Raw genomic sequence first — 60,948 nt, forward strand, 5'->3', positions numbered from 1 at the left:
TGTAGTCTTACATCCACTTTTTAGGACCAAATCTTGCTCTGATAATAATTATTGAGTTTTGCCAGTCATGTACACTCCATCATTAGTATGATACCACTTTGACCAAATGGTTTTCCGCACAATTTTTTTTTGTCCCAAAATATTTAGAATTCTTTGGAGTTAAACTTATACAGTAAAAATTTGTTGTGACACTTCCGATATAAACTTGGATTAATACTTTTATAGTATAGGCGGAAAATTTCGAATGAAAAGACTGCTTATAGTAGTTTAGGCAATATATCGAATCATCCCATCTAGTGAATTACTATCATCTCCTTTTTAGCTAATGTAAAAATCTTAACTAGAAAAAGCTTAATTTTTAATAGACTTTGGGGATTAGTCGTATGAGTTTTGGTTATATATGATGATAAAAATAGTACATATTTTCATGGTCTAGCGGTTCCTCCTTTTAGTAGAGTACCTGATGCATATGATATCGTTAATTTTTTTTTATGGCACAAAACATAAAATATATTGTTGTTCAAAGTGACTTAAAATCAAACTGTACTGTTTTCGGAGTACTAATTAAATGATAAAAGGAATAGGTTTTGGATATTCTAAATTTTTTAATTCCTAGTGGTATCATGTTTCGGAGCATTTACATAGGTTTTTAATAGTTGGTATCTTATTCATTCACACGAAAAAGAAAGAAACCCTAGATATTAAAAACTATTCTCCAGAAAATTAATTTGTTTTTAATTTCTTTACTGGATCCGATTGGTAACCAAAAGCTATACAAATTTTTTAGCTGTTAGCTGGAGCTGTAAGTTTTATCGGAATAGTGCAAAACTATAAAAAAGAACTGTACAAAAAAGCTAAAAGTAAAACTTTTAGTAACGTTTTTGATAAAATTTTTGTGATTAGTAACTGTCAAAGAGTGTATCGTTTTGATAATGGGTTACCATTCAAACCCATTATCTTTTTCTAACAAATTCATATAAGTATTCATCTTATTTAATTTCTCTTTTGTTTTTTTTTGAGCTCTGTTGATTTATTTTCTCGTTCAATCTCATCATCACCGCTTACGAGATATCAACAAATTCATCAAACACCACACGATGTTTTGTAGCAAACAAAAAACACCACACGATGTTTTCTTTTGAATATTCCATTAGTTAATTTATGATCTAACAATTTTGGAAGTGTAGTTTTACATTCTTTTATGGAATTTCATAGGTGAATTTTCTATATTTATATGTATTTTTCCTTGATACACTTATCATATCTAAAAACAAAAATGCATTTTCTGGTTTAACTACCACACGCTAGGTAACTTCAAAACATTGAAAGGTAATTCATAATTAAACTAATATCGAATGTGATGAATTTATTGTCTCTCTTGACACTCCATATTGTTTATTCATTGCCTCTTCTATACACGCATATCACTACAAAAAAGGGACATGAAACAACATTTAATAATTAGATTAAAGTATGTTCAGTGCATTTAATAATAATTAAGAAGGTCCCAAATATTTCTTTGTATAACATGTGACATGATTAGACTAGGTGAAGGTGATGTCCATACAAAAACCTAAATTTCAGTGTCTTTCTTGAAGTGATAAATAGAAAAATAAGATACTAATATAAGTAAATAAATGTGTATATTATATGATCTTACCGGTACCAAAAAAAAAAACACATCTATCTTTCGCCTTTCTAAATTGATTAGAATAAACCAATCCCACATTTCCCAACAATCCAACATCCGTCGTTTTACCGGACTTTTAAACTATTTATTCATTTATTACGAAAATGATTTTTATATATAGTATTATAATGATTCGTTCAACTAAATAATAAAAAATGCTCCTCACCTCTCTTAGTCAAGACTCAATATATACAATATTTCGTGGCCTTTTCGTAAACCATGCACATGCATTTGTGCCTTCTATATTAGAAGAGACATGCAACTTCTTTATTACAAGAGAAAGAGAAAGATGCAACAAGTACACTGTACGCGATCATTTATAATCATTGGCTTCACGTTTATATATTACTAGGTTAATACCAGCGCTATTCATTTTACTGTTATAATTTTCAGATATTATTGTTGAGATCGATCACTCATAAATATAATTATGGCTATTGTTTTTTTTTTTTTTTGAAAAAGATTTATGGCTATTGTTGTAGCAAAACTTTCTTATAGAAATTGATCATGAGCCAACAATCAAGAAATTATTAACAAAAGTTTTTAATAGTGTGGTTAACCGAAGATAAAAAAATATCTTATTATGAGTTATATATATTAAAACTTGTGTGATTCCACAAACATTGTCATTACTAAGAAAATCTCTTATCTATACTAGTATTTTTGCAGTCACTTTGGTGACGGGTGGGTAAAAATACTTCCGGGTTATTTGGATATCCGACCCGTTTCAAAAAATCTTTCACAAAAAAATTTGTTGGATCGGGTTATATTTAACCCAACTCATATACCGGATATTCCATATTTAATAATTTAGACTTTTAGAAGATTTGATTAAGATTTATAATTATGATTCTTCTATTATCTTTGTTTGATTTGTTTTTAACTGTTTTGAATCATCATATAATACATAAAGTTAAAAAAAATCAATTTTTTTTCAGCATATACTATAATTCAAAATTTTAAAAATAGATATATATTATCCAATTGACGAAAATGTGTGTTCAATGTTCTACATCGATTAAAATATTTAGACAATGATTCAGAATTGTATCATAAACTCGATTTTCACCCGCGGTGTACCGCGGGGCTATAAATTTTTTAGAAAATCAGAACGATTTGGTTTCTAAATTTTGTGATTTTATAAATCATATCGATTTTATATTATATATAAAAGTTTGCAAATTGTATCATCTTAATACATTTATATTTTATAGTTTACAATTATCATTAAGTAACGGTATGTCACATGACAATTTTTGTTTTCTACAATCATAACTAAATCACGCTGAATCGATATGTTTAATATTGATGCTCTTAAAATAATAAAATGAGTATTTAACCCGTATTAAAGCGGCGGGTTAATAAAATTTGGAGTTTTTATTGTTGTTGATTTCGTCCCGCCATATAACTCTGTCTCCTAATATAACACGTCTAGTGTTAGTTTAAAATTTTTATAGGTTTAAATATTCATAATATTCTAAATTTTTTTATTTTAGATATACCAATTATAATATTTTACTTTTTATAAACTTAAAATTTACAATATCCGGTAAAATTAAACAGTTTAACTAAAAAAAATGAATTAAACATATTTGAATGCTTATTAAACAATATACAATATTGCCTTTTTAAATATTCAGCATTTATTCGAATGATTGAAATTTTAAAACAGAAAACGAAAAAAAAGGTGTGTGGGTTTTTTTAGTTAGGGTATTCCATCATTAATGTAATTCATATTACCAAATCTGTATTAAAAATCATAATCTTACTCAAATATTTTTTGTTGAGGGATTTCAAATTTAAGGATATTAAGAAATATGCTTTTAATGTTCTTCCTAAGAATTTTGAAAACGGATATAACTAATTAAGATTTTTTTTGTAGAATATTCAAAATAATTATTATTGTTTTTCTAATTCAAAAATAAATATGGAAACTTGGTTGTTACTGTTTTTAGAAATAATTGAAAATACTGACAATAATTAACAATTCGAGAATCTACAAAATCTTTCCAAAAAACAGTTTCAATGTGATTAAGACAGAATTAATTAATCAATTACTGTATTAACATTTAAAGAAATGGCATTTATCCGTAAATACTTTTCAACTTCAGGATTTATTTGCTAAATGTACTCCAAAAATATATATATAGATAAGAACATTAATAAAATAAATGAGTTTTTTGGTCGGAAGGGTTTGACGGGACGGATTTTTGAATCAACAATAATTAAAATTTTAAAATATCATTAATCCGCCGCTTCAATACGGATTAAATCCTTATTTGTTTTAATACCACAAATATTAGACATATTGAATCAGTCTCATTTAGAAAAGATTGTATAAAACCAAAATTTATCCCGTAGTATAATGTTACTTAATAACAATATTCATAAAATTTTAAAATATCACTAACATGCCGCTTTAATACATATTAAATCCTTAAAATGTATTTTAGTTTATTAAAATATAAATGTCTTAGAGAATGATATGATTTGTAAATTTTTATATATAATAAATAATCATTAAATTTTAAAATAAAAACAAATCACGGGACGGGTTAAAAAATTATGGAACAGGTTATATTTCGGAAAGGATTTATATGGCGGACGAATTTGAATCAATATTTATATACCGCTTTAATATGGGTTAAATCTTTAGTTTATTAATAATTGTCTTGTGGACTCGTGGTATACCGTTACTTAATAACAATTGTAAACTATAATATAAATAAATATGTTATAAGGAGATATAATTTACAAAATATTTTTATACTAGCTTTAAAATTAAATCATCCCGCGGTGTACAGCGGGTTAAAATCTAGTTTGTGAGATAGAACTATACAAACCTTGGTCGGAATAATCTGAATCACTTCCGCTTGCATTTTCGATTTTCTTAGGATTTATTTGGTATAAATGGCTTTTTTGAGAAATAAGAAATCGCATTTAAGGCTAATGCCGTCAATAAGTTTGGCAAGAATTATAGGCTCGGTAATGACGTAGAGAGAATCCCCCAAAAGAAATCCGAAATAGATGTATGAATCGTTTTATTGGAGATAAGCAAGATGTGTATCTTGTAGACCAAGTAATATGGACCGTTAAAGTCCATTATGAAGTGAAGTCCGTGAAGCCTAAACCAAAGAATATTCTAGATCTCTATATTACTTCTTGTACAAGCTATTTCCTTATATGTTTAGGAATTTACATTATGTGGGTGTTAGCATTATGTTAATGTTGACACTATATATATGTATCTTGTATTCTCATATGAAACACAACTGAATAATATATTCTATTCTATAATATTTGACATGGTATCAGAACCTCGTTTGTTGAACCAAGTAGGGTGACCCAAAAAGGGTTTATTACCGATCCTAAAGTGGGATTCGGTTCGAGATGGACCGATAAGAGCCATTATCTCGAGGGGGCGTGTTAGGATCCCACATTGGAAGTTTGAAGGGATCAACACTAATATATAAAGGGTTAGGACCAATCCACTCATTGCCAATTGGTTTTGAGTTGGAAGCCCATGATAAACTTGAATTTAACATGGTATCAGAGCTTTAGGTTCAACTTTTTAGGGTTTTAGTTTAGCTTCCGCAAAGATGAAAAAAAAAAAAAAAAAGAGGGTCGTTGGTGTTTTTTTTGTTTTTTGTTTTTGTTAGTCGTTTTGGTCTTTGTCGGAGTTTTCGCTTTGATGCTTTCTAGCAGTCGGGTTTAGTTTCAAGTTCGTGAGATCTTCGGTGGTGAGAGAAAGGGTTTGGTTAAGATTAAGGTTTCGGTTTTGGGAGAGTGGTTTTTAGATCTCGTTCACGGCGGTAGATCTCAGTGTTTTAGGGTTTTGGTTTAGCATGGGCTTGTTCGTTTTTTCCTTTTGTTAAAGTTATCAGAGCTGTGGAATGCGCTTAGAGTGTTGTTAAGTTCAGAGCTGCGGAAGGCGCTCAAATCGTTGTTTAGGTCATCAGAGCTACGGAATGTGCTTAGACCATTGTTAAAATCATCAGAGTTGCGGTAGACGCTCAGACTGTTGTTCAGGTTATCGGAGCTGCAGAAAGCCGCTCAGAATATTGTGAAGATCAAAGAGCTGCGGAATGCGCTCAAAGAATTGTGAAGATCAAGGAGCTGCAGAATACGCTTCTGGAGAGTGTGAAGATCAAAGCAGCTGAAGGCGCTTCAAATTCAATTTTTTATATGTATATGAGCTTTGATTTCTCATATTACGGGGAGTTGTTTAGAATGCTCATGTTTTTTTAGGTCAATTTTTTTTTTAGTGCGGTTTGTGGACTGTCTGAGATAGGACGATTATTTGTGGAGTTTCAAGATTTGCGCCACGGGATGTTATTATTCCCTTTTACCAAGACCAAAGACGAGCTGAAGTTCCACCTTTTTTTTTTTTTTTTTTAAATTGAAGTTTATACCTTGAGGAGTCTGTTGACATAATTTGTCTGTCCTCGACACGATATCCACGACATAGGTGTTCCGCTTTGTGGTTGCATATTTTGCGTTTCGCATCCCACCTTTGTCGTGTGGGGGAAATATTGGAGATAAGCAAGATGTGTATCTTGTAGACCAAGTAATATGGACCGTTAAAGTCCATTATGAAGTGAATTAAGCCCGTGAAACCCAAACCAAAGAATATTTTAGATCTCTATATTACTTCTTCTACAAGCTATTTCCTTATATGTTTAGAAAAATTTACATTATGTGGATGTTAGCATTATGTTAATGTTGACACTATATATATGTATCTTATATTCTCATATGAAACACAACTGAATAATATATTCTATTCTATAATATTTGACACGTTTCACATGTTAAATTGCAAACCAAGGAAAAAACTGTAAACACCTTCAAAGGTCAAAAACTTTTTTTTTTTTTTTTGTTAAAGTCAAAGTTCAAAAACTTGCATAGATTGGTATAGTAATTGGCCTTTTTTGTGTGTGTGTGTGCGTGCGCGCAAATATATAGTAATTGCCATATACCAAAGAAAACAACAGCTCCTGATACGACCAATTGTTATGATGAATTGTTTTGAGACACAATGCTATTGTTCTCTTGTTCAAAGATCTTTACGTAAAACTATCCAAAGCTAACTTTAATGTGAAATTTTTATCACATAAAAAGAAGTTACTTCGTACAGTGTCTAAAAATGTGTCGTGCATCTATACGTAGAAATACGTGTTTAAGCAGCTCTTGAGGTATTTAGATAGGCATAATAATTACATATTAATAGTCTATTTTCCATATAAAATAGACCAAACAAGATAAGTGAATCTCGCGAGCTGACAAAGTAGCTCGACTTATATATGGTAAAGGGAAATGCTTAATAACTATTCGATTGCGACGACCCTCACCACTTTCATTGGTGCATTATCAGGAAACACGTTTTTTATATCTTTTTAGTATATACATTTGGGTAAGAGAGAATAAGTACGACCGAGTCATATGCTACTGCCATTTATTTTAGCAGGTTAATATGTTTTAGGATTATTCTCCATGAGATCCGATTTTAAAAGTTAAATACAATGAGCTGTCCACTTAAATTTAGTGGACAAAAAGAAAAAGTGAATCATTTCCAACTATATATACACACATTTTGGATTATTCTATGTTCAAAAATAATAACCAAAACAAAAAAAAAAAAAAAAATTGGGTTCACAAGATGTGAATGTTAATCTTCTGTATGTCACTACCAAAATTTCAATATTTTACGATACTAGTTAAAATGGGTCATTAATACCATTCAATTATAGATATTATATTTAGAATGAATTAGGTGATTGTTGTTTGTAGTTTCATTTGTGTTAACAATATAGCTGAGATCGACTCTTGTTCTATGCACACACGTAGACCTATATGTACATATGTTTTTTTTTTTTGTGAAACATGTACATATGTTATTAATTATTATGAATAGATAAATGGCGCATAGCAAAATTTTCTATTGACAAGTTAGTAAAATCCTTTGATTCTCTCAATATCAGAAATAGTACAAATTTTAATACAAAAAAAAAACCTAAAGAATAATTCTGATTGAAATAGAAAAATTATTAAATACATAAAACAGAAATGAAATTAATAAGATATAAATTTTTGTAATGCACATACCTGACATAAAAAAAAAACTATTTTATGGTGATTGGAGCATAAAAGAATAGTAGTTTTCACAATTTTTTTTTTTTTTTTTTTTTAACCGTGGTCATCCCAAAAGCTTTGTAGGCCCAAAGACTAATCCACGAGGTCTTGCATCCGGGTACGCTTTATCCCATCGTTAAGAAAACGGCTAGGTGGCCAACCCGAATCGAACCTAGGAGGGGGACCTCACAGCCGTAAGCCCTTTACCAACTGGACCAACGTGGGTTGGTTCGTTTTCACAATTTCATATACTAAAAACATATACATAAGACTGATGAGAAAAGTTCGTAGATAATTAAACATAATTAAGCTCTATTAGTCTATTTTAAATAATTCAAATGGAAGAAAGAGAAGAAGAGAAAAATGGTTTTAAAATAGAATGATAGAGAGGTCTTATTGTGAACAAGAAGTTGGTCAAGTGTAAGAAAGGCAGTAAGGAAATGAACCTTAGTTGCAGATGTTAAAACTCCCAAAGCATCACGTGAAAGCCTTTCTTGTCTCTTTTAGCTATAATTTAATTAAGAGGGCTTTATCTTTAAAAAAAAAAAAAAAACGTGATTTAGAATTATTCGTGAACACACTCTTTCTCATTAAGAAATGAGATCATCTTAGGAGTTAAGACATGTTTGGTAACATAGTTCATCGATATCAAACTTGTTTTCATATAAATGTAGGAGTTCTTTTTTTTTTGCATACAACAAATATCTCTAAAATTTACAAGATGTTAATTACTATACTAAATCATACATTCTTTTCTGATCTTTTGTAACATTTCTACGAAAAAAGGTTCAAGTAAGCTTCCTCACGCATAATAAGGTTATTAAGGAACCGAGAAATTTGTTGATCTTTTAATTTGAAAAAAGAAAGAAAACACATTAAAAATTGAACTTTATTTGGCTTATAAGGTCAAAAAGAGAAAGCGATTTATCAAAAATTTTGGAGAACACCCACTTTCCGTAAATTTCAATATATGAATTAGACAACTCCGAAACGAAGTTGGTCCACGAAGCATTAATAAATTTATCATCGTGTGGAAGAGAGATTTATCATAATATTATTTAAAGATTACTGTTATTTCATTTGTGCATGACAGCAGGAACAAATATTAAGTATGAGATTCGAAACAGTACTCATCAAAACATTATTGGAATCTACAAAGTCATGCGCGACACCAACGGTGTCCACCTATAGAGATATTGCTACACACACACATATATACATATCATAATGAAATATGTGTACGTACTTGTGTACGTTGTATAGTGTGTATACTTGCTATTCATAGAGCTAGTCAGCTAGATGAGGAACTATGAGCCATCTAATAGTGTCCAAGAATTCAATGTTAGATACTTATAACTACTCATTTTAAAGGCTCTAAGGTATATATTTGGCTTAATGAAATATACAAAACATTAAAGATTAACTTGATTCATTACCTATAAAATTGAAACCCACATATACGATAAACTTTCGACAGAAAGGACTGCAAGTCGGAATTATTAATGCGACGATTAACCTCGGGTTTACGAGGATCATCATCAAGATGGAACATATTCGTGGGTAGAGAGAAGAGGTGGAGAAATGATGATAAAAGAGTGTGAAATCAATAGATCTATGAAAGGGACAAACAATGATAAAGAAAAGGAAAAGAGGTAACAAACATCTTAAAGCTCCTATGGGTTGGAGGACAATATGACTGAGATCTCTTAATGTGGGGCTTCTTTTAAGATAGAGACACTTATAATTGGATCCATCACTTCCACAACTATCTTCTTACTTTTCCTCTCTCTCTTAGTCTTTTTTTTTCCTTTTGATTTGATTCTTTCTTTTAGTTATCCTTTTGGCTTTATAGATTTATTTTTCTTTTCATTCGACTATTTGCACCAATTTTTTTAAAACCCAACTTTTAAAATAAACTAGATCATCACCCGTACTAAAGTACGGGTTGAATTTTATTTATTATAAAATTTATATAATATATATATTAGAAGTTTAGAACTAAGTTTTAATATATTATAATAGTAAGTGAAAAAAAATTAATTTTGTTGTCAGTCCCTATATACAATATTAGAATAAATATAGATTTTTTTCTATAATACTCAATTATGGATAATTTTTTTTTAAGATATGAAAACGGAAAATAATTTTATTTTTTAAAAAGTAATATTTTTTGAACAATGAGTTAATTTATGTTAACAACCACAAAATAGGATTGCATATATTTCAGTTAGATCAAAAATTAAAATATCATAAATAAATCGCATATAAAACATAGATTATTTTGAATTAATTAAGAAAATTAGGTATTATTTTGAATTAATTTAGAAAATTCTTTTTCAATTCATAATTCTTTGGTTGTTGAAATAGAGATTTGTTTGAGCTAATCTAATTACATAATTTGTTTGAGATTTATAATTACGGAATTTACCAATTATTCGCATAATCGAATATGTTATAAACATATATTTAGTATATAATCATACCAAAATCAACCCGTGCGTGGAGTCTATATTTTTATTTTAGAATTTCAATATTTCATTTTAAAATATTGCGTGCACAATCTCTTATTCGTTAATTCTAAAATTGATTTCGGAATCAAATTTTCAAATATTTAGAGGTGTCAAACCATATTTAAATGTTCTACACTATTTTTAAATATTCCAAATTAAAATCTTTAATTTTTTTTTGTAGTTTATAAAATTATGAATTTCAAAAAACAAATTATATGAAATTAAATATAACTATTCAAATAGTTATAAGGATCAAAACTCATTTAATCATATAATATATTATATTTAACCCGCTACCTATTATAAATATTTTTCAAAATAATCAAATTAGAGTATTTATAATTTTTAACTTTTTGAACTATTAAGTATTGATGATTTTTTGAAATTTATTATTAACTTTTTGAAATTTATTCTCTAAAAATATCAAGTAAAACTTATTTTAAATGTTGCAAATTAAAATATTTAAATTTTTATTGTAGTATATAAAATTATACATTTCAAAAAAATAAATGTATGAAATCGAATATAAATATTCAAATTCTGACTTGTTGCTCAGTCGGAATTTTTGTTGACTTTATTTTTGTGTAAAAAAAATATATTACTCAAGTCTTAATTTTTGACCCGTTTAATTGTTTTCTTTATAGATTGAACAAATTATATGCGTTTTTAAAAATTCAAATCTTGGCATATGCAGAAAAAAATTTACATTTTTATTTATTATGTAGATAATATGATGATTTATTTGTTTCATATTAATATAATCATATAAAGTTGAGAAGTGAAGTTTAATGATTAATAACAAATTAATATGGTAAGTTAGATATCAAATCTTATATGTTCATTTTGATTGGTCATTTAAAAAAAATAATAACAGATTTTCGTTTTATAATTTAATTAAATTAATTAAATGACATGAATTAGTATTTTACTTGTTTATCCTTAATAAATTGAATGAAATTTGTTCTAAAAGAAGATTTTTGTAATGGCATTCTTAAGTAAATTCTTACAAAAGGAAAGGTTAGTTAAGGGTATCTTATAAAGTGTACTCCCCAAATAATAGTATAGGATTAAGAGAAAATTTGTATAAGCTACGTATTTCTTACTTTTTTTTCAAATATACCAGTTATTTTTAACTACCTCAATTTTGTTTCTTTTTGAAAATTCTTATAAGTTAATTTCTTCAAAGCTTCGTGATTTTTGGTGGTATTTTAAAACAAATAAATAATAGTTTGCTTTAGAAAACCCCCCTAAAAGTATATGACGCTTCAGTAGTATTAAACTATTATTTATAAACACAATACCATTTTTTATTACTATATAAAAAAAGAATGGTAATGGAAAATATTGACAATTATGTTTTGGGATTATTGTTGATTTTTCCATTTTTCATAGAAATCTTTTGAAATTGCCATTTTTACTAAAATCTTACGGATATGCCATTTTCTAACACTTGAAAATGTACGTATTTTGAATTTTTTTGGTAAAAATATGTAGTTTATACAAAATACTAAACCCTAAGAACAATAATATGAATGAAACATTAGTTGTGCTATAGGTAGCCATAATAGTAGTAAGGTGGCTAGTGCTTGTCCTCCTCGAAGGGCCAAAGAAAGCTTAGTGATATATACTTTGGTAAGCATTTCTTCTCCCTAACAACCAACCAAGGACTTTGGGCAAAGATACCCTCGCATAGTTTTCAACACTTTATTAATTTAATAACTTTTGGAATTATAAAAATCAATATGTCATTTCAAATGTCAAAGCACTTCATATGCTTTGTTTAGCATAAAATATATTTTTAATTTTCCAATTTCTTTACAGAAAGGATGGCACATGGGAGACATGGTCACAGTGTAGGCAATATCCTCTTCTATTCTATCTTCTCATCAAACCCATCTTCATTTCAAAACATGCTTAAATTCCATGGAATATGCAATATATATATATAGTACACAAGATGTTTAAAGAATTTTTTTTAAAAAAACACCAAGTGGTTTATTTATTTGTTAATGTAGTTCAGTTTTAAGTTCTTATAAGATTTTGAATTTTAAACGTGTATATATTTATGACAAAAAAATGTGTGTCAACAACAATATTTTGAATATGTAGACTGTTTTTTTTTTTCCTTTTTTTGTGTGTTGTCAAATATGAGTGAGAGTCCATTCACATTAAAAATTGAAATGATGTTAACACACATATATGAGGGAATCTTGTGATACTGTATACAATATATAAAGCTACTTTCTTCAACGATAATTTGAGCTACAAGTTACATATAATGTTCAATTCTTTGTGGTTAGTTATGGTTCAGAGTGAATGAAATATATTTGTCTTGATTCCAAAAAATTTGGACCACTTTTCTTCATTTTGGATTTTTGTTATTAATAATAACTAGTTGTTCGCTTTCTTAATTTATGTAAAAACTATTCAATTTACTGCCAGAATACTAATTTGGTGAAGTAGTGTTTGTATCTTACAAATTGATAAATTACAACTATTCATTCCACATTTTACCCTCTGCAAATGTAACAGTAACATCAGTCTTCTGTCTCTCAATATTAGTTTTGTATTTCTAAGAGGTGAATTTTCAAAGATTTAGCTATATGCAGTTATGTACTACTAAAAGATTAAAATAACCAAAAGAAGAAATTTATATAGTTTCTCTTATAAAAAGTTCATATACAATTTTGCAATATGGATCGGATGTGATGTGAGCTTAAATATTTGTTGGGCTTCAGCCCATTTTACTCGAGCCTGGGTTACTGAGAAAGTAAGAAGAAGTGAGAAGTTAAGTGCTCGGACATGCAGACCTACTGCGATTTGTGACTCCAAGAATGGCTTAAAGTTATACGTATGGTTTGTAATTTGTAAATGATACTATATTTTAACACTTTTTCTCAATTAAATAAGGAGATATTATTTGACAAGAGAAGAGTCGGTTTACCCAAACCCATATTCATTGTGGAGACATATTTGTAAAATCAATATTCATCCTTTCAAAATCCGAAGAAGCATTTTAAATAAGAATAGAAAAAACAGAGAAAAATATAAAGATTCGATCATCACATTGTGATGAGTGATGACTATATATACTAAATATATACATTGCCAAGATACTTTCTGACTAATCCAGTTGGACTTCTTACATTATCTTCTTTTTAAATATTAAAACAAGTATAATCTATAGTATAATATAAAAAGAAACATTCCGTAATGGGTCATTTATATCCTCTAACATAATTATGGAGCCATTTTAATAGTTGTCCACATCCTTTCTAAATCTTTTAATATAATATGATGATTCAGGTAATGCGCGAGAATGATAAACTTTTCAAAAATATGAATTCACATCTCAAAATCCGACCGGACCGACCCTATAGATGGGTATGCGTGAGTGATTTGTAAAAGTACCCATGGTATTATGTTTAGGCCTACACATTCGGGTATTGGTTCGGGACTGAATCTATTCTTACAGATTTCAGATTTTTCGGATATATATTATATAGGTTACGTCTCCTATTTTAATATTTTAGAAATTTGGTTTAGGTTCGGGGACCTTTTGATTTGGGTCGGTTCGAATATTAGAATGGAAAACCGACCAAAACCAAAAAATTATCGGACACGATAATTTAATATTTTAGAAATTTGGCTTGGTTACTTTTTTTTATCTAAATCTACCCAAATTATTCGAAACACCCGATTAAACCGGCAAAAGATTACAAACGATTATGGATTTTGTTGGGTTTCAGATATATTCAGGTACTTAGTTATTCAAATTTTGGGTATTACCTAATGCGAACCAAAAAACGAAATAAATCTCTATAAATTCATTCGGGTAAAGGGAATCGAACCGCCAACTTCGTATCTTTCTTTGGTACCGATCTTTTTGTCCAGGACTACAGTTCTGTAAACAGAAACTGTCTTATTTTGAGGTACAATTCAACATTAACCAAAAAAAACATAGATATCACCTATAAGTCGGGAAAACGGCATATTCCTCCCTAAACTAAGTTGCTTTGGCTAATTCATCCCTGAAACTTTGTCTCGTGCCTAAACCCACATGAACTAACATAGAGTTTGAATTTCCTTCCTGAACAAAACAAATCCGGACTAAACCCACAAATCGTTAAACGCCGTTATTGTTCGGTTAACGAACATCTGACTAGGAAGCCACATCATCGATCTAAGCGACTGTGTTTTGAGGTGAAAACGGCCTATTCCCCCATAAACTAAGTTGTTTTGGCTAATTCATCCCTGTAATTTTATCTCATGCCCAAACCCACATGAACTAACATAAAGTTTGAATTTCCTACATGCACAAAACAAATATGGACTAAATTGATGGATGAAGAATCTAATTGAATAGACAGTTGCTGGGATTAAAGGTGTTTTAGGGTATGAATTCTAAGATTTTGATGAATTTTCAGATGTGTGCTTGAACAGGTTTAGTTGGAGCTAGATTCAGCACCTCCGAATCCACCAACAAAAATAACAAGTGGGAGATACGTTAGGCTCATAAGCCCATAGTGAAGAGAAGCGGAGCTGGCTCCGAATCAGGACTAAGTGAGGCGAGATCTCGGCATGGACATGTGATGTAGGAGAGGTTAATGCGGACCTCGGACCGAATATCCTAGGAAGAGTATCTATATAAAGATGAGAGAAGACCTAGAAAAGGCATCGCCTACTTACTGGAAAAAACTCTTTACTACTTTATGCACTTGTATTCACAAGATCTAGTCAGCTGGTCATTAACGGAACAGTAACATTGTTTAGCAGCTGGTCATTAACGGAACATTAACATCGTTTAACGATTTGTGGGTTTAGTCTGGATTTGTTTTGTTCATGTAGGACATTCAAATTTTATGTTAGTTCATGTGGGTTTTGGGCATGAGATAAAATTACAGGGATGAATTAGCCAAAACAACTTAGTTTATGGGGGAATAGGCCGTTTTCCCCTCAAAACACAGTCACTTAGATCGATGATGTGGCATCCTAGTCAGATGTTCGTTAACGGAACAATAACGGCGTTTAACGATTTGTGGGTTTAGTCCGGATTTGTTTTGTTCAGGGAGAAAATTCAAACTCTATGTTAGTTCATGTGGGTTTAGGCACAAGACAAAGTTTCAGGGATGAATTAGCCAAAACAACTTAGTTTAGGGAGGAATAGGCCGTTTTCCCCCTATAAGTCATATGTGATTATGAAAAACAAGCCTAATTTACTAAAATGATAAAGTCACAATAATTAAGATTAGTTCTCTACATTATACTACGGAAGTTTTCATTTTTAACTTATTTAATTTGTGAAGACAGTTAATAGATAACATTCTCCATATTTTTGGCGCCTCACCATCGTGGGAATATTTCAAATGCCGTCACCATTTAATCCCAACATTAATATATTTAGTGACGTTTCATTCCCCCAACTGCTACGTCAAAGGAAATGCGACTCTTATCGAACAAGAAAATTTCAAAGTCAAACATTATATGATATGATTTGTTTCTTTAAAAAACAATGGTTTGAAACACCGTTGTTGAGATTAGGGTTTTCATTTTATTTTGTTGGTCTGTCTATAAAGAATGTTTCTGGAGTTTTCATATTATTTTGTGGGTTTTATTTGAGGTTAGAGTTTTCATATTATTTTGTTGGTGAATATTTTGTTCAGTGTCGATTATATACAAGTGGCTAACACTTTCTTGGAAACGGTAAATCTTTTAGCTCATTCATCTCAAATCGAACCACATTTTCTTGATTGCTTATATCCGTTTGTGTTTATTGGACTCTAAGACTATGTAAGATATTATTGATTATTAACTCAAAATCAGTTGATACTTGATCATAATAGATATTCAGTAGATTGACCAAGACTTTTTAGAAATGATTGTTGGTCCCTTCAATATTATTCAGTAGATTGAAATTAACAACGAAAACAACATTGTTGTGGCTTATATATTAAAACACATCTCTGCGTATAGGAAGAGTCGAACTTTGGATCTCTTGCAAACAAATCACATTTGACCTCTTGCACTAAATCGATGTACACTATTAATTATGCAAAAAAAACCACAACTATTACCACCATTACTACCACAATCATTAAAGAGTCAATTTGTGCAGAAGTATTATTGGAGCATCAAATTAAGAAAAAAACATTAGGGTTGCATGTCTTAGACAACAAAAAAATAAACGTTGAAATGGGTCTTCAATTGGTAAGTATTTACAAGAAAACCAGCCATTTTTGACGTCATGCGCGTGAGGGAGAAGTATTTGGCTTTACGAAACCGAAAGAACAATCTGACATAACTTAAATGCTCAACAGTTGAACTAAGAGTTATTTGGGACAAACAGGACAAAGTGACTGTCATTTAATGCAGACAGCTTTAATTTGAGTTTTGCGAAATTTGAATGGACCTCCATATAGTATTTACAACAATTTTGGACCTTCACATATAGATCTATAAAGAGTATATGGAGATTTAAGGAGCGTAGATGGACGATACACTCATGCATTCATTTTGAGTAAACATGTCCCAATTAATTAAAGAATTAGTAGTTATCTATAAATTTAGCTACATATCCATATACTTTCATAAAGTTATATATCGATCTATATAGTGCTAAATTTATTAATAGATATTTATGCAATTAGGTTAGTGGTTTAAAATCCGATTTGGACATTCACAAATAATCATAGATCCACCATATTCCTGGATGCCTAAGAAATAACTACATGCAAGCATAAAAGTATACATCTATGATTATTTGTGAATGTCCAAATCGGATCTAACAAATCAGGTATTAAACACGTAAAAGTCAGATAACAAGGACACACATCATGACCTCGAAAATAACATAAAGCATTTATTGCAATTGTCCAGAGTAATTGTGTCGATGATGTCTCCAATTTCATCAGCGCGTAGGGTTAAATTCGGGATAAATGTGGGCTAATTATTATTAATGTCTTAGACTATTTGACATAATACTGAAAATTTTATTAGCCCAAAAAGGATTGTCTTTCACCCAATTATCTCATCATTAAAACGTCGTTTTCCGTAATAAAATTGTTGGGGTATTATTCATTATATGGCGTAGAATTATTCACTTTTTGATTATATTTATACTTGAGCCCACTTCTTCCACAAACATGATTATATTTTTAAAATATTTTTAAATTAAATGATTTTTTTGTACAAATAATTATGATACGTAAAAAAAACGAAATATATATAGTCTTGTTAAGGATTGTTGGTGGAATGTGTACCAAAATTTGATTTATTCTTCTCGTATATTTTAAAATAGAAGGGAACGTTCAACAAAAAAACTATTCAGATATATAAGTCATAATAGTTGAGGCGAAACGAATTATTAGCTTCATCGCCTCTCCAAAGGTTAACTAATGACTGTCTCCACGTCTAGAAAAAACCTTCTTCTTCATTTGGCCCTCCACTTACATGCAACCACATATATAAATATTAATGAAGACATACTAATACATTCATTACAAGACAACCCTAACAAAGTTGTGTTGTGGACTTGGTCTCTCATCTTCTCCGAGAGAGAAAGAGAGAGACAGGATCAACAAATTTCCGACTCGTCTTAGCCGATATATCTATTGACACAAATTTTGGCAGTCCTAGGCCGTGCATTATCGACATAAGCCGTACACAACCGATATGGGATTAATGGATACAAGATGGGAAACCATAGTTCCATTTACTGTTATGGCGTTGATGGAGGCATGTACCATTGCACTCACCATCTTGGCTAAGACCTCACTGACTGGTGGCATGAGCCCTTTTGTGTTCATCGTCTACACCAACGCTCTTGGCTCTCTCCTTCTCCTCCCTTACTCTTTCTACTTCCATAGAGATGAAAGGTACCTTTTTTTATATAAAGAGATGAAAGGTACTTAAAGTGCATGATCTATGTATCTATGTCATTTTCATTATAAGCTGTTATGATAATATATATGTTCTATCATTTGCAGCGACGATGAACCCTTCCTCACGAAACCTTCCCTTGTTCGAATCTTCCTACTCGGTTTTACAGGGTCAGTTTAAATCTCTATTTCTCTGTCAATTTTGATCAAAAACTAAATATATTCAGACTTTATATATAGTAAGTTTTTAGTAAAGACATAATTATATTATATAGCTTAGATTTTATAATTAATTCTTTTCTTGACCAGGGTGTTTTTGTTCCAAAACATGGCATTTTTGGGGCTAAGTTATAGCTCTCCAATTGTGGTATGTGCCATGGGCTTGCAATCACCTGCTTTCTCCTTCTTGCTATCTCTTGCTCGCGGGTAAACTAATTACTTCTATCAAAATTTAGTTATGTTTTATAATTGAACTCTAACAAACTATATTTCTTTGATTTTAATTTATTTTGAATATAAATTAATAGGGAAGGAGGGTTAGGATGGGCAAGTAAGAGAACAAAAGGAAGAGTGATAGGCACGTTAATATGCTTCACAGGAGCCTTTGTTGAAGTTATTTACTTAGGCCCTTTTATAAGACCTTCTCATCCTTCATCCCCAAACTCCAATTTCCTTGCTACAATCTCACACTATTTAACTTTCTTCAAAAATTCTGACAATTGGGTTCTCGGCTCTCTCCTCCTCGCATGCGCCACGCTCTCAATCTCCATTTGGAATATTATACAGGTAATCAAAATTACGTTTCAAGATATTAAATTTCGAAAACAAATCTTATCATTTGTAGATGAATCCACACACGTCTTAACTCGATTCTGAAGTGATGCATACACGTTTCAATTATTAATTTGTTTTTTTTTTTTTTTTGTTGGTCGGGTTACGGTATATCAGTTGGATACAGTCCAAAAATATCCTCAAGTGATGAAAGTAGTGTCTGCCTATAGCTTAGCTGGGACACTCCAATGTGCAATCTTCTCAGCGTTCATGGAGCCAGACCTAAGTGCATGGAAACTCAAACTTAACATGGACTTATATCTCATTATCGCCACGGTATATCTATGTGATCATATATCATAATTACTATATAGTGTGGATTTCGTAATATGGGGCTTTCTATATTTAATCATATTGTTGATTTATATATAGGGGATATTTGGGAGCATAATCAGAACAAGTGTTCAAGTGAAGTGCTCAAAAATGAAGGGGCCTTATTATGTGCCACTCTTTAAGCCATTTGGGATCCTTTGGGCTTCCATTTTTGGCACAAGCTTCTTTGTCAATAGTCTTCACTATGGAAGGTAAATAGAATTTTCGAAAGTTATATTTAAACTAGGAAAAGAGTCCAATTTTATTCTAGTATTCTATTGTTAATAACTTTCATTTCTTTTTAATCCAAGTCAGATTTTTATTTTTTCAATCTGGATTTCGTTCAGCGACTTTCGTGAAATAATATTAGAGAAATGCTTAATATCAAAACAAATATGGATAACTTATGATTTTGATTCCGGTTCAAAATTTTTTATATAGAAAACTAAGTTTTCGCTTAGTTTAGATTTTCCGGTAACGTTCAAGTTTTCTTTTTGATATTTTGAGAAATCAATTTTTTTTCGTTTTTACGTATCAATTTTCGATTTGATTTTGATAATTCGGGTTATTAATGTGAACTTCTTGTGAACAGTGTGTTAGGAGCTGCAATAGCAGGAACTGGATATCTATTGATAATGTGGAGTCAAGTTCAAAAAGAAGATCAAAACGAAATGGCGGAGAAAAACGATAATCATCAATTGGATTCAGATGAACAGACAACTCCACTTTTGCTCGCGAATGATGATTTTGATCAAGTATAATTCAGAAAGGGTTGTTTGCCAAATATTTTTAGTTGTGTTATGTTACACAAAAATTAAAGGTAAGTATATCGAAGTAATTATATTAAAAAAAATAAAAAAGCAAATGAGTGTGAAACAAAACAAACATATATGAAGTCTTGTAACATTTTCGGTAATGAAAGGAATGTATCAAATTCTATCAAAATTAAAAGTACATATGAGTTATTAAAAAGAAATCATTTTTACTTTTTATCCAAATAAAACTCACGATGTCGTCTTTTCTGGAACTCGGTTGATCTATTTTTTAGGCAAAAGAACTAAAAAGTTGAAGTAGTGTTCACATAGTACTCATTGATTCGTCAAATTTTTAAATTGAGAAGTCATCCTCAATAAGCATAAAGAATATATAATTAAGATAGAATTTTACGCTAAATAAAAACATCCCAAAACTGATAACCCCATTATAATATGGTTCCAATTTAGAAAATTATAGTACTAATAGAGTTATTAAAGGTAGAAGAGAAGTACGCAGGGTCTAGGGATTGCTTCGACTTTACGCATGTAAAGGTGTGAGAAACGACTTTTATTTTACTTTATTTTCTTTCTATTGCATTTTTTTTAATTAGAAAGTTCTGGATGGAGTCTCATTCATTTTTTAAGTTCGGCATAATATTTAAACTTTCACCTCTACTAGCCAATATTTTTTAAAGTCGATTATGTAACCTCTTAAAATACTTTAAGGTATTGATTTATAGATAGATTTTTCTAATTTCATATTTCTTTGTGATAATTAATCTTTTTCTAAAACCAATTACAAAGAAAAGAGTAATTATTATATGGGCTTTCTTATTATATCTAGAAAACAACACCAAAATTAAAGTCATATTTCACTAAACAAAATTAATGCAAATTCAATAGAACACAAACAAAAGTAAAGTCATATTTCACTAAAAAAAATTTACATGCATATATAACTTTAAACAATTATTAAATTATAATATTGAGGAGACCAAATATTTACATGTTTTTTTTAAAAAAAATATGAACTTATTATTTTATCGAATTGTGTCAAATATTACATTGGCCTAAGTCAGAACCGAATTTTTTTATTAATTTATAGTAATTATTAATTTATCGAATATTAATTTATAAAAATTTATTATATTTTAGCTAGTCCGTTGCTAGTAAGGATTTAGTCCGCTTAAAACTGTTATTTACATTGGATTTACCTGTAATCTTATTTTTATAGACATCTAAAGTTATTATCCTAACCCACCTTATGGCAACGTGGTTTATACTTGATCTCCAAATTCTCGGCTCGAGCTGATACTTTACTCGAATTGTTTCTTTCTGTCGTATGTTACGTTATATAACAGCACATGTATTTTGATCAAAGCATATATATTACAAATGATGATTAATCTATCGGATCTAGGCCCACACAGCTGTAGTCCTGTGGTAGTTGAGAATTGGAGAAATGTTTGAAGGAACTAACCCAAGTTCGATCCACACTGGAAACAAAAAACACATCTGTGTGGGAAGTCTGGGCTTGGACCAAAGGCCCAAGCAGTTAACCTGATAGTCCAGTAACAGGCGATCTGACTACTCCTGACATTAGTCGGAAAACATTCCAAACTCGGGATAGACAGTGTGGTGGCTCTTCAGAAAGAAGTCCACTCTAAAACACTTCGATGCATTTCTACCGAGGCTGACCGGATCAGCCGATAGGATTTATTAAAAAATAAAAATGATGAAGGATTCTACGTAGACCCTTTTTCACAACACTCAGATCTCCTACTAAGGATTCTTGAATGTGACATACCAACAATGGACATTCTTATCCACAGATAATTTGTAAAAGTATGTTAATTTCACAATTTTCTCCCCCGAATTTAGACCTTCCAATTCTCCTAGATAATTTGTTGGTTGAGCTCACGACTTTGAATAATACCCTCCACAATTTGATACAATTTTCTTTTGAAGTAATCATTTTAGCATACCAATATCATTTTTTTTACGTCATATTTTTTTTTTATTTGTAAATATATTTACGTATTTGTCTGATTCACAATTTATGCTATCTATATTATAATCATTAAAATTTAAAAGTAATTTAAAAATATCTCTTTTCCTCTTCCTCTTCACATTGAAGTTTTTGTTTTTTTTTTCTTTCTTTTTATTAATAGGTTCCGTGTCCTCCAAGTGGTTCTTTCTTCTCAAAGGTCTTTAAACTAAAACGCGCAAAATCAACTTTTTTGACGTTCTTGCTTTATATTGACGGTTTCTTACATAAATTCCCCGACAAATGTCTTTCTCTTTTTCTAGTTTCATCTTCGTCTTCTTTCACTTTCTCACTCTCATTTCCTTAACCCTTTTTCACTTTCGGTGTCTAGGTTTGTATTTTCTCTTCCTAGGCTCCTACAAAATTCACTTGTTCTTCAAGATTCCAGCAAAAAGACTCAATCTTTCTCTGTTTTTTCTTCTCTTGAATTGCCTTTGAGTTTCATCAGAAGTGAAAGGAAATGGCCGGTGGTGGTGGAGGAGGAGGGATAGCGCCGCCGCTAAAACAAGATGAGCTTGAGCCACATCCCGTGAAAGATCAACTTTCTTCTATCTCTTATTGCATCACAAGTCCTCCTCCTTGGCGTAACCATCTTCTCTCATACTTTCATTTGTGCAATGTGTTATCTTTGTTCTAAAGATCAGTTTTTTTTTCAGCGGAGGCAATACTTTTAGGTTTTCAGCATTACTTGGTGATGCTTGGAACAACTGTTCTCATTCCAACATATTTAGTTCCACAGATGGGTGGTGGAAATGTAAGTTTTCTTCTCAGACAAGTCAATTCAAATGAATATTTTGGAAAAGCTCTGTTTCTGATTGGAGAATGTATTCATTTGGTGTAGGAAGAGAAGGCAAAGATGGTTCAGACATTGCTTTTTGTTTCTGGACTTAACACTTTATTGCAAAGCTTCTTTGGGACTCGACTTCCCGCGGTCATTGGAGGCTCTTATACCTATTTACCAACCACTCTTTCGATCATTTTGGCTGGTCGGTACAACGACATTCTTGATCCTCAGGAGGTTAGTGGAAAAAAAAATCAGAGTCTCTCTGTTTCTTTGTCAGATTTTTTAATTGATAGAGATAAAAATTGCAGAAATTTAAGAGGATAATGCGAGGAATCCAGGGTGCTCTTATCGTTGCCTCGATTCTTCAGATCGTTGTTGGCTTCAGCGGGCTTTGGCGCAATGTAGTTAGGTTAGCTAAAACATTCATTCATATAAAACCAAATGATTCTCTTCTACTACTTTCTGATGATTGATGTTTTTACTTTCTTTAGGCTCTTGAGTCCTCTCTCTGCAGTTCCTCTAGTAGCACTAGCCGGTTTTGGACTTTATGAGCACGGTTTCCCTCTGGTGTGTATTGCTTTACTTGATCTCTCTTACGGTTTGATAACATTTTCTTGAATACTGAGTTGTTATTTCTATTGCAGCTAGCCAAATGCATTGAGATTGGACTGCCTGAGATCATCCTTCTACTTATATTCTCACAGGTTAAAGCTCGGCGAAAAGCTCTCTTCTCGTTATTTCGAAAGATATGTTAACTAGATATTCATCTTTATGGTTTGTTTCTGCAGTACATTCCTCATCTCATTCGAGGAGAAAGACAAGTCTTTCATCGATTTGCTGTTATTTTCTCTGTGGTTATCGTCTGGATTTACGCACATCTACTTACCGTTGGTGGAGCCTATAAGAACACAGGAATCAACACTCAGACAAGTTGCAGAACAGATCGTTCCGGCCTTATTGGAGGCGCTCCATGGTTAGAGAAACTTTCTGTCTTTATCTTTGTGTATTCTCTAATGACATTATTTGGCTACAAAATTTAGACTGATTCCTGATGATTCCAGGATAAGAGTGCCTTATCCTTTTCAATGGGGACCTCCAACATTTCATGCCGGTGAAGCTTTCGCTATGATGGCTGTTTCATTTGTTTCCCTTATTGAGGTCAGATTCATCTAAAATATTTTTCTTTTTGCTGCAACAACACTAAACACTTATTCTTTGCGTGCATTCATGTTCTTGTACTTGTGATTCATGTAAACAGTCCACAGGGACTTACATTGTTGTGTCAAGGTTTGCAAGCGCAACTCCACCGCCACCTTCTGTTCTTAGCCGTGGAATCGGTTGGCAGGTAACATTGAAAAAGTTCTTCATCTCAATCAGCCCCGGCTCAATATATTTGAGAGCCTTAGGGCAAAAAAAAATTTTTTGGCCTATTATTATATACAAAGAGAAAATTTACTTAATTTTTAAAAATTTTGCGGAGTTTTTATAGTAAAAATTGTTATTTTAAAAATTTTGGGCCTTTTTATACATTTTCTTATAAATAATTAGGCCTCTTAAAATATAATTTTCATATTAATAATATTTTTAAAAAATATTTGGGCCTTTTTTATATGTAAATTTTTTTATAAAAAAAAAAGCCCCGGGCCGTCGCACTTCCGCCCTACCCATCTGAGCCGGGGCTGATCTCAATTTCCCTCATTTGATTGTATATTTAAGCAAATGCATTTTTTATGTATAGGGCGTTGGAGTACTTCTCTGTGGATTATTTGGAGCAGGAAATGGAGCATCTGTATCAGTGTAAGACCTCTATGAGAAAATAAAGTATTGCAACCGTAAAAAACAACAATCTTTATTGCAAAATCGACAATTTTTTCTTATGATATTGCAGAGAAAATGCCGGTTTGTTAGCGCTAACACGCGTTGGTAGCAGAAGGGTAGTTCAAATATCAGCTGGTTTCATGATTTTCTTCTCCATTCTTGGTAAATTTGGGGCCATCTTTGCTTCGATTCCCGCTCCAATCGTCGCAGCATTACATTGCTTGTTCTTTGCATACGTTGGTACGTTTCTTGAAACAACTTTTCATTTTACTCAAAACGCTATGTTTTTCAAACCGTAATATGAGCAAACAAATAAAATTGCAGGTGCTGGTGGTCTAAGCTTACTTCAGTTCTGTAATCTAAACAGCTTCAGAACAAAATTCATCCTCGGATTCTCGGTCTTCATGGGCTTATCGATACCACAGTACTTCAACGAGTATACAGCTGTTAACAAGTATGGACCAGTTCACACACACGCAAGATGGGTAATAAAACAAAACAAGAACCTTAATATCTTTTTGATATCTTCTCACTTATGATAAGTTTGTAACCAAAACACAATGCTGATTTTGTTGTGTTCTTTGCAGTTCAATGATATGATCAATGTACCATTCTCCTCTAAAGCATTTGTGGCTGGGATTTTGGCATTCTTTCTTGATGTAACATTGTCATCTAAAGACAGTGCCACAAGGAAAGACCGAGGGATGTTTTGGTGGGATCGTTTTATGTCTTTTAAATCGGATACTAGAAGTGAAGAGTTTTACTCTTTGCCTTTCAATCTCAACAAGTATTTTCCCTCTCTGTAAACATTGAAAATTATGCTGAGAAAGAGTTCATTGGCTAGGAGGCACTGACTCTACTCTATGTAGAACATTTTGTATCTGTAAACTCTGTTTTCTCAAACTGTGTCCCGTTTATTTATTTGATAATGTACTTCTCTGTAGTGTTTGCCTGTTTTCAGCTTGGGCACGTGCACAGCTTGCCGTTTAAGATATGTGTGTTACTCGGGCTGTCAATATTTTTGTCTATAGAGTTACAGTTACTCGTGTATTGGGCTGTCAATGCGATCCGAAGCCCACATACGAGTCGAAACTTTGAAACCATTTTGTAAATTACGGGTTTCGTGATAACTTAAGCCGTAATTTTTTATTTTTTTTTTGTTCGTATTGTCTCATCTAGGCCCGGGCAAATAAACCGAATCGAATATATTGAACCGAAACCGAAGCAAAAAACACAGAACCAAACCGAACCAAAGATTTGAAAATAACCGAATAGATAGTAAATTTAATAACCGTAACCGAATCGGTACCGAACCGAAATATTTCGGATAACCGAAATATCCGAAATACAATTATATTTTCAAAATAATTAGTTATTTATAGACCAAATAATCAAAAATACTTGAAAAATATGTAAAAATAGTTAAAATACTCGAAAATAACCGAAATATATCCAAAAATATCCGAAAATACTCAAAAATAACCGAAATATCCGAAAATATCATAAGCAAAATAACCGAATGGATACTAAATTTTAAAACCGAAAGAACCGGAACCGGAGCGAAACCGAACCAAAAATTTAAAATATCCGAATGGATACTAAAATTTGAAACCGAAAGAACCGAAACCGAATGGACCCAACCGATAACCGAACGGTTAACCGAAAGCCCAGGCCTAGTCTCATCTCACGTTTTTTTTTTTTCCGGTATAGTCTCATCTCGCGGTTTTATGTGTGTGTTTTTATATAATTTAAGTGATCCTAAAATATTTTTAGGCCCAAAGACTAATTATGAAGACCAGGAAAATCATGTTAGAATTCAAATCCTGGTGGCTAATGCTATTTGAACCCAGGTGGCGGAGATTTTTCTCTCTTTTATCACTGGACCAAGACGACTTGGTTATTTTATGCTTCCATTGAATTCAACTTGAAATATAAACGACATGCAAGAGTCGCAATCCAAAAATAGCGGACGAGGACATGAAAACTCCCAAAAACATACATCAAACGAAAGTGGAATAAACAAATTGCAGAAGGAAACAAGAAAAAAAAAAAACCCAAACAACCCAAATACATTATAACCAATCGATTATTTCTCGGATTCAAATTCCAAAAATTAATTTTACATACAAAACCTAAACCTTTGCTTAATAAAATAAATCTGAGATGAGAAAAACACACACAAACGGAAAAATACAAAACTCTTCTTACCACAAACTATGGTGAAGAGCCACGGAGGCGGTGAGACACATCCAAGATCTAGAGACTGTTGAGAATGATCGTCTTTTGAAAAAATAAAAGAGATGGAGATCTTCGTTGGTGAATTTTCCATCTGAAGACTGCCTTTTCCATAGAAAGAAACGGTCAGATCAGAAGCTGAGTTGGATAGAGACATAAAAGCATCTACATTTGTTAAGATACTCTTAATAATAAAATAATAATATTTCTAATATAATTTAGTTATTAAATTAAATTTAAATTTTTCAGAAAACTAAACCAATAATTAAGTGACATGTGTAAGATTTCTTATTTAAAACTCATGAGTTCTTAAACAAGAATCCCTGTCAATCCTTCTCTCCTACTTTTTTTTTTGTTTATTAAGATTTTAATGGAAGTATCTAAATGGGGTATCTAACTTAGATACCTCCATTAGAAATGCTCTAAACATAAGCTTTAGAAACTCAATGTGGATCGAATTTAAGTTTCATATATCAAGATCTAAAAATCAAGATGGGAAACAGTTGGAAGAAAAAATGATCTCGATATGTTGAACAAAGGAAACAAAATGAAATTATACCAGGAGAGAACCCCTGGCTCTGGCACTTAAGAAGTCATCGAAATCGGTTATCTTAAGCGGCGGCGAGTTTTCTTAGAGAGAAAGGATAGCCTTTTTTATGTTTTTATTTGTTACCTACTATTTACCCTTTTTAAAAATATGTGTATTTATATTTTACAGTATTTTATTACTATTATTAAATATTTTGTTTTAGTGAAAAGCTTTTGATAAATTTTTAATTGATGTACTAAAAGGGTTAGATAAAAAAAAATTACTAAAATTTTCAAACAATCACATAACACAAATGCAAACATACTATTTTAGTGTCTACGAATTCAGTAAAATTTTAAAATTTTAATTACAAAACAAAATTTTTCAAACTACGGAGGAGGCTAAGATAGGCGCATGCCCGTCTGGCCGTCTCTACCCTTAAGCAATATAGACATTTTTCATGGATCCAAAACTATTTTTTAAAAATTTGGTACAAAAAAAAGCCTAGTTTTTAGAAAAAAATTTATTTTAAATTGGTTTTACCAAAGGCCTTCTTATATATTGAGGTGACACTGTCTTAGACGAGCCAAGTTTGATCCACTTGATCGGCCCTATGTAAGAAATTTATAAGTGGGACTGAAACCATGTTTGCGTTGTTGATCCAAATTCAGTAGTTTAAACGTGGTTCATAATTTCTCAATACATTTTGTTAAAAATTGAAAAATTATATACAATTTTATCAACGAAGACAAATCTATTCAACTTTGAACTCATTGAATTTATCTCTTTTTGAAGTAATATGAAAAGAACATGAGGACAATCGTTCCCAAGAAAAAAAACTTTTCTCTCTTCTCTCTCTTCCCAAGTAGATCTAGGGTTTCGTCACTTTCAGTTCTTCATCGTTGGGCGGCTGGTTTCAGGAAGAGATACGGTGGTTGACGGCCATTCATCTCCGGCGGTATGAGGCGTGGTAAATCTGGTCTTGTTGCTTCTCGGCGGCCCCTTTCACGTCCTTTCTGAGAAGCTACTACTCCGTATCTTGCGGGTTTGAGGACGCCTGCGAGAGTTTGTGGTGGTTTCTCATGGCTGGGAGGTTGTGGATCTGGCTCCGATTAGCGGCGGAAGGCGAGACCATGATCGGTGGGTGTACTGCTTTGTGAAGGGATTAACTGTGGACCCTTTCGGGTCCTAGATGGCTACGCGTGGGTTGTTGGAGGATGACGGTCTGACTGGCCATCAACCGTCTTCCGCCACCACGATTGGCTTTCTTTTCACCGGATTGATGTTTGGTTAGTCTCGGGTGGTCCAATGGTGACTGATGTTGGAAAGGAGGGTTCGACTCGAGTTCCCTCTTCTTGCTAGGTCGGGGAGTTGAGGGATAGGGTCTCGGTTGTCGCAGATCTGGCTTATTCCGGGAGATAAGCTCCGGGATCGGTGAGTTGATGCCTCAGTTGGCGAAGGGAACTGCTAACTCCAGTCAAGAGCTTCAGGTCGTCTTCTTCACAGCAAAGGAGTAGATCTTGTTAGCATCGGGTGTGGTAGGCTAGATCTGTTGTTTCCGATGTACCGCCCGTTTGTCAGAGTTCTTTTCCGGCGTTTTTTCCGATTTGGGCCTGACCTGCTTTTGTAACCGTTGTTTCTGTCTGGGCCAAAAGCCCAAAGCCCATTTGGGAAGAATAAAAATTTAATTTAAAAAAAAAAAAAAAAAAAAAAATGAAAAGAACATCCAAAATCGATGATCCACATCTTGGTTATATCCTCACCAACTAATGTACTGCCCTTCTTTGTTAGATATCCAAGATACTCTTGTATTTGCTTTTTTTATTTGTTTTTTTTCTTCTTTTCTCTAATCTCCCTCTATATTGGATAAGCAATCCACTGATTTTGAAGATGAGATTTTTTTGTAATGGTAGTAGTCCATTCTCCAGTTTCGCTGTTAATTCTTTAACCTCAAAAGAATCTTGTTCTTCTAAACAACCAACAAACCTAACATCTTGATATGAGCCAGCATATATTCTCTTTGCCATCAAATTCTTCCATGTCTTCATGTAGGCATAGTTGTTGAGGTTTATGAACTTTGCCTCCTAGCTTTGTTTGAAAACATAAAGCTCTGATACTACTATGTTTTGAGATTAAGATTGAAGATTTGTTTAGAAAGATTCAAGCGCCCAAACATCTGTGGTCTAGTGGCAGAGGAATCTTTGGGAAATGGTGAAACTCCCAAACCTGAGTTCGATTCTTCCTGGAAACAAAAACACATTTGTTTGGGAAGTCTGTCAGTTGGGCCTTGGCCCAATTGGTTTACCTGGTAACCAGAAATGTAGGCGGCCTGACTACCCCTGGCATTAGTCGGAAGGCACTCCAAACTCGGATCAGGCAGTGTGGTGGCCCAATTCTGGATCTCATGGATCTCATGGCCCGTTCGACCCGAGTCCGCTCGGAGCTCATGGTATCCGTTGAATCGTTGAACCGTTGAACCGGGAGAAGTCCACTTTGTAGCACCTCGGTGCGTTCCTACCGAGGCTGATCAGATCAGCCGATAGGGTTTATCAAAAAAAAAAAAAAATTCAAGCTTCAACTCTCTTTCTCTATCATCTTCTTTTTTTTTTTTTTTTGTCGGCCAAACATTTCATTAATAATAAGAGAGTACATCATACATTTTTAATAATCCCATGAGATAGTAAAAGGGGAATTTTGACATCTAGCAGTTTTTGCTATAAGATCAGCAGCATTGTTATCACTTCTACAGATGTACTTAAAAGAAAAAGAGCTTATAGTGATGGCTGCTATGTCATCCAAGTAAGGTTGAATCTCCAAAAGGCTAGGAAGTGAATGTGGCAGCTTCGTTGTTTTTTCCAAGTGACGATAGAGAGTGAGTGAATCACCACAGAAGATAACATTTTTGTATTGGAGGCGTCTCACATGTAATAGGGCTTCTTTTAGTGCTAGAGCCTCAGCTTCAAGTGCAGAATTTACAGGATCAACTGAGGAGAATCTTCGGAGGATTCTGCCACCTTGTGGAGTGAGGAGGATCCATCCAATACCTGCCTTTGAGCTTGAATCAGTCCAGGAAGCATCTGCACAACATATCAAGGATGAGGTATGCTGCATAATTTCTTGGAGTGTAGCCACTTTTGGCTTTGCTTTATGCATATTCAATGCATTAGGATCAGATTGAGAATCTTTCCAAAGGTTATAATCCATCAAGGCATATTGTATGATGTCAGGTATAGCCCTTTTTTTGTTGTTAAAAAACAACTCATTGCGAGCTTTCCACAGTCTCCATCCAATAAAAGGAAAGAGGTGTTCTTGAAGCATAGTCTGATCCTTAAGCATCAAAAGATGTTGCATGATATCAGAAAGAAATGTTTTACCCTCTAACTGACCTGGCTGAATTCGAAGTGGTGATAACTCCCATACTTCTTTGGCAAAGCGACACTGAAAGAGAAGATGGAGGATAGACTCTTTTGCATCACCACAAAATATACAGTCTAATAGAATCTTGAGCTTCCTGCGGGCAAGATTATCAGCTACTGGGAGGGCATTGTGAAGAACTCGCCACCAAAAAAGTTTAATTTTTGGTGGGATATTTAACTTCCAGAGTTGCTTCCATAATGTATTTATTGAAGAATTTGCAGGATTATGCTCTGTACCTGGCTTGGTTAATTGATGGTAGCCTGATCTAACTGTGTATTGGCCATCGTTTGTGAAAATCCAGGTAGGAGTGTCATGTGTTTTGATGAGTCGCAATCGAGTTTTCTTGATGAGAGGAATATCTTCTGGATGAACTCTCTCCTGAAGTTTGATATCATCCCACATACTCAAGTTAGGCTTCATAAGATCTGAAACAGTTAGAAGATCAGTGGCAGGGGGTAATAAACTCCTAGCAGGCCTTGGAGGATTGCTCAACCATGGGTCATGCCAGACTTTAATTGTCTTTCCATCACCAACATCCCATTTTAAACCCTGTTTAAGGAGCTGCGTACCTTGGAGGATGCTTCTCCATGAATGACTTGGACGGTGTCCAAGTTTTGCCTCCAGTAAAGAGGATTTAGAGAAGTATTTAGCTCTTAGGACACGGGTAAGCAGTGATTGTGGATCCTTTAGCATTCTCCAGCTTTGTTTTGCTAACAAAGCGATATTAAAAAGATTTAAATCCCTGAATCCCATGCCCCCATATTGCTTCAAGGTAGTCATTGTTTTCCAACCAATCCATGGTATCCTGTGTTTATCCTTTACAGCAGACCACCAGAATCTTTGAATATGTCCTGTAATTTGGGATATTAGTCTCTTAGGAAGCATAAAACAGGACATAGTGTATGTGGGAAGAGCAGTAGCTATAGATTTTATCAAAACTTCTTTCCCAGCCAGTGACAATAAATTTGAATACCAACTTTGAAGTTTATGCTGAACTCTCTGAGTAATGAAGCCAAAAGCATTACATTTATTCTGCCCTATTGCCTCAGGGAGCCCCAAATACTTGCCAAAACCCCCAGTTTTGGAGATACCTGTAACAGCAGTGATAGTTTGCTGGTCTTCAGGACTGATATTTTTGCCAAAGAGAATGGCTGACTTTTGAAAGTTGACATATTGACCTGAAGCTTTTGCATATACATTGAGAATCCAAAGAAGCTTGTGGCATTCATCTGCATTAGCTTGACAGAAAAGCAGAGAGTCATCAGCAAAGAGCATATGAGAGATGGCTGGTCCATTACAACTAGCTTTGAAGCCATGAATCATATTTGTTGCCATTGCATGAGTAAGGAGAGATGAAAGACCCTCAGTGCATAATAGATAGAGATATGGTGAAATAGGATCACCTTGCCGTAAGCCTCGTGATGGGAAGATCTTCTTAGTCGGTGAGCCATTGATGAGCACTGAGTAGGAGACCGATGTAACACACTTCATTACCCATTGACACCATTGATCTGCAAAGCCAAGACGCCTCAGTATTTGCTCTATGTAAACCCATTCAACCTTATCAAATGCCTTGGCAATATCAAGCTTCAAAGCCATAAAAGGATTTTTTATTTTCTTAGTGCGAAGAGAATGCAAAAGCTCATGAGTAATGATAATATTATCAGTTATTAAGCGCCCAGGAATAAAAGCAGACTGAAATTCTGAGATAAGACAATGAAGCCATGGCTTAAGTCTGTCTGCTAAAATTTTGGAGATTAGTTTGTAAGCAATATTGCACAAACTAATAGGCCTGAAGTCTTTTACTTGAGTTGGTGAGTCAATCTTAGGAACAAGACAAATGTAAGTATGATTCATTTCAGGATTTAAATACCCGGTTTGGAAGAAGAGTTGTATGTATCTGATCAAACCTGGCTTAATGATGTCCCAGTCGTTTTTATAAAATCCTGCAGTGAATCCATCAGGGCACGGCGCTTTGTCAACATTCATTTGAGCAAGAGCATGGAGGATTTCTTCCTCTGAGACAGGTAAAGTGAGCTGCTGGTTCATTGCTGGAGTAACTTTGGGTTGAATGTGTTGGAGAACCATATCAAGGTGCTCACTGCCAGAAGAAGTATACAGATTAGTAAAATAAGAGTGGATGATATTCTGGATTTCTTTATCTGACTGCTTGATATTGCCATTATCATCCTCTAGGGCAGTGATACGATTATAGCTTCTTCTTTGCTTTGTTTTGGCGTGGAAGTACTTAGTGTTTTTATCTCATGCTTGCATCCATAAGGTTCTACTCTTTGTTCTCCAGTATTCTTCCTCCGATTTGTATTCTTGCTGTAACTGCTGCTTGAGGTTGGTAATATAATTGAAGTCAAGAGAAGGAGAATTATATGCTTGCTGGAGAGCCTCATGAAGCTGCTGAATCTTGCGATGAGAATTGGTGCTATGCTCCGATTTCCAGGAAGAGAGACTATGCCTGCATCTCTTAAGAGCTTCATGAAACCGATGTGGAGGCAACACGTTACATTTCTCATCCCAAGCATTTTTAAGAATCTGATTTACCTCCTGGTTACTTTTCCAGCGATTGTCATAGCGAAATAGCTTCATGCCCTTCCATTTGTTACCATTCGTATGCAACAGTAAGGGTTTATGATCAGAACCAACCCAATCCAGCATTTAAACCATAGCTTTGGTAAATTTATCCTTCCATTCTGCAGTGGCCACTACTCTATCTAACTTGGACTTTATAGTACCAGAGCTGCGATTTCCAATCAGGTATAGATGCCACCAAATGTTTTAACCTCATGAAGTCCTGATACATTTAACATCCTCCGGAAGTTGAGAAACTGCCATTCTGGCCTGGGTGGACCTCCAAGCTTTTCCTGGTTGTTCTTTATTTCATTAAAGTCTCCGAGAACAACCCTAGGCTTACTCTGATAGAGACTTCCTCTGATTAGGTTTTCCATCTTCTGCCACATAAGTTGTCTTGGCTTTCTCTGAGGATTACCATAAACATAAGTAAGACAAAAGGTAGTTTGGCCTTCAGTAATATACATGTCTGTATAATGAAGAGTAGGGGAAGAGAGGACATCACACTGTACTGTACTCCGCCAAAAGATAGCTAATCCACCACTTAGACCATCAGGGGAGACCAAAATTTGATGATCAAATTGGAGTTCATCACCTAGTTTCTGTACATATAGGTCTTTATTTTTTATTTCTACGAGGAACATGATATCAATCTTATACCTACGATTGATATCCTTTAGATATGGAATTGTCAAGGGGTTCCTCAGCCCTTGACAATTCCAATGCAAGATTCTCATTCGGGCAGTGGTGGCTTCGGGGTATCCACCTCCCCTTGAGCCTGAGTTGAAATGCTGGCTTGGACTCTCTTGTTAGGAGTTGAAACTTCTCCAACTTCTGCTGATGCATTGACCTTCCTCTTAATCCCTCGTATCTGTCCAGACACTGAAGTGGTACCCATTTCTTGAACTGCAAAAGTAGCATTAATTGTGTCTTGGACTTCCCTTGGTTGTGTAGAATCCATATAATCTGCTTGGGACTTATTTTGATCATGATTCTCTGAAGTTTCCATATTCAAATTGGATCCCACTGTTTCTCCCATAGTATCATCAGCACCTTCAGTGGGAGTGTGTGGTTGAGCAACCAGCTGATGCGCATTAGAGATATTGAAGTCATGAATTGGAGCAGAGCCTGGAGGTGGAAGCTGTAATTGCTCTACTTCCTGCAGTTGACGGTTGCATGTTGAAGCTAAATGAGTTAGGCTTCCGCAACTAGAGCAGAATCTACGGAGTTTATCAAAAACAAAACGTATAAGAACTGGTTCTCCATAGTCTTCCAGGTGGAAGTACCGAGCAAAGATTAGCCTTCCTGCAGTGTCAATGGGTACACGAACTCTAACCTCACCAGCTTGTTCTGCGGACGGCTGCTGTATGTGAACTTCATCAACATGGCCTAGGACTCCACCAATTTCCCGAATTAGATTATCATTCCTGGAGTCATCAGGAAGATTTAAGATTTTTACCCAGAATCGAATGACACGAAGATAGTCTGGACTGTTGCGATTGGTCCAGCGATCAACTACAACAAGCCAGTCTTTATAAGTCCATGGACCGTTATCCAGAACAGTAAGAAGCTGGTGCTCATGATTGAAGAAGAACTGAACAGATCCATCCTCATTAATTCGACTGGTTATGCGTCCCTCTAATTTCCAAACCTTCGGCATCATCACCTTTATTCCCGCTGGATTTTGGGAAGGATGGAGGCCCTTGACGACAAGACTAAGACGATGTGCAGCATCACGCTTGGATTTAGCATCATTTGAGATCTTCAACGGGCTGCGCTCTAAACCCAGGTTCAGATTTTGAAGAGAAACCCACAATTCCTTATCAGCCATGGAAGGATGTTGTAGATCCGTTGAAACGGAAGAGAAATCCGAGGTCGTCGGAAGACAGATCACCGGAAAAATGAAGTCGGTGAAGACAAGCCAAGAGAGTTCTAGAAATCGCCTTTTACTGTAGACGAGAGCTTTTTTTTTTTTTTTTTTTCTATCAGCTTCTTAACCACAAAAATAAATTTATTTATTTTTAAATAAAAATGCAATAAAAATTAAATAATTTTCTAAAAGTATACCAATATAACGGAGGAAGTAGGGAAGATTTTTTTTAAAAAAATTCTGATCAAATAATCATTTGATTAAAATGAGTAATATGTTGCTTAAGGAGTCTACTAATTAAGGTGATTATGATGTTATAGTGTTAGGAAAATGTTTTACAACAAATTTGTATTTTTCTTAGGAAATCGAAGCAATTTGAACGACAAAAGAGGCCAGTGACTTCTGCTTCTGTCTCATCCTTCTCTTTATTCTTATCTTTCATTCCTTATGTGTTTCGTTTATTTCCTTTTTTTTGTTTCTTTAATTTTACGTGCTCTCATATTTTTCTGCCAAGTTCCATGAAGTATTAAATCAGAGATGTCATATCTTGACATACTGCGTTTATACGCGAACCATTTCACATCTATAATAGACCAGTACGATCTATCATTCTTCAATTGTACGTCAAATGCCTAAGCCAAATTAAAATGGCGATTTCCATTAAGTAGATATTAAAATGGCGATTTCCATTGTTTTCCTATCCATGCAAATTAATGGATGAATTTTGTGTTGATCCTTTTGCTTTTCCACGTCCAAAAACTTTTATAATTTTCATGTCTCTTAACTTACTTCAATCTAAGTTGGCCACGCGCGACGTATAATCCAATAGTGTATATTAACATCTTCGTTACGTTATTATCCGAATTTAATTCATAATTGACAAAACAAACAAGAAAAACTTATCTTCTTTTGAAATGATAACGTTTTTCTTCTTAATGAAGAAATGGTCTTGGGGAACTCGAATCACTTGCACATTGAAACCAATACGAATTCCATGTATTTATATTAAAAGCTGACAATAAGATTATTTATATGTTTGATCAAAAACATAAGATTACTTATTATTATCTTTATACATTATGCAAAACTATATTATTCTACTTAACTAATCAACCACACATGTAAAAGTTTCCTCAGAGTATCTCTCGTCAGAAGATTGCATGTACATTTGTTTCTGTTTGATTTGTCGCTTAAACGAATTTAAAATGTCCATCTTCTAAGAAAAATGTTAAGAATGCGAAAAAGATATACATATTGATAAAGTGTGTAAGATCACTCGTGCAGAAATGCACGTCTCTAAACATCCTTTGGTCGACATACTTCGATTTAAAGAAATATACATATAATACATTTTTTGTTGTCTATATACTAGGGCATTCGTAATTCAATTAAATTAATTTGGCCTTGTTTTTTGTTTTTTTTTTCTTCTTGATGTCACAATAGCAACCAGAGTCAACGATTAACGAAACAAATTTGTTTCTGTTTTTTATTTTTGTTTTGTGTCAGCTAGAGGGACGAGTGATATCGATCCAATTATGATTGTTTTGTAATCTTTGATTAGTGGTAAATTTGGCGATAAATTTCACCGACTAGCGATCAAAATCTGCTAAAACTCAGAGTTTTAACATATAAGTTTTATGATTAATTATCTATTGCGAAAACATGTCAATGCAATTATGCAAGTTAGGAACCAGTATATTTGTCGTTAAACAACAACTACAGAAGTAACAAAACAAACCCTGGAATAACTATATATGTAACAAAATGTCACTTCCAAAAATTTTAAAAATAAACACTATTTTTAAGGACATTATTATTGTGCAATAATATATTCTCGTATGATTGGAACGTGTATAAAATATTTACATAAAACTATTTACGAAAAAGTTGACATGCACTGTAGGATCCTCAATAGTTGGTGATTGCTGATGTAGTATTCTGGTAGCGATTCTCTTTGTCGGAAAACGATTTGACATTTTACACAAATGTTTTGTAATTATAAAAAAATATGTGATAAATTTTGGAGAAAGAAACTAGAATTGATGATGTCAAAAAAAAAATAGAATTGATGAAAATAAATTCAAATTTCTATACATATATAGTGCTAAGCTTTATCGTTTATACATGATATAATTGCTTATTTGCTTCTATCACTTTTGTCAGCAATTAGATATATATCACCTAGTTTGTATTGTATGTGCCTTAATCTTTCATACAACTTCTACTATACTAATTTTATTTTCTACTTTTAAATTTTACTGCATGAATTATTTTCAATTTTTAAGATGGGAGTTAAATACGAGAACCTATGATACAATTTATGTTTTGTGTTTGCTATATAACATTATTTATATAAAGAGAAGGGAAAGAACAAGATCCTTAGGTTCAATGTACTATGGTTTGATAGAGGAAGCCAAAAGATCAAAGGATGTAGTATTAGTGCTTTGTTTAAAACAAAAATTTATTAGAGCTTTGGGTGTTTAGTGGCAAGCAAAGCAACAAAACGACATTCTACACCTAACTTTGGACACTCCTAAACACCGCATTTTCCACTTAATAAGTGATTCCCTTATCTAAACGAAGATTACTAATACCATAGAATAACTTTAATATTTATTTAGTTTTTTTGTCAAAAGAATAACTTTACATTGTATTACTCTTAGAGCATCTCCAACTCCACTCTATTTTTTCTTCTAAAACTCTATCATAGAGTACATTTTCTCCAACCTGACTCTATATGTTACTCTAAAATAGAATAAATGATAGGATTTCTCTATATATAGAGTAACTCTATTTTTTTTTACACTACCTCTATTTTAGAGTAACATATAGAGTGATACATTGGAGAGAAATCATGCTCTATTTTAAAGTTACTCTATTTTAGAGGAAAAAATAGAGATTTACATTGGAGATGGTCTTATACTTTAACTAAAATAACGTCTAAGAAAGTTATAAACATATATAAAACATGTGAAATTCCATTTACTTATATATTTAATGAATTGTTTAGTTTAGTGATACTTTGCTAACTAGTCATTAATTATGCTCTTTTTTTTAACAGCAAATCAATTATACTATATCATAAATGTGTTACATGATACATAAAATCATTCAAATACAACTATTGAACCAAATAAAGGAAATTGAACATAATTACGATGAAGAAGTGGAAGTAACTCTGCTTTCCAAACGGAAGCCTTACATGCAACAGATGAAATCTGTTAAGTCCCCTCTTCATATATTCGTAAAAGGCTATCATCTTATAGATGAAACTACCAAATGCTTTCCGCGTCACTATGATTAAACGAACACGCTGATATGTTGCTTGAAATGATTCTGGATCATGTCTTTCATAACTCTCTACCCATCGTTGCCGGTTAGTGACCATGATTTCCTTTTCCATAAAACCTGAATAATTCGATCGAGGGACAACGAGAACATCATCATCATCATCGGATCGTGTTCTTAGAAAGAGGAAATTGTCGCAGCAGCCAATTCTTTCAATCAAGAAAGTTTGTCTAATTCCCGGATCAAATACCCAAATGACTTCTCCAAACCATATGTCAAGAGAAAATTCATTGGTTAAAAACCGGAAATAACACAGGTGAGACAGGCCACCAGAATCAAACTTTAAATATGATAATACATTACGATTCAAGCGAATCGACAGAACACGGGACGAGAGACATCCATGAGATGAGTCTGTCAAAAGTATCGGTGGAATCAGGGTGAATTGATTGGCCAGCCAAATCGGAAATTGAAGCAAAAGCAAGATTAGAATCTGATCTGGGACCATTGGACGGAAAACCTTGATCACCGCCATTTTAATGTGGCAAAGAGCATGGATTGAAAACCTTCGATTTGCCATGATTTACCAATAAAACTAGAAACTTGCAAGTATCAGAGAAAGAAAATAAAAGAGAACAACGGTGGCCGACGCCGGCCAAAACAATTGAGATTTGAGAAGTTGTCTTCGATCGTGGATGGAGACGCTTGGGAGAGAAGACAATTTTTTTTATTTGTCATTAATTATGTTTAGAAATACCATATTGAAAACATTAAATTTATATAATAAGTTAGTCATTCATAGAACTGATAATGATCTATATTTATGAACATGATAATAGAATCCAACAAAACTAAAGTTTAATTCTGCTCTACCCACGGACTAAAATTTGTGAATGGTGACCAATAAACAATCTAATCACAAAATGATTTAATGATGTTATTGTTCCAAAATTGTATATCAGCATTCATAGATCATAATCTAAGAGCATTTTCTTCAGACATTGTAACTCAAACTGCCACCCCTGACATATTTGTTAACATGCTTAAGCATAAAGCAAATTAAACATTAACCAAGCAATATCATTGGAGTCATCATGCATATATAAAAACACCTTTGATGCGGAAAACAAAGAAAGATGATTACACATCACCTGAACATTTTACATGTCGAATGATTAATTCTTACATCGGGTTGGTATTAAAACCCCACGAAAACTTTATTTATATAGGTACAATTTTATATTAATATCCAATAAATAAAAGATTGATAGTGGATGAATGAAATTTGTGATGATGATATTTCGGGTCCAATTACAACCAATACACTAGTTTAATCGCATGCCTAGCTATCTTTAATTAGAGTTTAGACCATAATTATTCCAAACCCTTTCCAATTTAGTCTAACAACACTATATACATAAACAACATAAAATTGGTCTTCAAAATTTTAGGGCATGCATGTCCTTCTCAAATTAATTGTAGATTATGCTAATTGTTTTTCGTAAGATTAACCTATTTGATGTGTAATTTTTTTATATAACTTATAGACCAAAATTTATATGAACAGTTTTTTAAAATTAAAGACATATTTTCTTTAAAATCAAGTCATGTTTGAGACTGAATATTTTAAATATTGCACATGTTAAAGATATGACCTTGCTCGCAATAGACTGGATGAATATATATGAAACAAAACAATGTTTTGTGTTATAAATTTTCGAAGACAAGTCTGGCAATATCGGATCAACCCATTGAAAGTCCCAAATTTTACTGAGTAGGATTAATTTTTTCACAGCTACATTGTAAACAAACGAAAGGAAAACCAAAAAAGATTATAAAAAAAAAAAAATGCTGCCGGTTTAAAATGTTACAAGTTTGATAGTTGTTTAAATAAGTTAATTAAAAAACTTAATTAATACTCCCTCTGTTCCCTTAAGTTTGATGTTTTGGATTTTGCACATAAATTAAGAAAAAGTAAAATTTTATATTATTTAATTATTTGTTTGTTTGTTTAGTAATTTTAGTTTCACTTTTCTCTTCTTCTTATTGGTTACAATTACAAAACATCAAACTTTGTTCCTTGTGGAACAAGAAAAAATTCCACAAACATCAAACTATGAGGAATAGTAGTATATGGTTATGGATTGGGATTTGCAGTTATATCGATGTAGAGAACAAACTTGAAAATGAAGTTTCAATTGTCAAAGACATTTAATACGTTGAGACACGAAAGACCTTCCAACACCTTCACATGGCACACACACACTCTCTCTGACCGTTGTATCAGATCATGTGTTCACACATGTCAACAATTTAAGTCTTAAACTAAAATTATATGCTAAATACTCGGGATTTTAATTATACTTAAATTTGTTTATATTATTTAATCAACTCAAGATATTTCACCAAAAAAAAAAGATATTTCACCAACATGTCCAAGTTGCTCTGGAGGAATAGGCTGGTTTTGTTTGTGTTTAACGAAAGTAAAAAGATTATTATAATTTGTGATGTTGGGTTGATGAAGAACCAAAGGACATAATTTGAGATCCAAAATAGTTTCTTTTTTCTTTTGCGTGTTGGTCGCCGTACAAACGTCAACGTGATTAGGTCTCCGTATATATGCAAATCTGGATTTTAACTTTAGCTATTATTATTTGTTTTACAACAAAAAAAAGTTTGTACAAAATCAATGAATAGTGAAAATATTAGGTAGGGACGTACGTAAGGATGTATCCACGAAGGAGAACTCTTTTTGGATATTATATTTTGCAATTTTAAATATAATTTTGAAGGACACAATGATCATCATGAGTCAGGTAATTACTTTATTAATTTTATCTAACAATACGATTATGTTGTTACTTTATCATGGATGTTTCCTTAGGATATTCGAATCTTCGGTTCTATTTATTAGAGGAATTGATTAGGTCATGTGAGTATATATTTGCATATTCTTAATTTTAGACGGACCAATAAGTTATTGGCAATAACTTCGAAAATGTAGCAAAATGGGTCCATACTTACTGTATATCGTTTGGTAATTACTGTGATCCTTAAAAAACAAAATTCGAATAAATGTGTAAAGTAACATAAAATATTGAACGATGGTCTCATGTATCTTCATGTATTACATTATAACATTTACTTAGCCGGTGATGGTTGATTAACCGGTTGTTCGAAATGTAAGGCCCTGTTCGGGGCAAAATCGCAGCGATAACGACTGCGATCAATAAACAACATTCATCCCTCTTTAATCTCCTTTTCCTCTTTTCTTCATTTTCTGTCGCGCAACTCTTTTCTGATGATTTCGGAGTTGTCGGAATTAGTGGTGACACTACCTATACTTTATTTTCAAGCTACTATTGTCGTTTGTATAAAAATCATGGACAGAGCTTTACAGAATTTCACGGAGTAGATGACGGATCTAACCCAAAAATCCAATTTTTAATTAAGAATTTTCAAAATTTGCGTATATACCCTTTAAATTATAAATAATTACAATATATATTTGCTTTTTATAACAGTCGCCGGTGAGAGTTGTGCGATTCTAAAAAAAAACACGGCCTAAAACTACCATATGAATCTTATTAGCCACTGCAATTTACATGACGTATCACATATATTAGAGAAACTTAGATTCACTAGGTTAGGTTTTTCTAATTACATATGAAAAGTTTGAAATCACATAAAATAAAGTAAAATATTGTAGTTTTTTAGTTTTGTTTGTAATACATTTGTGATAATCCTTTTTTTTTTTTTTGACATCTTTGGATCGACAAGGCCGATCTATAGTCAATTCCTACTACGCGGGGTAACGCGACTTACTGGAGTCGAACTCCAGTGGGAAAGGCGGAATCAAATGGACTTAACCACTTGACTAAAGGCACATCTCCATTTGTGATAATCCTTAAATGAGCCTTATAATTACTATTAGAGACATGTAATAACTAGCTAATTAATATATACTAGAACATTACTTGACTATTACTTGTCGAGTTGAAGTTATGTTTTCACCGGTACCTCTTGGATTTGTCTATATATTGGTTACTGTTGTAAATGTTAAAAGATGCGGCGAACGCAAAACACATGGATAAAACATTTCGTTGTTTATTAATTTATGTGGAGTCCACCGTCATTGTGCACGCATAGTAATTTATTTTTTTACGTCTATATAAACGATCGAATTCGTTCGTTGTATAATCACAATTTATACTTCAATAATAAAAAGTTATAAGAAATCTCTCTCTTTCTCTCGTCTTTTTATTATTCGGTATATGTTTCTTCTGCGGATATAAAATTTCTCTCTTATTCATTATTTCTATTTACCATAAAATAAAGTAATTATTTATAACAATTACATATTTCTTTTGGAATTTTAAACCTCGTTTGGTTTCCATGGTTTTCTGAAACCTTTATCACGCATGTCTTTAAATTTTAAATCTAAATTTTACTTTAAGAAAAGTACCATAACAACCCTATATATATATATATATATATATATATATATATATTTGAGTCAATTGAGACGGAAGGCTATGTACTTTATAGATTTCTCAATATTCTTCCACTGATAATAATCTGATATCTAATCATTCTTAGAAATCCCACTTTAGTTCGTCTTATAATCAAACCCTAAGTCCTAGCATATCTCTTCCATACGTAGTCATCATTAAAGTGGTATTTTTTAGATATTTTTTCCCCTGGAAAAGATAACGATAGTTTTAAAGGATAAAAGAAGATAATGATGTAATAAAACAGATATTTTAGGACCAAAAAAGAGATAAATAACAATCATTTTGTGGTTGAACGTATATTTAGTCACTAAACAAAAGATAACTAATGAACTATAGGGGTCAAAAAAAACTTTCTTGCATTGTGGATAATCTAACTATACCAAAAGTAGATATGGTAGTAACAATTGTCCATTTCAGATGGAAGCACTTCCCATATGGATTCTTTGGTGAAGGAATGGGTACATTTACTATTCAAGAACACTAACGGGACGACCCATTCTTAGCCCTGAACGAATCTGCGACATGAACCGGACAGACCAAACCGGTACTAACCGAATGAATCATGCAAAAGTAAATAAAAACAAAAATAAAATGTCAAGAGAAAGCATTTAAGTCCGTGAAAGTGAGAAAAAAGGAGATAAGAAGTTGCAGTGTCCCTTGTCCACCCAATTCACAATTTCTGTTTTTATTTATCTTATTTTTGAGCTATTTATCTATCTATATTTTTGTTTATATTGTCTCCAATTTCTAAAGAATATATTTTTTTTTTTTTTTAATTCGTCATGAGTGGTGCCAAAATTGATTTTTTGGATCTATTAGTTAGGCTATCTTCAGCTATCTCTGAATTTTCTTATATTCGTCTAAATCTATATACCATATCGTTTTGTCCATGGTCCAAGTTCAACGTGCATTAAATGTTATATTCGGTCGAATTTGAAAATATGCAGAATAAATCTCATTTTGTATGACTAATCAAGGCAAGTGTGTTAATTAGGCTTGCAAAAATAATGTACTATCAAATGTTCTATACAAGTGACTTTAGTCAAGTGGTTAAGTCCACTTGACTCCGCCTTTTCCACCGGAGTTCGACTCCAGTAAGTCGCGTTACTCCGCATAGTAAGAATTGACTATGGATCGAGCCTTATCGATCCGAAAATGTCAAAAAAAAAAAATACGAGTGAACAAAAAAAAAACACACACAAAGAAATTAGTAGCTATCTTTAACATCAATTTTCAAATATATCATATATGACATTTATACCGAATTATGGGTAGTTGGACGAAGATAAACGAACGTTACATTTCAGAAAATATCGAAAAAATACTCCGAGGTTGATTTTGTTAAAAATACATATTTTAAGATTTTTTTTCTTTTAAAAACTATATTTAATATTTAATTTTAAAAAAAAAACTCAAACCAATGATATAAAATAAAATACAAATAATCATAAAATATTAAATATATTTAAAATTTACATAGAAAGTTGTAAAAATCCTATATAATAAAACAAAAAAATCTCTAAAACATCTTATATAATAAAGCAGAGGGAGTAATAGTTACCTATCGTCCAAAAAGTGGAACGTTACAAGTGAAAAACAACTCGAGAAAAATATGAGTTTGAACAGGTGCCGTTTTAAACTTATATTTTATCGAAACGTTACAAATATATAAAATTATAATTTAAACAAAATAAGACACCTTATTTCACAAAAAAAAAAGGGGGACTCACAAAAATGCCCCCTTTTTAATACCCATTTTCAAAAATACCCCCTCCCTAATAGCTTCCCTGAAATTGACTATTTTACCCTTAATGAAGAAGAGAAAACTGGGGAACGACGAACAAAAATCTCTGCGTCTCTCGTCACCTTCACAGCCGACGAACAAAAGGTGATGAGATCTTAGATCCGTCGATATCTTCATCTTAGATCCGTCGAGTTCAATCGAGTTCAATCGAGTTCAATCGAGTTCAATCGACGAGGATCAATCGATTCTGTAATCAAAAATCTGTGACTCATCCCAATCTGCATCAATTAGGTTCGAATCGCTTCTGAAATCTGAACCGTTTAGATCCAAAAGTTCATCGATTTCGTCTTCTAATCTGAATTGATTAATTAAGAGCTTCGATTCTGTGTTTATCTATTTTCTCGAATTTGTCTTGCTTGAAAATTATAATTCGTGTTACCTTTAAAAACTTTCTAAAACCATTGTAAAAATTTCTTCTTCATCTTCTCACTGTATTTATGTTCTTCAGTAACTATTGTACACTATTAGTGAAATAATTTTGATTTACCGTGTTTTTTGTGAAGATTGTAAACCTTTAAAAAATATTGTAAAACCATGAAGAACTTTATAAATACCTTGTGAACTATCATAAAGATACATATGTTTAACATTATAATACATTATCTTTTTTATCAGGTCGTAATGATTGAGTTGAATTGCATATCTGGTGTTTGGAAACTGAAAAATAACAATTGTTGGGATTTTAAATTTGATGTTGAAAGAGGAGGGTCTCTTACTTTTATCAATGAGGATACGTGTTTCACTGATTTGTGTGCTGTTGTTATAGAAGATTTTGGAATTGATGTCGGTATTAATATAGTGAAACTCAGTTATTCATTACCCTCTACAAAAGACATGCCTCCTATGTATATTAGAAATGATAGGCAAGTGCAAGCATTTATGAAAAAGCTTGCGGAATTCAGAGGCGGTATTCAGCTATGTGTAACTGTTGAGAAGGTATTTTACCAACATTCAATTTTGTAAACTGGTTTAACAAATTTGTAAACAGTTTTAATTATCTTTACAGGGGAAAACAAGCAGTAATCCAATGATGGGGACAAACAACATCTCAATTAGTAGTGAGAGCAATACAGATCCTTATTCTACATATCAAGTCATGAATGAGGTAAAACAGTAAAGAAACCTTGTAAATTAGTAAAGAAATCATTAAAATAGCTTGTAAATAAGTTAACGAAGATTCAAAATAACTTGTAAATTTGCAAAAATTATATTACAGGTACAAATGTATTCTGCAAACCCTGCTCCTATAACTTTTGTTTCAGCTCCTGCATGTCATGTCATGAATGAGGTATTTTCAATTCCCTTACAAATTCTTTGAAAATCAGTAAAAAATCTTTTTAAAAAACCTTGTAAAACCCTTTTAAAAACCCTTTTTAGTACACCTTTTAAAATAACTTGTAAATCCTTTTAAAATACCTTGTAAAACAATTCAAATCCAAATTTTTTTTGCTTTTGCAGATGGGATTTGACTCAACCATCCCGGAGAGGGTTAGAACTGAAACGGAATCCTTCTCTAATATATCTGAAGGTTCAGCTCCTGTAGGTGGTTCTACTATTTCTGCATCTTCAAATACTTTGTATTGTGGAAAGTTGTTCAAGGACAAAAAGGAAATGGGAAGGCAGATGCAGTTATTTGCAATGGAGAATAACTTCGAGTTCCGGACTAAGAAATCAGACTCAACACGGTATACTCTTCGTTGCATTGATGAAAAATGTAGTTGGAGGTTACGTGCAACTAGGGTTAAGGCATCAGATAGTTTTATTATTAAAAAGTATGTTAGTGAGCACTGTTGTGATTCTTCGCTAAGGAAGGTTAATCATCGCCAAGCAACTGCTAGGACATTAGGAGAAATGGTAAGTAATCATTTTCGTGGAGAGAAGCTTGCGCTTAAACCTAAACAACTGATAGAAAAATTCAGACACGACAATGGGATTGGAGTTTCTTATTCAAAAGCGTGGAGAGCTAAAGATCATGCAATCGATGTTGCTAGGGGTACACCTGAAGATGGTTATGAGTTCTTGCCAATGTGGATGTACATGGTAAATGAGAAGAATCCTGGTTCTGCAACCTTCATTGAGGTCGATCCTGACAACAAATTTAAGTACGCATTTCTTGCCTTTGGTCCGTCAATTAGAGGGTTTAAGTTGATGAGAAAAGTGATTTGTATTGACGGTGCTCATTTGAAATCAAATTTTAAAGGGACTTTGCTTGGTGCCTCAGCACAAGATGGTGACTTTCATTTGTATCCTATTGCATTTGGCGTAGTTGATTCAGAAAATGATGCTTCGTGGGACTGGTTTATGAAGTGTTTGAAGAAAATTATCCCGGATGAACCTGATTTAGTTTTTGTGTCAGATCGTGCATCATCAATTGCCAATGCTCTTATTGTTAATTATCCACTTGCTCATCATGGGATCTGCATTTTTCATTTGGAGAAAAACCTTGAGACTGGGTTTAAGTCATCCTCAACGCTTATTCCAGTTATGAAAGATGCAGCTTATGCTTACACAAGGTTTGATTTTGAACAGTTGTTCCATGAACTGTCTCTTGCTGACAACAAGATGGCACAGTATCTGTGGGATTTGGATGTCAAAAAATGGTCACGTGCTTGTGCACCTGCCAATCGATACAACATTATGACATCAAACTTAGCTGAGTCTTTGAATTCTCTGTTGAAAGAAAGCCGTGAGTATCCAATTGTCTGTTTGTTTGATACAATTAGGTCTACTCTTACCAGATGGTTCAATGAACGACATGAGAAGGGTACTCGTAATAGGCATTCAGTTACTGTGAATGTGATGAAGCAAGTAAAGACACTGTATGATTCTACTGCACGCTGGCTTGAAGTGTCACAAGTGAATCAACACGTGTTTGAAGTGAAAGGAGGTACGTTGGTTCATGTTGTGAATTTGGAAACAAGAGACTGCACGTGTTGTGTGTTCAATATCACGAAAATCCCGTGTGCTCATGCAATAGCGGCTGCAAAACATATTAATCTTAACGAATATGATTATGTTGATACCTTATACTCCAACAAAAGGTATGTCATATTCTAACTTTACAGGTATGTTACTATATAAAACAAGTTATAAAACTGTATTTTAAAATTTTTTATAACCATTAAAAACCTTGTAAATCAATTTCTTATCAAAATCATCAAAAAACCTTGTAAAATATTATAAAAACATTGTGAAACCCTTATCATGTCTTGTAAAAACTTGTTCAACCTCTAAAAACCTTGTAAGACCTAAAAAAACCTTCTGATTGTCTTGCAAACCTTTGAAAACTCTTACAATTTTTAAAAATTACATCTTTGTTTGACAGTTGGACGCTAGCATATTCAGAGAGTATATATCCCGTTGGTGATAGGACACAATGGGAGGTTCCAGCCGATGTTGCTGCTTTTGTTTGTCGACCACCATCTTCTCGTGTTCCTAGTGGCAGGCCTAAGAAAAAGAGAATACCTAGTGGATGGGAGTATGGAAAATCTGCAACAAATTACAAATGTCGTCGGTGTGGTCAAAATGGACACAACAAAAGTAGTTGTGTGGCTCCAATATAGTTTTTACTTTATTTTATTACATAACATATTAAGTATTTTGTGACTTTTTTAAAAAATATTATTGAAAAACTTTCATAACTTGTTATAAAACCTTTTTTACGTTTATTCTTGGAGAAAGGTGTTACTACGTTTTCAAAAAGTTGTTACACTTGTAAGATCTATATAAAATCTTTTTAAAACCCTTGTAAAACACCCTTTAAACACTTTAAAAAACCTTGTAAAACCTTATAAAACTCTTGTAAAAACCTTTTAACCTACAAAAAGCCTTGTAAAACACTTTAAAAACACTTTTTAACCTCTTTTAAAACCATCATAAAACCCTTGTAAAAACGTATTAACCTATAAAAACCCTTGTAAAACCCTTATAAAACCCTTTAAAAAACTTTAAAAACCATTGTAAAATCCTTAAAACCTCCTTATAGAAATAACATCATAAATCTTTTTAAGCCTTGTAAAACCCTTATAAAACACTTGTATTAACCTATAAAAACTCTTGTAAAAACCTTTTAAAAAACCTTGTAAAACCTTATAAAACTCTTGTAAAAACCTTTTAACCTACAAAAAGCCTTGTAAAAAACTTTAAAAACCATTGTAAAAACCTTAAAACCTTCTTATAGAAATAACATCATAAATCTTTTAAAGCCTTGTAAAACCCTTATAAAACACTTGTATTAACCTATAAAAACTCTTGTAAAAACCTTTTAACCTACAAAAACCCTTGTAAAAACCTATAAAACACTTTAAAACCTCTTGTAAAACCCTTATAAAAATCTTGTAAAAACGTATTAACCTATAAAAACCCTTGTAAAACCCTTTATAACACTTTGAAACAAGCTGGATATAAATTGCAATAGTTAACAATATTCTTCATCTAATAAACTGTTCCATAAACACATTCGTTATCACTGTTTTACAAAATAACATACTGGTTTAAAAAGATAACTACAATAAGAAAGGAACTTATGTTTACTTTTTTAGTGTATTTACTTTTTTCTTGTTCTTGAGTGGGGAATCATCTTGATATTAGAGTTTTATAAAAACTTGTAAAACACATTGTTAAATGTTTTTAAATACATTGTAAAACTTTTAAAACACATTGTAAATTGATTAAAAACTTACAAAACAAAACTAATTTAGATATACCTGTGGTAAGCAAGAATTCTCTCTCTGAGAATCGCATTGGCTGGGAGTCAAATGTGAACCAGAGATTCTTCTCCTTTAAAAGCAACCTTCGCTGCATCAAGAAGTGGAAAATCTTCCCCGAAAAATTAACTCCACTTCTTTTTGCTAGTTCAATAATAGGACCAAGGAAAGAGGCTTTAATTAGATTAAACTGTTCCTCCCCTAGTGCGAGCTCAACTTTTTTGACCAAATGCGTTTCGAAATGTTGAATAACAACAGCTCCAATGTTTGGTTCAAACCCGGGATTATATATACGGGGCGGTAGGTTAAGCACATCCAATGAGTCATTGTTAGACATCTGCGTAAAAACCAAGCATAAAAACCATATCAAGAATGTAAAACATTTAAAACGGTTGTAAAATACAGAAAAGGAATAATTCAGCATTTAAAACCTTTTTAAAACGGTTGTAAATTACAGCAAATGAATAATTCAGCATTAATAACGAACCTTTAAAAAATGTTGTAAACTCCACAGTTAACGATTATAAAATCAAGAAATGGAATAAATCAGAGAGGATATACCCTAAATCAAGCATTAAGAAGCATTTACAAGTTAAGAACGAACCTTTAAAAATGTTGTAAAATCTACAGTTCAAAATCAAGCAGTCAAATCAAGCGTTATCAGTCAATATTCAATAATGAGATAAAAAAAGCTTCAAGAAGACCAAACTTTCACAGAAACACAGAATCTAAACCACAGAATCAAACCACAGAATCTAACTTCCAAAAGACAAACCTTTCAAAAAAGCTTCTAAAATATAGTGAGGAATCTAACCTGGAATCGATGTAGGACAGATCGAAATAAAACACAGACGGAGACGGAGACGCTGAGAAATCAAAATCGAACAAAAAGATGTTAACGCCGATCGAAATCGAACAGATCAAATCGAAAACGAACAACGAGATTTTACCACCGATAGAAAGCGAAATCGAAAGGAGACGCCGATTTGATATGGAATCGAGATAACGGAATCGAGATCGGAAAATCGTCGCCGATCGAAATGAGAGAAAGAGAGAGAATGGTTGAGAGAACCGTGCAGATCTTAGGTTATGAAAGCAAGGGTAGTTTGGTCATATTTGAATTAATTAAGGGGTATTTTTAAAAATGGCAAGCAAAAAGGAGCAATGTTAAAAAAGGGTGTGTGAAACAGGGCATTATTAACAATTTCTCAAAAAAAAAAGAAGAAGACCCCTTACATTTTGTTTAGAAAGTGCAATTTATGTAACTGGTTTTTTTGTTTGATCACACAAAAAGAAACTTAGTAACTTTGGAACGGTAAGTTATTCTTTGTAGTAGAATAGTAGTATTCATTCCATTTCATAATATAAGGCGTTTTAGATAAAAAATTTTGTTTTACTCGTTTTCGAGTTTCAATGCAAATTATATACTACTTTAATATTTTATGATTATTTATATTACGTAGTCTCTTTTATGATTGGTTAAATTTTTAAAAATAGATCTTCTTAATCATCGTGCTTTTACCTAAAACGACTTATATTATGAAACGGAGGGAGTAGTATAATCAAGTCCTAAATAAAAGTCAAACGCTACAACATACGATAATTAACTGCTAAAAAACTATGGTTTATTGGCTTATCACATGATCTAAAACGAGTAAGAAAAATAAATGCAACAACTTAAATTATTTTAAACAGTAAGAACAAAAACAATGTCAAAATCATCGGTCCCTGATCCCCGGTGCCGGCACCCACCCGTTCAAATCAACTATTTAATTTTTCCGACCATCCTATTACTCTATTCCATTAAATTCTAAACTCCAAAAATAACCAAAATTAAATAAAGTAAACGTCAGAGATGTCTCAGGCAACCACAGTCAAATCTGCAACAATATGGTTACAAATCTTTAATAACAATATTATTCTTATCATTAATTAACTCCCAAAATGACAGTCCAATTAAATAATCACAAAACATCATAAAGTAACCAAAATTAAAATAATAACATTTTTTTGGGGTTTCACATGTTTTATAAGCAAAGCCAGTGTGGTGGACCTAACTCTTCACGCTGTCCCGAAAGAGACTCTTCTCTTCTCTCTTCCTCTTTCTTTCACACAACTCTCTCATTCTACTCTCTGTTTTTTTTTTCTTTAATCATAACATTTTTTTGAAGAACAGAGATTTTTTTGTGTGTGTAAGAGATGGGAAATTGTCAAGCGGTTGATGCGGCGGCGTTGGTTCTACAACATCCTGACGGCAAGATCGATAGATATTACGGTCCTATATCCGTTAGTGAAGTCATGCGTATGTATCCTGGTCACTACGTTTCTCTTATTATTCCTTTGCCAGAGAAGAATATTCCGACGACGACGACGACGACGGATGATAAGACTGAGAGAAGGGTTGTGAGGTTCACGCGCGTGAAACTTCTCCGACCAACGGAGAGTCTTGTACTTGGTCATGCTTATCGTCTCATAACTTCACAAGGTTTGTTTTTGTATTTTTATAACTCTTTCTTTTTTTGTATTTTTTTTTTGTTTGTGTTCATATAATGGGTTTCTGATTAAATGAGTGTTTGATTTGTTTTCAGAGGTTATGAAGGTTTTAAGAGCCAAGAAGTATGCGAAAACAAAGAAACACCAAAGTGAAACGAGTAAGGAGAAGAAGAAGCCGTCGCCGGAGAAGAAGATTGATGAAGAATCCGACAAGAATCAGAATCTGGTACGGAATCTATACTTAGAATTTAAGATATTGTTTTCGCTTAAAGAATCAAGTTTTACTCGATTTGTTAAAGTAATTAGATATGGGGTTGGTTTAAAGTAAGCTTTTATGTAACAATTTATATAAAAATAAAAGAAAATTAATGGGTTTGTGTTTTTTTTTTTTTTTGCATAGGAAACGAAAGATGAGAAGCAACGTTCAGTGTTAACGAATTCGGCTTCATCGAGATCAAAAACATGGAGGCCATCATTGCAGAGCATCTCTGAAGCTACGAGTTGATGTTTGGTTTTTAGCGTGAGGGACAAGAAACATAGTCTCTGTGTAAGATCAATCAGAAGATGGAATCTGAAGAAGAAAGAGAGATAAACATTATTGAATAAACTCTTCTCTTGTGTTCATTTCTGGTTATTATTTACATAGGAGATGAAAATTTTATAGATTAAGATGTAAAAAAAAAACTCTGCAGAGATTAAGAACTAAGTCCCTTTTTTTGTCCTGTAAATGTATATATGTTCTCCATGTGAAGCAATCAATGGAAAAAAAAGATTGTAAAAAACATATGTTTTTGTTTGTGTTTACAATTTATTATGTCTTGAGCCATTTATGGTTTACACAAATTCTTGGAATGAATTCAAAAAACACTAGTTAAATGAGTCCATAAACATTTGATTTAGATGTTTTTTTTTTTTTTTTTTTTTGAACTAAAACATTTGATTTAGATGTATGTGAGGTATAAATGGTTGTAAGAATTGCATTGAGTTGGATTGATCATTGGTAGGTACACATCCTTTCATGCATTTATGGGAAGGTTATTTAAGAAAATAACCAAATTTATTAGAGATCATTGAGTTATTTTCTTATCATACAGAGAAAGTAGACTTTCTCGAAATTTGTATTTCTTTGAATGAAAAAATCAAACTGATTAACATTTTTTGTATATATATAAATTCTTTTTTTTTGGCTAATATAACAAAGAAAAGCTAAGTAAAACCAACAATGATGGACATTTGCATCAAACCCATACCAAACCGAAAATTGAACCGATATTTTATGAACCGAACAATTTTAGATTTCCTTGAAATAAAAAAGCTCAAAAGAAATTCAACCGAATCCAGCCAATGGTTTTTAGACTCTAAGAAAATATTTGATTTTTATTTCTTTCTACTTATGACGTAGGAATCTCAATACCAATGTATTTTTTATTTTATTTTTCAACTACCAATCTCAATTTATTCTGAAATATTTTCTGAAACCAGAAACCAAAGAAATCCAGACCAAACCGAAATAACCAAACCGGAATAAACCCCCTATCAAGTCACAGAAACACTTGATTCTAAAGATTGCGATAGCCGCCGATAGGCCAATCACTCTTTTGGCCTTATCCGAAATCTTTTTGTGGGCAGAATCGTCTGTGTCTTAGGCCAATCTCTCTGTCTCTCTGTCCAGAGAGAAATGGCAGCTTCAACAGTACCACTCTCGTGCTTCAAACTCAATCATCAACCAAACCTTCTTCATGGCTGCAGCAAATCATCTAACCAAACACTTCTTAAATTCAACTTTTCACCTCTAAAACCTTTCTTGATCTCCTCACGCAGCGGCTCACGACGTTTCAGAGTCTTGCCAGAGACCATCAACGTCAAATTAGAAGAGGAAGAGAAGGAGGAGGAGGATACTACTGTTGATCTTGATCCTCCTGCAGCCATTAACACTAAGCTCTACTTTGGTAACTTGCCTTACAATGTTGACAGTGCAACTCTGGCTCAAATCATTCAAGATTTCGCTAACCCTGAGCTCGTTGAGGTTCTTTACAACAGAGACACAGGGCAGAGTCGTGGATTCGCCTTCGTAACCATGAGCAATGTCGAAGATTGCAACATCATCATCGATAACCTCGATGGAACTGTGAGTCTCTTGCAGCTTTATTAGAAAACACACAAAAAGGGCAAAAACACATTTTGGTTGATGTTTGTTTGATTGGTATTTATCAGGAGTATCTTGGTCGGGCTTTGAAAGTGAACTTTGCTGACAAACCAAAGCCTAATAAAGAACCTCTGTATCCAGAAACAGAGCATAAGCTGTTTGTTGGTAACTTGTCGTGGACTGTTACTTCCGAGTCATTAGCTGAAGCGTTTAGAGAGTGTGGAGATGTGGTTGGAGCTAGAGTTGTGTATGATGGAGATACCGGAAGATCACGGGGTTATGGCTTTGTGTGTTACTCTTCCAAAGCGGAAATGGAGACCGCGCTTGAATCGCTTGACGGATTTGAGCTTGAGGGTCGGGCGATTCGAGTAAACTTGGCTCAAGGGAAGAAATTTTGATATCATACAACAACATTGTGGAATCATTTTGATTTCTATACATTAGAGTTGTGTTTAAATTGAACTAATTGACTCAAAGATCAATAAAACTTTCTTTGCTAGAAGGTGTGGTAATAACTAATCAGTACCAATCCAAATTGTTAACTTGTGTGTCTTTGCAAGAAAATACAACATTAGAATCAATTAAAGCATTAATCTTGTTCCTTTCTCTGGCTAACAAGAAACCCCGAGAAAGCTCGTTTACCAGCCATTAGTGGTGCCAACAGCCAACCATAGTACCTTCACTAAACCAAATCGCTTATTACATTCTTTTGACACTTTTTGGCTTTGTCAAGGTTCAAAGCAAATTGGTCTTCATACTATGTGCTTAAAAACTGTCTGTCTTTCGTAACTCTCTCCTTTGTCTAGCTTTAGTTAAATGTTTATAAGAACACACAAGTACCAAGAGTCCTCAAAATTTTCAGTAATTTCAAAGGATACATGACATAGTCAACCTAAACTGATGTCATTGAAAAAGGATCACACTGCACAAAACGAATCAGAAGCATTAATACTCTAAAAATTTAGGAGAAACCAAAGATATTTGAGGTGACTAAAAAAAGTTAACCTGTCAGACAACCGCGCGACCCACCCCGGAGAGGAAGACCTAACCGGGTGGCGACCATCGACAGCGAAGAGATTCTAAACTTGCTCGATTCGTCGATCAGACTTACGTCAATCAGACTTAGATCTAAGATCACAGAGACCCTAAAGAACCTCTAACCCCGTCAATCACACTAAGATTGCACGGTCATATGATTCATCAACCAGGTTTTAGGTCCTGTCTCCTTATAAACCAAGGATACAGAGGTACAAGCCTATAGAACAAATCCTGTTCAAGTAAGGTCGTGCCCACTTGTGATCTCTACCAATATATAAACAACACAACTTATCTCTACTTTAGTCGGTGTGGGACAAAGAAAACAAGTTAATTAAAAAGTCACTAAACAAAGCCTAATAACAATATGTCGTCGTTTCCTTACTCAACGAACTAATTGCCTAAGAATCTAGCTCTATACCAGAATCGGAACACACTTACGGAAAAAAACTGTGTCAAAAAAAAAAGATAGCCTGTCAGACAACCGTGGGACCACCCCAGATAGGAAGAAGACCTAACCAGGTAGCGATCCTCTACAGCAGAGGGGCTCCGAAGAGACGATCCGCCGTCAATCACACTCAGGTCACACGGCTTTGATTCATCAACCAGGTTTAAGGGCCTGTCTCCTTAGAAATCAAGGAAACAGAGGTACGAGCCTATAGAACAGATCCTGTTCAAGTAAGGTCGTGACCAATGATGATCTCTGATGATATATAAACAACACAAGTTATCTTAACTTAAGACGATGTGGGACAAAGAAACGACTCAAGTCACTTAACAAAGCCTATACGTCGTCGTTTCCTTCCTCAGCAAACTAATTGCCTAATAGGCTAATACGTCGTCGTTTTCTTCCTGAGTGAGCTAATGAAGAGACTGAAAACAGAGGTTTCTTCTTTCTTGTCTGAAATCTCATTTTGCTTAAACCCTAAAACCTCATTTGGATTAGGTTTTCTCCAATCTTATCCGCCGTGATAAAATCTGATTGCTTTTTTCTTTTTCTTTATGAAACTTTGATTTGTGGAATCCGATGATTCTCTCACGCTCTGTCTCTGTGCTTCATTTGTGTGGAGTCTCATCTTCAGCGCCGTCGAAGCTCTTATCTCAGAGGTTCAAGGTCTCGTTCGCTCTCGCTTATTGTTCATCTGTTTCTTTCCGTTTAAACTCTCTCAATCGATCTGACGCGAAATGGGTTCGTGGGTTTGCGTCTACTACTGAAGCAGAAGTAGAGAAAAAGGGTAATGATACGTTTTTTGCTGACAATACCGTTTCTTGGAAGTCTCTTGGGTTATCAGATAACGTCTCTATAGCTCTTCGAGATTCTGGGTTCGATAGACCATCTCTTACTCAGGTAAGTTTTCAAATTTAGTGAAATCAAAGTTAGAACTTAGAGAAGCATTTGTTGATTGTCAAATGATAAGTTAAAGTTCCTGTTTTTATGTAGTGGAAGGAAAAAAAAGGAACCTTTTTTACTACTAAGTTCAAAGAAAATCACTTGTTTGATTGTGAATCTGATTCTCTACTGTTTTTTACTTGTTAGGCTGTTTGTATACCGTCTATATTGTCTGGGAAAGATGTGATTGTTGCAGCAGAAACCGGTAGTGGTAAAACACATGGATATCTTGCTCCAATAATTGATCGATTAACGAACACCGCTCTTGATTCCGAGTATACGAATGGAGAGGAAAGGCCGTTTCCGCTTAAGAATCTGTCTCTTATCCTGTGTCCAAATGTGATGTTGTGTGAACAAGTGGTTAGGATGGTTAATGGTCTTCTTGGTGAAGATGGTAATCCACTTCTTAGAGTAGAAGCTGTTTGCGGAGCCCAGGTAATACCTAATACCTATTCAGAAGAGCTGTGTTCCTTTGTAAGTGTTTTGAATATAGCTGAATATGAAAGTTGTATTTGCTGCAGGGTTGGCCAGATAGACTGCCTGATATAATTGTCTCGACACCTGCCGCTCTTCTGAATAATATTGAGCCAAAAAGAAATAGACGTCTGGAATTTCTGCGATCAGTCAAATATGTGGTATGGTTTTCTTGCTTAGAGTTGTGTAGTTTTGTTATCTGAGCAATTTTGGAATTGTAGATTTCCTTTTGAATGTTTGGATCACTTGCAGGTCTTTGATGAAGCTGATATGCTTCTGTGCGGAAGCTTCCAGAATCAGATTATTCGTCTGATAAATATGCTGCGTTTCGATGAGAAACAAGTGTCTCGTTTGGCTACATCCACAATTGGCAAAACAATGGAGATTGATGCCTCTGTACCCCAAATTGATCTAGAAAATGAGGATGATGCTGAATTCGATGATGGATCTATTTCCGAGGAAGAGGAAGAGGAAGAGGAACATATTGATGATACAGCACATATGCCTAGTGTTGAAGCTGAAGCTGGGTCAGACACCAAAAAGGGCTGGAGGAGAGTGAGAAAGATCTATAGCCGCAGTAAGCAGTATATCTTCATTGCAGCCACACTTCCAGTTAACGGGAAGAAGACTGCCGGAGGAATTTTGAAACATATGTTTCAAGATGCTATTTGGGTTAGTGGAAACTTTCTTCACCGAAACAGTCCGAGGTGAAACCTTCTCTCTTTTATCTTCGTTGAAGTACTGCGCATCACTCACCCCTTTGAATATATAGAGGGCTAACTGGGAATAGAAAATGATTATAAGCTCTTGGTTGGAAGCCATTGCTTTGATGTTCATAACATTGGGAATCTGATTTTCTTGATCAATTAAGTAGAATTTTGTTTTGTAAGCCACTTAAACTCAGATTTTGTTCTTGTCTTTGCTATGTTGCAGACTAAAGCAAAAATGGGTTGAAGTCACAGTAGACTCACAGGTTGATGCTCTTATAGAGGCTGTAAAAAACAATAACAACACCAACACAGAGAGGACAATGGTGTTTGCAAACACGGTCGAAGCTGTTGAAGCAGTGGCTGATATATTGGAGAAAGCTAGTATTCAGTGTTATCGTTATCACAAGAACCACAAGCTAGACGAACGTGCTAATATATTAGCTGATTTCAGAGAAACCGGCGGTGTCTTTGTTTGCACCGATGCCGCTGCCCGGGGAGTTGATGTTCCTAATGTCTCACACGTTATTCAGGTTTCTTTTCTAATTTCAACAAACACCCTCTTCAAAGTGCTCGGCTTTCTAAAACCATAGTGAACATTCTCGGAGGTGATTGCAGGCGGATTTTGCTAGTTCTGCAGTGGATTTCCTTCACAGGATAGGCCGAACAGCTAGAGCTGGGCAATATGGAACAGTGACCAGTCTATACACCGAGGCTAACCGTGATTTAGTAGAAGCAATCCGTGAAGCAGTGAAGATGGGCCAGCCAGTGGTATAAATTCTATGAAACTCCCATGATCTCAATTCTGTTTTATCTTCCGTACTAGAATCCGCAATATTATTTTCTCATGAACATTAGCATATTCCTTCTGATGATTCATTCTTGTAATATGGTATATGAATATTCAGGAAACTGCATTCAGCAGGAAGAGAGGTTTTAGGAACAAGGTTAAGAAGAGAGGTAAGTAAACTAAGAATCCATAGATGCAAAACAATGAGAAAGATAGAGAAGCTAATTATGTTTAATGTTTCAGCTTTTTTGAAAGCTGGAGAAGCAGAGGAGCCACAAGCTGTGAGATTTTAAGTTCTGTTGTTTTCTTTTTACAATTCCATAGGCGTTGTTTGTATATAGAAGTACGCAAAATCGAATAATCACTATTTGTTATTTTCTTGTACCAATTTTTTTTTATATGAATTAATACAATCTCTTTTATGCGAAGCTTCTTTTCGTCTTCCGGTGATTCATTCTTGTGTTATGGTGATCGATGAATTTTGTTACTTCAATCTTCTTGGTCTACATTGGAACAATGCTCCCTCTTCATGAGAGCCAGCGAATGATGTATCTTGTCTGAAACTGATATGGAGAGTAGTCTCTCATGGCTCTTCACTGTGGGTAAAGTTGGTTACAACTTATTTGCTGAAGAGAGAATCCTTCTGGTCTATTCAGGAAAATACGAGTTCGGGGTCGTGGATATGGCGAATATAGGGAAGTGGCAAAAACGTTTGCAAGAGTGAAGCAAGGAATGGGGCCTTCATCTCATTCTGGTATGATAACTGGTCTACACTCGGATGCCTAATGCTAATGCACATGACTAGTCCTAGAGGCGTCATAGATTTGGGGACTGGAAGGAATCCTTCCCCGAGGCATGAAGATCTCGGAGAAGAAGAAGACACTGGTCGAAAATTTGAACTTAATAGAGAATGCACTTGAACAACAGTGGCGAGGTAGGTAAGGGGGATTCTTAGAAAGTTCTTTCTCAACGAAAGACACTTGGAACCACATTCGGACAACATCGAACAAAGTTGTGTGATACAAGGGAGTATGGTTCACTCATGCGACACCAAAATACTCCTTTTATATTAGCGCCTTGCGATGAAAAATCGACTTTTTAAAGAGGAATCGTCTTCTCAGCTGGAATACATGTTCAATGTCCACTTGTGTCTTATGTCAAAATCACATAGAAACAAGGGACCATATGTTCTTTATATGCAGCTACTCGACAACAGTGTGGACTGCACTTGTGAATTCCAAAAGTCATCATGTAATATTCCAATTATCCTGCCAAAAAGAGTATCTACTCCATTCTATATCTCCGACAAAAGAAAGTGGATACTAGATCATGTAATTTGAGAATTTTTCTATATATGAGCCCCGTGAACGATTATGTGCATTTAGAAAGAGTAGTTACTTCGTCAGATTTTTCTTTATTATTTAAATCTATAGTCTATGTATGGGAAACAAACAAACATCACACATGGCAAGATTAGAAAATAATAGTCTAATATATAAATTAAGTGCAACTCTAATTAGTATGAGATTCATATATAAGTTAAGTGCAACTCTAACTCTAAAGATTTGAAACTTTCGAAGTCATCAACATTTTATTATATAAAACACATTAATAAATTTTGAGAAAAATCACATTTATGATATTCTCATATTTATAAAATATTAAAATACAATAAATTTTCTCTTTTAATAATATAAAGATTTAATCAAATTGTAAGAACAAAAAATATAAAAATAATAAGTTAGAAATATTTATTTAAAATTTGAAGTACCAAAAAAATCAAGTGGCCTTAATAATAGGTTATATACTCATGTAATTTATTTGATAATTTAGAAATTGGGAAACAGAATATACTCATTCTATGAATATTATATATTATATAAATATATAAAATTCATGTAGAGAAAAAATTAATATTATTTCATTTTTAACAAAATGGTCAACAAAAGCATTTAATACTATAATTGTTTTTAGAAAACAAGAAACATGTGCATAGTATTGATATTGGGAAAACGGCCTTTTTCAACCTCAACTATTTGCAGGCGGGTTTTTCCAACCCAAACTATTACCTCTAGTCGATTTCAACCCAAACCCAAAATTAATTCAAAATCGAAACTCGAACTAATGCAAATTAGCCGATTTCAACACGACGCGGAACGGTGTTAGTTCGAAAATTAACGGTTACTCAACCTTGGGTAATTCTCTCTCTAC

The 60,948-nt window shown here is 33.3% G+C and overlaps 6 protein-coding genes and 1 long non-coding RNA gene across 8 annotated transcripts; 5 read left to right on the plus strand and 2 right to left on the minus strand.

Annotated features, from left to right (window-relative positions):
- Positions 1–17,826: 17,826 nt before the first annotated feature.
- LOC9324219 (WAT1-related protein At1g60050) lies at positions 17,827–20,334 on the plus strand. Its single transcript, XM_002886592.2, has 7 exons — positions 17,827–18,206; positions 18,318–18,380; positions 18,519–18,635; positions 18,737–18,995; positions 19,158–19,316; positions 19,413–19,564; positions 19,945–20,334. Exons 1-7 carry the CDS (start codon positions 18,004–18,006, stop codon positions 20,111–20,113), a joined length of 1,122 nt encoding a protein of 373 aa, XP_002886638.1. The 5' UTR covers positions 17,827–18,003; the 3' UTR covers positions 20,114–20,334.
- Positions 20,335–22,396: 2,062 nt separating this feature from the next.
- LOC9322705 (nucleobase-ascorbate transporter 7) lies at positions 22,397–25,712 on the plus strand. Its single transcript, XM_002886593.2, has 14 exons — positions 22,397–22,485; positions 22,603–22,738; positions 22,811–22,908; positions 22,996–23,172; positions 23,247–23,347; positions 23,430–23,505; positions 23,583–23,642; positions 23,727–23,911; positions 24,000–24,096; positions 24,197–24,283; positions 24,677–24,735; positions 24,827–24,996; positions 25,081–25,241; positions 25,344–25,712. The coding sequence occupies exons 2-14, from the start codon at positions 22,615–22,617 to the stop codon at positions 25,560–25,562; spliced, it is 1,614 nt and encodes a 537-aa protein (XP_002886639.1). The 5' UTR covers positions 22,397–22,485; positions 22,603–22,614; the 3' UTR covers positions 25,563–25,712.
- Positions 25,713–29,639: 3,927 nt separating this feature from the next.
- LOC110230872 lies at positions 29,640–31,630 on the minus strand. Its single transcript, XM_021035073.1, has 3 exons — positions 30,220–31,630; positions 29,826–30,043; positions 29,640–29,762 (listed from the first exon to the last, which is right to left on the minus strand). Exons 1-3 carry the CDS (start codon positions 31,628–31,630, stop codon positions 29,640–29,642), a joined length of 1,752 nt encoding a protein of 583 aa, XP_020890732.1.
- A 20,090-nt stretch (positions 31,631–51,720) lies between these two features.
- Positions 51,721–52,979, plus strand: LOC9324220. The gene is made up of 3 exons (XM_002886594.2): positions 51,721–52,187; positions 52,291–52,421; positions 52,596–52,979. The coding sequence occupies exons 1-3, from the start codon at positions 51,902–51,904 to the stop codon at positions 52,698–52,700; spliced, it is 522 nt and encodes a 173-aa protein (XP_002886640.1). The 5' UTR covers positions 51,721–51,901; the 3' UTR covers positions 52,701–52,979.
- Positions 52,980–53,635: 656 nt separating this feature from the next.
- LOC9322707 (28 kDa ribonucleoprotein, chloroplastic) lies at positions 53,636–54,843 on the plus strand. 2 transcript variants are annotated; one of them, XM_021034510.1, is made up of 2 exons: positions 53,636–54,323; positions 54,410–54,843. In XM_021034510.1, the coding sequence occupies exons 1-2, from the start codon at positions 53,874–53,876 to the stop codon at positions 54,737–54,739; spliced, it is 780 nt and encodes a 259-aa protein (XP_020890169.1). In that variant the 5' UTR covers positions 53,636–53,873; the 3' UTR covers positions 54,740–54,843. The 2 variants fall into 2 exon arrangements, with proteins under 2 accessions (XP_020890169.1, XP_020890170.1); XM_021034511.1 differs by having other exon boundaries at positions 53,711–54,064; positions 54,605–54,713.
- Positions 54,844–54,850: 7 nt separating this feature from the next.
- LOC110230756 lies at positions 54,851–55,818 on the minus strand. The gene is made up of 2 exons (XR_002333922.1): positions 55,347–55,818; positions 54,851–55,263 (listed from the first exon to the last, which is right to left on the minus strand). It is a non-coding gene; the product is annotated as an uncharacterized LOC110230756 (long non-coding RNA).
- Positions 55,819–56,235: 417 nt separating this feature from the next.
- Positions 56,236–59,168, plus strand: LOC9322709 (DEAD-box ATP-dependent RNA helicase 22). Its single transcript, XM_021034509.1, has 8 exons — positions 56,236–56,724; positions 56,914–57,201; positions 57,288–57,401; positions 57,493–57,947; positions 58,174–58,480; positions 58,566–58,718; positions 58,856–58,907; positions 58,981–59,168. The coding sequence occupies exons 1-8, from the start codon at positions 56,404–56,406 to the stop codon at positions 59,028–59,030; spliced, it is 1,740 nt and encodes a 579-aa protein (XP_020890168.1). The 5' UTR covers positions 56,236–56,403; the 3' UTR covers positions 59,031–59,168.
- The last annotated feature ends 1,780 nt before the right edge of the window (positions 59,169–60,948 follow it).

This window comes from Arabidopsis lyrata (assembly GCF_000004255.2).
Source record: "Arabidopsis lyrata subsp. lyrata unplaced genomic scaffold ARALYscaffold_2, whole genome shotgun sequence".
NCBI lineage: Eukaryota > Viridiplantae > Streptophyta > Magnoliopsida > Brassicales > Brassicaceae > Arabidopsis > Arabidopsis lyrata.

Coding starts and splice junctions, on each gene's coding strand:
- LOC110230872 (XM_021035073.1), bottom strand. CDS start 31,630: ATGCTAAAGGATCCACAATCACTGCTTACCCGTGTCCTAAGAGCTAAA. Junction 30,044..30,219: donor TATAGCAAAAACTGCTAGAT/GTCAAAATTCCC, acceptor TGATCTGATCAG/CCTCGGTAGGAACGCACCGA. Junction 29,763..29,825: donor CCTACATTTCTGGTTACCAG/GTAAACCAATTG, acceptor TTTTGTTTCCAG/GAAGAATCGAACTCAGGTTT.
- LOC9322705 (XM_002886593.2), top strand. CDS start 22,615: ATGGCCGGTGGTGGTGGAGGAGGAGGGATAGCGCCGCCGCTAAAACAA. Junction 22,909..22,995: donor CACAGATGGGTGGTGGAAAT/GTAAGTTTTCTT, acceptor CATTTGGTGTAG/GAAGAGAAGGCAAAGATGGT. Junction 24,097..24,196: donor CATTTGTTTCCCTTATTGAG/GTCAGATTCATC, acceptor TCATGTAAACAG/TCCACAGGGACTTACATTGT.
- LOC9324220 (XM_002886594.2), top strand. CDS start 51,902: ATGGGAAATTGTCAAGCGGTTGATGCGGCGGCGTTGGTTCTACAACAT. Junction 52,188..52,290: donor TCGTCTCATAACTTCACAAG/GTTTGTTTTTGT, acceptor ATTTGTTTTCAG/AGGTTATGAAGGTTTTAAGA. Junction 52,422..52,595: donor CCGACAAGAATCAGAATCTG/GTACGGAATCTA, acceptor TTTTTTGCATAG/GAAACGAAAGATGAGAAGCA.
- LOC9324219 (XM_002886592.2), top strand. CDS start 18,004: ATGGGATTAATGGATACAAGATGGGAAACCATAGTTCCATTTACTGTT. Junction 18,636..18,736: donor TTGCTATCTCTTGCTCGCGG/GTAAACTAATTA, acceptor ATAAATTAATAG/GGAAGGAGGGTTAGGATGGG. Junction 18,996..19,157: donor CCATTTGGAATATTATACAG/GTAATCAAAATT, acceptor ACGGTATATCAG/TTGGATACAGTCCAAAAATA.
- LOC9322707 (XM_021034510.1), top strand. CDS start 53,874: ATGGCAGCTTCAACAGTACCACTCTCGTGCTTCAAACTCAATCATCAA. Junction 54,324..54,409: donor TCGATAACCTCGATGGAACT/GTGAGTCTCTTG, acceptor GGTATTTATCAG/GAGTATCTTGGTCGGGCTTT.
- LOC9322709 (XM_021034509.1), top strand. CDS start 56,404: ATGATTCTCTCACGCTCTGTCTCTGTGCTTCATTTGTGTGGAGTCTCA. Junction 56,725..56,913: donor ATAGACCATCTCTTACTCAG/GTAAGTTTTCAA, acceptor TTTACTTGTTAG/GCTGTTTGTATACCGTCTAT. Junction 58,719..58,855: donor TGAAGATGGGCCAGCCAGTG/GTATAAATTCTA, acceptor ATGAATATTCAG/GAAACTGCATTCAGCAGGAA.